Consider the following 67432-nt stretch of genomic DNA (forward strand, 5'->3'; position numbering starts at 1 on the left):
GACAGTCAAGCATGGTGGTGCAAGCATCATGATATGGGCATGTAAATGGTAAATGGACTGCATTTATATAGCACTTTTCCATCTGCATCAGATGCTCAAAGCGCTTTACAATTATGCCTAACATTCACCCCGATGTCAGGGTGCTGCCATACAAGGCGCTCACTACACACCGGGAGCAATAGGGGATTAAAGGCCTTGCCCAAGGGCCCTTAGTGATTTTACAGTCAGGCGGGGATTTGAACCCATGATCTTCTGGTCTCAAGCCTAACACCTTAACCACTAGACCATCACCTCCCCTATGTTTCTAGGCATGTTTCTCCTACTATGGTGTGGGGCCTATATATCGCATACCAGGTATCATGGATCAGTTTGGATATGTCAAAATACTTGAAGAGGTCATGTTGCCTTATGCTGAAGAGGACATGCCCTTGAAATGGATGTTTCAACAACACAATGACCCCAAGCACACAAGTAAATGAGCAAAATCTTGGTTCCAAACCAACAAAATTAATGCCTCGCAGGTGTGAAGAAATCATGAAAAACTGTGGTTATACAACTAAATACTAGTTTAGTGATTCACAGGATTGCTAAAAAAGCAGTTTGAACATAATAGTTTTGAGTTTGTAGCATCAACAGCAGATGCTAATATTACTGTGAACACCCCTTTTTCTACCTTTTTTTTTTTTTTACTAATAGCCCAATTTCACAGCCTTAAGAGTGTGTATATCATGAATGCTTGGTCTTGCTGGATTTGTGAGAATCTACTGAATCTACTGGTACCTTGTTTCCCATGTAACAATAAGAAATATACTCAAAACCTGGATTAATCTTTTTAGTCACATAGCACTACTATTATTCTGAACACTACTGTATCTCTTGATCATCAACGATTAGAACTTTGGTGAATGTCAACTCTAACGTTTCTGTTCACGTTACGAAGTTCATGTTGAAGAGAGAATTTATACAGCTAGTTTCAGACATTTTGAAATATTTTATCTTGATATTTGCATTTCTTTATTTATTTAATCAAAGTGATCAGTCTAGGCTGCAGATAGTGAGGATGGAGTATAAAAGTATGGTCCAATCAACTTCATCCCTCCTGCTGCTTAGTAAGAGATTATAGCAATTTTGCTGAGTCTGACATTGTCAATGTGTCATGTTTGCAGAGATGAATCCTTAGGGATCACTCAGCACCTGCAGAATTTAGTTGAGCCTCACGGCCACCTGGGAAGGGAAAATGCCATGTAAGCTCTCTTACTATCAGTTGAATTCATCTCTACTTTAGCAGCAAAAACATGTTGTCGCCAAAATGGAACATCTTGAAAAATTGTCCTTGCAGGAAACGGTATACATACAACTTAAAAACAGTTTTGTTTGTGTGTTTCAAACTGGCAGTTTTACAGTTGCATATTTTACTTTCTTTAGGTATGGTTGGGTTGCACTGGTGTGCCGCATTTCCGCAACACCAATCTGGGTCCTGATTAACATCCGCCAAGGCAGACCAATGGTTCATCCTGATCTCCCAAAAGTAATCAACTATGTATGGCAGCCAAGTGATACATGAGTACTGATACACCAGAGCACCACATTACACTCAAGAAAACATCCACATGGCTATAGTGCTGAAATTAACATTCCCTCACAATACAAGTACTGCACTACATCTGAGTATTTCTAAACAACCATTCGTTTTGCATAAAGTCATTTCCAGAGGTGCATAAGGATTATCCAGGGAGATCTAGTACCAAAGACACCCAGTCATTTCTTTAGGTTGATGGTTAAGAGTCCGGCTCTTACAGTGCATCTGGAAAGTATTCATAGCACTTCACTTTTTCCACATTTTGTTATGTAACAACCTTATTCCAAAATAGATGAAATTATATGTTTTTCCCTTCACAATCCTACACACAATACCCCATAATGACAATGTGATTTTTTTTTAGATTTTTGCAAAAAAACAAACAAGCAAACAAAATGAAGAATTCACATGTACATAAGTAGTCACAACCTTTGCCATGCAGCTCAAAATTGAGCTCAGGTGCATCCTGTTTCCACTGATCATCCTTGAGATGTTTCTACATCTTAATTGGAGTTCACCTGGGGTAAATTCAGTTGATTGGACATGATTTGGAAAGACACACACCTGTCTACATATAAGGGCCTTAGTCAGGAAGGTGACCAAGAACCCAATGGTCACTCTGTCAGAGCTCCAGCATTCCTCTGTGTAGAGGGGAGAACCTTCCAAAAGGACAACCATCTCTGCAGCAATCCACCAATCAGGCCTGTATGGTAGAGTGGCCACACGGAAGCTACTCCTTACTAAAAGGCACGTGTCAGCCCACCTGGAGTTTGCCAAAAGACACCTAAAGGACTCTCAGACCATGAGAAAGAAAATTCTTTGGTCTGATGAGATAAAGATTGAACTTTTTGCCATGATTCCAGGTATCATGTTTGGAGGAAAGCAGAACCATCCCTAAAGTGAAGCATGGTGGTGGCAGCATCATGCTGTGAGGATGTTTTTCAGGGCAGGAAGTGGGAGACTAATCAGGATTGAGGGAAAGATGAATGCAGCAAGGTACAGAGACATCCTGGATGAAAACCTGCTCCAGAGCGCTCTTGACCTCAGACTGGGGGACAGTTCATCTTTCAGCAGGACAATGTCTCTAAGCACATAGCCAAGATATCAAAGGAGTGGCTTCAGGACAATTCTGTGAATGTCCTTGAGTTGCCCAGCCAGAGCCCAGACCTGAATCCGATTGAACATCTCTGGAGAGATCTGAAAATTATTTTTAATACATTTCTAACCTTTATTTAACCAGGAAAAGGGTCTCATTGAGATTAAAAATCTCTTTTACAAGAGCGTCCTGGCCAAGACAGGCAGCAAGGTTACGAGTCAATTTCAGCATTCCACCACACATACAGAATAAACAAATTACCAGCCAATGGAAAAGTTTCAGTATAAAAGTTAAAAAACAACACATTTTTACAATATAATAATAATAAAAAAAAAAAAATTAAATAAATAAATAAAATAAAATAAAAATCAGTTAAAACAACTACATGTCATTGTGCCAGCATCTCTGTCATTTAAAAGTCCTTTAAAAGATTCTAAGGAGACCAGCTCCCTCAGTTTTAAGTCATTCTGTAAGAGGTTCCATGCAGAGGGTGCAGCAAACTGAAAGCCCTTCTTTCCCAGTTCTGACCGGACCTTTGGGACTGACAATAAAAAACGGTCGGCAGAATGAAGTTGATAGGAACCAATATATTTCTGAGAAATATACATCCGTAAGTAACCAAGAAGCTGACCAAGTAAACATTTATAGATGAGTAAATACAGATGCCTGAGCCTGCGAAACGCCAAGGAGGACCAACCAACACGAGCATAAAGAATACAGTGATGTGTAAGAGCTCTGAGGCCAATGATGAACCTCAGAGCTCCATAATAGACAGCATCAAGAGCTCTCAGACTCTGAGCTGATGAGTGCATGTACAATGCATCACCATAGTCCAACATTGGCATAAAAGTGGTGGCAACAAGCCTCGTCCGGGCCTCAAAGGACAGACAAGTCCAAATTCGAAAAAAGAAACCCAACCTGATTCTGAGTCGATTTACAAGCAGATTAATATGATGTGCAAATGAAAGTGTATTGTCAATCCAAATTCCAAGATATTTGTATTGTTTAACAAATTCTATTTGAATTCCCTGCAAGGTGGTGATTTGTGGCAGGATTTGAAGGTTGGATTTGGTGTTTGAAAACAACATGACTTTTGTTTTGTCTGAGTTTAAGATAAGTTTTAGATTAAGAAGATTATTTTGAATAATGTCAAAAGCTGATTGTAAATGAGTGATGGCTTGAGCGGGTGAGTGTGCAGAGCTGTAGCTGATTGTGTCATCAGCGTAAAAATGTGAATGTGCATTTAGGATATTCTGATTTATGTTATTAATGTAGAGAATAAATAGTAGAGGTCCTAATACTGATCCCTGTGGTACTCCCTTGGTGATGGTGAGTGTTTGTGATGTGAATCCATCTATCTTCACACCGTCCGTAGTTGTGAAACCATTTTACTGTCTGATTTGAAAATCCGCATGCAGTGAGCCTATGTTCCAGTAACGTATGATCAACTGTATCAAAAGCTTTTGTGAGATCTATGAACAGGGCTGCACAATGATGTTTATTGTCCAGGGTGGTAATGATGTCATTGATTACTTTTAATGCAGCAGTGGTTGTGCTATGTTGCTTCCTGAAACCAGACTGAAAATCAGATAAGATATTATTGTCAGAAAGAAATTTTTTAACTTGAATACTGATGAGTGACTCCAGTAGTTTGACCAAGGCGGATAATTTAGATATTGGTCTGTAATTATTCAAAAGTGTTGGATCACCACCTTTTAACAGAGGGAGAACAAAAGCCGATTTCCAAATTGATGGAATTTCATTTGTGGCCAGAATGAGGTTGAAGAGGTGAGTCAAAGGTGAAGCTATAAAGTCAGCTGCTATTTTTAGGAAATAGGGCTCAAGGTTGTCAGGTCCTGGAGATGTTGAGATGTTTAAGAGTTTGAGGGCTTTATGCACCTCACTGACTGTGAAAGGGGCGAAACTAAAAGGTTGAGTTATCGCAACACGAGAATCAACACTTAAGTCTACTAAGTTTCTGTAAGTACTATAAAGTGAATCGAACAAGGAACCTGACACCACAAAGTGTTTGTTAAAACAGTCCAATATCTCTGCTTTATCGTAAATCTCTTGAGTATCTGTTACAATACAAGATGGGAGCTCAGCGCATTTATTAGTTTGATTAATAGATTTAATTGTCTTCCAAAACTTCATTGGGTTATGAAGGTTTTTGTGTGGTTTGAGTGAGGAAGTGATCTGCTTTAGCATTTCTAATTGCAACTGTACATGAATTCCGTAATTGTCTGAACTTGAGCCAGTCCTTCTCAGTGTTTGTTTTCCTGGCTTCAGCCCAAGCCAGATTACGATCGTGTAACAGACTGGATAAAGGTGTGAACCAAGGATTGTTTCGTCCTTTCACTCTAAACTTTTTAAAAGGTGCAAGCTTATTAACAATGCTGTTAAAACCATCATAAAAATACTTCCAGGCATTTTCAACATCAGCAATCAAATGAATCCTATCCCAATCAAAACTCGTACAAATTGTGGTAGAAACTCTGCTCTGAAAAATGTTTCATATCGCGCTTTATGATAATGCAAGGCTTTGTTTTAGGTATTTTTATATCTCTTGCAATTGCAATGACACAATGATCACTCAAGTCATTTAAAAATATTGAAGCAGGAGTATATTTATGTGGAACGTTAGTCAAAACTAAGTCAGTTAAGGTAGATTTTTCTGGATTTTTGGAGTTTGGTCTTGTGGGACTGCCAACAATTTGAGAAAGATTCAGTGCATCACAGCAGGCTTTAAACTCATTGGATACTGGTTGCAACCAGTTCAGATTAAAATCCCCAGCAACAACAATTTCATTGAATTTCAGCTCTGACAAAAGCTGTATTAAATAAATGAGAGCAGTACTGTGAGCTGATGGCACACTGTAACAGCCAACAACAGTTAAGTGCAAGTTTTTAGATACCTCAATGTCCAGTGCTAAAAATTCATACTGCTTTACTACAGACTTTGAGACCAATACATTCACATGGAACCTATTTTTGCTAAAAATTGCAACACCTCCACCCCGCCTGGGTTGATCTGCCCTAAAAACTTTGTAACCATCGATATGAATGTCCTTATCTGTAACAGATTTATTAAGCCAAGTTTCAGATAGAATCATAATATCCACATCTGTAGAATTTGCCCAGATTCGAATTAAGTCGAATTAAGTAATTTGCAAAAAAAAAAAAAAAAAAAAAAAAATAAAATAATAATAATAATAATAAAAATCATATTGTCATTATGGGGCGTTGTGAGTAGAATTTTGAGGGGAAAAAATGAATTTACTCCATTTTGGAATAAGACTGCAACATAACAAATTGTGGAGAACATTAAGTGCTGTGAATACTTTCCGGACACCCTGTACAACCATAAGGCTAAGGTGTCTGTAAAGTATCTTTCTGGCATCAGGATGGACTATGTTTGGAATGTCAAAAGCCAGAGACAATGCAACATATTCTCATGTATTGTCATAAATATTCCAGAGAAAGGCAAGAGCTTCTCTCAGAATTTAGAAGAACAGCCCTGAAAAAATTCTGTAGGAAGTGTTTTAGACATAGGGTCAAGTGGGATGGGAAAGTGTTGGTTTTTTTTTTTTAAGTACTTGAAAGATACTGCGTGGAGAGGATTTAGTACTGCTGTAATGGACTGATGCAGAAGATGGCAGCAATGCAACAATGAGGATGCCGTCTGCCGTTAAACAGTGACGCCATAGTAGAAGAAGAAGATAAAGAACGTATCTTGCAGGAATGAGGCGATGCTGATTGCCTTTGACACAATAGGAATAGTGGTTAGGAAAGGACATAGGAGGTACTGTCAGGTTAAAATCGGAATGCAGCCTTCTTCTCTTCAAATGACGTCACCACGCGTGCCCGGAATGACGCATATGTTTTCATGGTGGAACTTGAGTGAAAGTTCCTTTCAAGTTGTGGCGTTTTATTGCATAATTAGAGAGTCTTTTTTGTGCAGAAACTTAAAGGTGAGTGTTTCTAACACGCGTTCGTTTGAGGGGAGGAAAATCCTTGTCATTCTTTCGTTGTAATTGAGACCGTCGCGTTTGTTATCAGTTGCTAATAGCTGCTAACCTCGTGTTTTGCTTCCTCACTGTTTATTAAGTTACGTTGTTGTTTACGTTTTGTTTTACTTTGATCTTTGATGAAAGCTCTTAGAATGAATTGCATCCCTGGGTGATCTCATAATATAGTGAGCTACATGTTGCACTTCTGATCGTAGAACTTGTACGATCCTAAATCTGAACAAGTTGGGCCGATATGCAGCACATAAAAAACAAACGCATGGGACAGAGGCTATTTCTTCTCTATATAAATATTAAATCATAACTTTTACAGCCTGTTTTTGTGAGGCAAATCAGGAGATGGATAAATGAACATTTCCAAGTCACTGAATATGTCTTGGACTTCATTTAGATTCATAATTAAGAAATGTAAGCAGTATGCATGTTAAATCTGTGTTGTTGTGGGCCTTAAAGGCAGAAGACCTGAAAGATCTTGGGTTCATATGTGCTCCTAAGAAATAGAAATCGATTTATTTTTTAATCTCTCAGCAACTAAGAAGCCTAGCTGGATTATCAAAAGCATATTTTGATCAGTAAAATAGTAAAATAGACTTCATAATCAAGTGTGTAGACCCTGCTGACGTTTTTTCTTTTTTACGCGTTTGTCATGTCAACTTTTTCTGATTTGGGTTGGAAACCAAATACCAAATAATTACGATGCCATATTTGTGATAAGTTTATTCCTCTTTTTTCTTTTTGTTCTTTCTCTCCAGAATTAACCATGTCCACTGCTGAGCCCATCGTCACATCAAGACAAACGGAGAAAGAAGTCAATGGCATTTTAACGCAGGTCGTCTGTACAAAGTTCAGCAATTACATATTTATAGTGCTCACTCAGTACAGCAAAATTGGAACATTGATATCTGTCACGCCTGAGTCCAGATCTAATGATGTCACCACCTCAATGTTCTCCACAAAAGTACTACTGGGAAAAGATGAGGTATGTTGGATAAATATTGTTGGTGTGATGTTAATTGTTCACAATACATCAGATAGGTCTGTGGTAGTAAAACCCATTTCATACTGTGATTAACAGAGCAGGGGTGAAATTTGTTGAGACTGGCTGGCCTTCAGTGATTTGTTAGAATTTCTTCTGAATCATCTATTTCTGCTCTACATAATCATCTAGTTTTCAGTCTGATGTTCATATAAAGTACATGGTTGTGTTGGTGATGTAGTTATTTTGCACAGTATGCAAATTGGAAATACTCTGGAATTGGATCAGTACCATATTGGGATTGTTTAGCTTTGCAATACTTCTGGAAGTGTACAAAGTCCTTCCAGAAGTCTGGCAGCAGAAGCATTGTTCACATTTCCAAAGTTTTTATGGATCAGAAAAATTAAACTTTATCTTATTCATAATTTCTCCACTGTGAGATCAATAAAGTATATCTAATCATAACAGTATATCATGCATGTTGAAGGGATCATGGAATATGAGGAAAGGGTTGCTACGCAGCTGAGACATCAGGTTTAGAGCATCATTACAACACTGGAAGAGTGCAATGCCCTTCAGACGTGTTCATTTTCAGGAGTGCAAAAAATCCTAAATTGGTCTCAGGATCACATGCTGTTTTGAGGCATCATCACACAGAATGACGCCATGATTGGTCATGTGTTGTAATGTAATTTGGTGTTATGTCAGCCTGGTCACAGTTTCTGTGATTGTCTAGTTTACTGGGTTGTGCTGCAGGTAGATAACCTTCTACAATCACACATCAGGGTATTCATTAAAAGAACATCAAGCCATATTATTAGAGTACAACCGATGCAGATTTTTTTTTTTTTGGGGGGGGGGGGGGGGGGGGGGCAGATACTGATATTTGGGAGTAAAATATTTATTATGCAACACAACAATATATCTGCTGATATGCATTCATTTCTTTCTAATTTTAACAAATATAAGAGAAAAAAAATAACAGATTTATAAATATGGCTGCCTGGGAGCATATTTTGCCATCTTGGATTGTTTTGTTTGAGCAACCAACCAATGCATGTCATGCTACCCTCACGTGGTTTTCACTTAAATGGGCAGTCTCGATGTTTTGCTCACAATGTGGTATTGCTCAGCAATTGCATAAAGACTTCTTGTCTATTTCGCGGACCGCCCTTTGCTGGATCAACTATCTAATGGTACCATTTCCAACAGCTGAAGAAGTGTTTCTCTGCAACATTTATTTTGGAAAATAAAAGTTTGACATCAGTAAAAAAATAACACTGTACCCATATGTTCGTGAAGGGTTCATGTCGGCCAATATTATCAGCTAACTGATGAGAGTCGGGCTGTACGTATTATCAAATCTCCCAAAGCTGCTTATATTGCAAAACCTTTACAAAAAATATATTACATTTTTCACTTGATTGTTGTAAAATGTGTTGCAACACTGCAGTGTAGTAAAGACAAATTATTTCTACCAAATATGTCATTGCACCAAAAAACAAACAAGCAGATGTTTTTTTTTTTTTTTTTTTTTTTTTTTTTTTAAGACAACTTGCAACATTTTATTTTGAATTGGAAATACAGTATTGTTTATAAAAACCTGCATTCATTCTGTTAGGTTAGTGAGGCTGGGTTAAAAAAAAAGACACCATTTACAATTTCCCACTCTTCCAGGTTACATCTCAAACACTTTTGTATGATTAATAGTTTAAACTTTAAGATACGATAATCCTTTTAATAGTCTCAGGATGGGGAAATTTGATGTTACAGCAGCACAGGGACGCATTCACAGAACAACAGTGCAAAAATAAGGTAATAGTGGTGGTAATAGTGCAGGTTTGTCTTTAAGAGCATTATTAATGAAATACTGTGCCTCCGCTGGTCATTAATTTGCACACCACATTGACAGTATTCTAATGTGTTGTTCATGCTCCTGTTTTCAGGCTCTGATGCACGTTTGTGCTAAAAACCTGGTCACGTTTGTCTCACACGAAGCTGGAAACAGACCTGTCTTACTGGGACTGTCACTGAAGGATTCCTCCATAGATGCAATAAAACAGATGAAAGAGATCATCAAAAGTTGCCAAGTCTGGTAGAATATCAAGATTGAGTGTTGAAGTTAAGAAACAGTATACATGACATTTCCTCTTTACCCCTAACACCACATTTTTGTAATTTTTTTTTTTTTTTTTTTTGTTATTGTTATTGGCTGAAAGTTTGACTCAATAATAATGACTTTTTTTTTTTTTTTTTTTTTTTTTTTTTTTGGAAAGTCCAAGGGCGGTCTCAAAACCAAAAGTGTTTAGACTAAATTTCATCTTCTGTAGATTTGTCGAGACAGTGAAATATTCTGGAAGACCATGTTTAAAATGTATCTTCTGTACTTACATTATTTTACTGCAAAGTGTGAACTTTCTAAGACTGAGGAATGTTTGACTAACATGTTGTATGCAAAACAGATGGCCTTGAGTGGTATTACCTGAGTTATATAATTTTCTTTTTCTTTTCAAACATTGCCTTTGTGTGCTTTAATTTGTAATACACTGTATTGTTTTTGTATTACGGAGATGTGTTTAAGGAGGTCTTAAAAATAAATGTTATAAGGGTCCTTGGTCTGGTCCCTTCAGGCAAGACTTTCACCTTTTTACTTTTTTAAAATTGGAATTAATGAGACAGAATTGTTATTTTGGGAGATGAAAATGAGTTGTCACTTACATTATCATGGAGCACCAATTTCAAAATTTTCCCGACCCGATTGGCCGGAGAAGGCCAAGTGGGCACACATATGTTTCACCTGCTAATGGCGGTGAAATGGTTTGTTTTGAAAGATATTGATGTACTGTTTGTCTGGGTGGTTGCCATCCAGGACCCAAGGCAGTTGGCTGATATAGTGTGACAGCACCACATGCTGGTTGACTTAAGGAATTGTAGCGCCTTCATGAGAGAAAACGTGCTTCATGTAGTGTTAATGTACAAAAATTTGCTGATAACATTCATAATTTGCTCAGTTAAAAACGCAAACATTATTATTATTATCGTCATCCATTCCTTGTAGTTTGGCAGTGATCAGACCCATTTCAGTGGAACATTTAGTAGAATAACAGCGTTCTGAAAAATCCGTACAAACAAGACAAATTATTAAAACATTCGATTTGTGCAGTTTTTGAAAATTTTAAAGCTTTTGTACTAGACTGTAGTGCATGAGATTAATAAAAGCACCATATGTATACGCATACATTTGAGCCAAATCAAACACGGCAAGTTTAAACCTATAAAATATCTTAACTGAAACAGTTTTATCGTAAAAAATAATTGCTATAATATGTTACTTTCAACTGACACTATTAAATGAGGAAGATTGGGAAAGTGCGATCATTTTAATCAGTTAAACTTGAAACATTATACCTCCCCCTCCCCCGTCAGGGCTACGTGATAACGTCATGCGTCACAATGGTCACGTGGCCTGTTCACCTGCGTTCAACCTGTTTATCTCCGCGCTGCTGCTCAAGTGTCGCTCGAGGATATATTCCAATTTCTGTCGTTTACATTGAGTTTGACCAGTCACTGGTTTCTTTGAGTCGGTTTTATGTCGAGCCGTAGCTTTTAAGTGTTGACTTAGAGAGGGTTATTTTTTTATTATTGCGGCCGAGCTCTGTGGACTTCGACCTCAACAATTTTCCAGGTCAAACAAGGAAGTACTGCTTATTGAAACTCCGTTAATGTTCCATTTGTGATTAAATGCAGGTTTTATTAACTGTTAATTCATTCCTGGACACCTGATAAAGCTGGTTTCGTTCTCCTTTGGACGAGGTGAGCTGTTTATTTTGTTTAAACAACATGTAGAAAAACCCAGGACAACGCGTGAAAGCAAAAAAAAAAAAAAAACTGGTGATACATAATAACCTAAAATGGCATATACAATAAATAAATATATACCAAAGGTAAAACATATACAGAAGTCCCAGCTACTATCTAAAACTTAAAAAAAAAAAAAAAAAAAAGGTCGGGATTAAAAAAATAATTTTTCATTTCTAAGTTCATTAACAAAGTGACGCTTAAGTGCAGAATGACTGTGATAATAGGATTCATGAATAGTTATAAGGACCACACTCATTCATTCCAACAGGAACAGGTGTTAAAATGGTTTTAAATTTAGACCTGTAAGTCCATAGGGTCATGTACAGCTTTTCAGCAAGTTTGTGTAGGTTATCACTTTTAAAACAGTAAAGTTTTTGATCAAATGAACACTGCATCCAGAACGTATTCACAACACTTCACTTTTCCCACATTTTATGTTTCAGCCTTATTCCAAAATGGATGCAATTCTTTTTTCTTTTTTTTTCTCTTTCAAACTTACAATACCCCATAATGACAGTGTGAAAAGTTTTTTTGTTGTTTTTGAGAGTTTTATAAATTTATTAAAAATACATTGAACAAAAATATAAATGCAACACTTATGTTTTTGCTCCCATTTTTTTGTGAGCTGAAGTCAAAGATCTAAGACACTTTACAACCGCTGGCAAAAATTATGGAATTACTGGCCTCGGAGGATGTTCATTCAGTTGTTTAATTTTGTAGAAAAAAAGCAGATCACAGACATGACACAAAACTAAAGTCATTTCAAATGGCAACTTTCTGGCTTTAAGAAACACTATAAAAAATCAAGAAAAAAAATTGTGGCAGTCAGTAACGGTTACTTTTTAGACGAAGCAGAGGGAAAAAATATGGAATCACTCAATTCTGAGGAAAAAATTATGGAATCACCCTGTAAATTTTCATCCCCAAAACTAACACCTGCATCAAATCAGATCTGCTTGTTAGTCTGCATCTAAAAAGGAGTGAACACACCTTGGAGAGCTGTTGCACCAAGTGGACTGACATGAATCATGGCTCCAACACGAGAGATGTCAGTTGAAACAAAGGAGAGGATTATCAAACTCTTAAAAGAGGGTAAATCATCACGCAATGTTGCAAAAGATGTTGGTTGTTCACAGTCAGCTGTGTCTAAACTCTGGACCAAATACAAACAACATGGGAAGGTTGTTAAAAGCAAACATACTGGTAGACCAAGGAAGACATCAAAGCGTCAAGACAGAAAACTTAAAGCAATATGTCTCAAAAATCGAAAATGCACAACAAAACAAAGGAGGAACGAATGGGAGGAAACTGGAGTCAACGTCTGTGACCGAACTGTAAGAAACCGCCTAAAGGAAATGGGATTTACATACAGAAAAGCTAAACGAAAGCCATCATTAACACCTAAACAGAAAAAAAGGTTACAATGGGCTAAGGAAAAGCAATCATGGACTGTGGATGACTGGATGAAAGTCATATTCAGTGATGAATCTCAAATCTGCATTGGGCAAGGTGATGATGCTGGAACTTTTGTTTAGTGCTCTTCCAATGAGATTTATAAAGATGACTGCCTGAAGAGAACATAAATTTACACAGTCATTGATGATATGGGGCTGCATGTCAGGTAAAGGCACTGGGGAGATGGCTGTCATTACATCATCAATAAATTCACAAGTTTACGTTGATATTTTGGACACTTTTCTTATCCCATCAATTGAAAGGACGTTTGGGGATGATGAAATCATTTTTAAAGATGATAATGCATCTTGCCATAAAGCAAAAACTGAAAACATTCCTTGCAAAAAGACACATAGGGTCAATGTCATGGCCTGCAAATAGTCCGGATCTTAATCCAATTGAAAATCTTTGGTGGAAGTTGAAGAAAATGGTCCATGACAAGGCTCCAACCTGCAAAGCTGATCTGGCAACAGCAATCAGAGAAAGTTGAAGCCAGATTGATGAAGAGTACTATTTGTCACTCATTAAGTCCATGCCTCAGAGACTGCAAGCTGTTATAAAAGCCAGAGGTGGTGCAACAAAATACTAGTGATGTGTTGGAGCATTCTTTTGTTTTTCATGATTCCATAATTTTTTCCTCAGAATTGAGTGATTCCATATTTTTTTCCCTCTGCTTGGTCTAAAAAAGTAACTTACTGACTGCCACAATTTGTTTTCCTGATTTCTTATAGTGTTTCTTAAAGCCAGAAAGTTGCCATTTGAAATGACTTTAGTTTTGTGTCATGTCTGTGATCTGCTTTTTTTTTCTACAAAATTAAACAACTGAATGAACATCCTCCGAGGCCGGTGATTCCATAATTTTTGCCAGGGGTTGTATACACAAAGGACTGATTTCTCCTACATGGTAGAGAAATGAACTGCATGCTCCCTCAAAACTTGCAACATCTGGTATTGTGCTGTGATAAAACTGAACATTTCAGAGTGGCCTTTTATTGTGGCCAGCCTAAGGCACACCTGCGTAATAATCATGCTGTCTAATCAGCATCTTGATATGCCACACCTGTGAGGTGGGATGGATTCTCTCAGAAAAGAAGTGCTCACTAACAGATTTAGACAGAACAATAGTTGATAGAATTGGGTCTTTTGAGTACATAGAAAATGTTTTAGATCTTTGTGTTCAACTCATAAAAAATGGGAGCAAAAACAAAGATGTTGCATTAATATTTTTGTTCAGTGTAAAAAACAAACAAAAAAAAAAACCCCTAAGAAGTCGCATGTTCATAAGTATTCACAGCCTTTGCCATAAAGCTTCAAATTTAGCTCGGGTGCATCACTGATCCTCCTTGAGATGTTTCTGCAGCTTAATTGGTGTCCAGCTGGGGTAAATTCAGTTGATTGGACATGATTTGAAAAGGCATACACCTGTCTACATATAAGGTCCCACACTTGACAGTGCATGTCAGAGGACAAACCAAGCATGAAGTCAAAGGAATTTTCTGTAGGCCTCTGAGAAGGGATTATCTCAAGACAAATCTGGAGAAGGGTATGTAAATATTTCTGCTGCTTGGTCCCAATGAGCACACTGGCCTCCATCAACTGTAAATGGAAGAAGTTTGACTCCACCAGGATGCTTCCTAGAGCTGGCCACTTGTCTAAAATGAGCGACCGGAGGAGAAAGCCCGTAGTCACTGAGGTGACCAAGAACTGATAGTCCCTCTGTCAGAGCTCCAGCATACAGTGGTGGTAGTTTACGTACCCTGGCAGATTTTTTTTTTTTGGCCCACTTTTCAGAGAACATGAATGATAACGCATAAAGTTTTTTTCATTCATGGCTAGTGTTTGTGTGAAGCCATTTATTGTCAAATAAGTGTGTTTATTCTTTTTAAATCATAATGATGGCAGAAACTAACTAAATTACCCTGATCAAAAGTTTACATACCCTGGTGATTTTTCCTGATAACATGCACACAAGTTGACACAAACAGGTTTGAATGGCTACTAAAGGCAACCATCCTCACCTGTGATTTGTTTGCTTGTAATCAGTGTGTGTGTATAAAAGGTCCATGAGTTTCTGTGCTCCTGACAGACCTTTGCATCTTTCATCCAGTGCTGCACTGATTTTTAAAGTTTGAGTCATGGGGAAGGTAAAAGTATTGTCAGGGGATCTGCAGGAAAAGGTAATTGAACTGTATAAAACAGGAAAGGGATATAAAAATATATCCAAGGACTTAACGCTGCTGCCAATCAGCAGCGTTCAAACTGTAATTAAGAAGTGGCAAATGAGGAATTCTGTTGGACCCAAACCACGATCAGGTAGACCAACAGAGATTTCAGCAACAACTGACAGGAAAACTGGGATGCAAAGAAAAGCCCACAAATAAGTTCAGCTGAAATGCAGGACTCTCTGAAATAAAGTAGTGTAACTGTTTGAAGATGCAAAATGAGGCACTTGAAGAAAAATGGACTGCATGGTCGAGTCGCCAGAAGAAAGCCATTACTACAGAAATGCCACAAAGTATCCCCATTAGGCATGTGAATCTAATCACTGACAACTATTCAATATGCACCTCGATATCCTACCAGCAATACGATACATATAGCGATACAATTCACCCCTGTTCCAGATTTGATGTGATTTGATATGTTGATGGCAGTTCAATTCCTCACAATGCAACTTGGTGCGGTACAATGCGATTCAACATGTTGCAAAGAAATTATACCAAAAAGTTAAATAGAAAGTAAGAAGCTGCAATTCAGTATGATACTATAGTATTCTTCTGATTCTACTAGAGGCAGAGGATTTGTTTGACTCCTTATAATTAGCAAATTTACCACATTCAACATTACGAACAGAAATCGGTTCCCTCATGTGGAACCTGCTTCATCACAGTGTCAGAACATAAACAGTAAGACATCATCACTCTCAAGGAGTGACTTAAAGTGAGTCACTCATTGACAGAGTACCGCCTTGCCAAATGTAATTTGAGATGTATTTTCTTTAGTTGGTAAGGTTAGACCTTATTTGTGTGAAGTGCCTTGAGCCAACTTTGTTGAGATTTGGCGCTATATAAATGAAATTGAATTTTCTCACCAGTTTTGCTGGAGCTCGATTTATAATCTGAGGAATCTGAGTGGCGCAACAGCGGCCATATGGTTTAGCAGCACGGCATTAGCCACGACCTGCGTCTTGTAAAGGTTCTCATCTTTTGTAAAACATCCAAAGTATCTCCAAATGCCTAATTTAAATGTTTTCTGTGCGTCCAAAATCTACAACCGTTTGCGGACCTCCATTTTGTTGTGATAGAAATGTGCTTTCTGGCTTCTGCCCATGTTCAGAACAAAATGCGAAGCAGGAATGGTGCATTCAGTGTGCCTCAGAAAAAAACAAATTGATGCAAGCATGCAGCGAGTGATGCATCACGATTTCACCCATCATTTGAAACAATGCACACTGAATGAACAACTCACATCACACACGTTTGTATCTAGATACCGATTTGTGGTGTTTAATCTCCACATGCCTAATCCCCATTACAATATGCCAAATAACACAGAGAACAACGTAATTTGGAGTGATGATACCAAAATTGAACTTTTTGGCCACAAACATAAACATTACATTTGGAGAGTAGTCAACAAGGCCTATGATGAAAGCTACACCATACCTACTGTGAAACACGAAGGTAGATTGCTGATGTTTTGGGGATGTGTGAGCTACAAAGGCACAGGTAACTTTGTCAAGATTGATGGCAAAATGAATGCAGCATGTTATCAGAAAATACTGGAGGAAAATTAGCACTCATCAGCCCAGAAGCCATGCATGAGGTGCACTTGGATGTTCCAACATGACAATGATAGAAAACACAAGGCTAAGTTGACCTGTCATTGGCTATAGCAGAATAAGGTGAGATCTCAGACATGCAGTTCATGAAAGACAGCCCAGGAATTTACAGGAACTGGAGGCTTTTAGCCAAGAAGGATGAGCAGCTTTACCGTCACAGAAAATAAAGACCCTCCACAACTTCCACAAAAGACTCCAAGCTGTCATTGATGTTGAAGGGGGCAATACACAGTATTAAGAACTGGGGCATGTAAACTTTTGATCCGGGGTATGTAAACTTTTGATCCATGTTATTTGGTTAGTTTCTGTTGTCAGAGTGATTTTTTAAAACAAGTAAACACAGTTGTTTGACAATAAATGGCTTCACCCAACCACTAACCATGAGTGATTAATTATCCATTCAAATTCAATCAATCAATCAATCAATTTTTTTTTATATAGCGCCAAATCACAACAAACAGTTGCCCCAAGGCGCTTTATATTGTAAGGCAAGGCCATACAATAATTATGTAAAACCCCAACGGTCAAAACGACCCCCTGTGAGCAAGCACTTGGCTACAGTGGGAAGGAAAAACTCCCTTTTAACAGGAAGAAACCTCCAGCAGAACCAGGCTCAGGGAGGGGCAGTCTTCTGCTGGGACTGGTTGGGGCTGAGGGAGAGAACCAGGAAAAAGACATGCTGTGGAGGGGAGCAGAGATCAATCACTAATGATTAAATGCAGAGTGGTGCAAAAAGAGAAAGAAACAGTGCATCATGGGAACCCCCCAGCAGTCTAAGTCTATAGCAGCATAACTAAGGGATGGTTCAGGGTCACCTGATCCAGCCCTAACTATAAGCTTTGGCAAAAAGGAAAGTTTTAAGCCTAATCTTAAAAGTAGAGAGGGTGTCTGTCTCCCTGATCTGAATTGGGAGCTGGTTCCACAGGAGAGGAGCCTGAAAGCTGAAGGCTCTGCCTCCCATTCTACTCTTACAAACCCTAGGAACTACAAGTAAGCCTGCAGTCTGAGAGCGAAGCGCTCTATTGGGGTGATATGGTACTATGAGGTCCCTAAGATAAGATGGGACCTGATTATTCAAAACCTTATAAGTAAGAAGAAGAATTTTAAATTCTATTCTAGAATTAACAGGAAGCCAATGAAGAGAGGCCAATATGGGTGAGATATGCTCTCTCCTTCTAGTCCCTGTTAGTACTCTAGCTGCAGCATTTTGAATTAACTGAAGGCTTTTCAGGGAACTTTTAGGACAACCTGATAATAATGAATTACAATAGTCCAGCCTAGATGAAATAAATGCATGAATTAGTTTTTCAGCATCACTCTGAGACAAGACCTTTCTAATTTTAGAGATATTGCGTAAATGCAAAAAAGCAGTCCTACATATTTGTTTAATATGCGCTTTGAATGACATATCCTGATCAAAAATGACTCCAAGATTTCTCACAGTATTACTAGAGGTCAGGGAAATGCCATCCAGAGTAAGGATCTGGTTAGACACCATGTTTCTAAGATTTGTGGGGCCAAGTACAATAACTTCAGTTTTATCTGAGTTTAAAAGCAGGAAATTAGAGGTCATCCATGTCTTTATGTCTGTAAGACAACAAATTGTAATGATAAATCCTAAATCCTGTCATAAAAACTTGTTTTTCAAAACTTTAAAATTCCCAACATATAAAAGCTGCAACATGCAGAAAAGTAGAAAGGTATTTTTGGAGAAAATATGGAAGAAAATCTTGCATACAACTTTCCCTCTTCCTGGGAACAAAAAGACCTGACATATTTCATTGGGCTGCAACTAACACTTTCAGTTAATCTGTTATTTTCACATTTGTGAATTTACCAGTTAGTCATAACAATAAATTCTACCAATATCTTTCAAGCTTGCATTCAAATGCTTTGTCATAAATGTATTTGTATTACAATTTATTTTATTTATTTATTTTATTTTTTTTTAAAACCTCAAAATATAAAGGATCTAACAAAAATTCCCCCTCTTTGACCACCTTGTGTGCCATCATAACTTGCTAGTGGTACATCAAACCACTTTTTAACCCCGGTACAGATGGTTTCATTTGGCATTCAGTTACCAACACACATTTGCATAAATGTCCCAAAATGAGTACTTGTTTCAAAGGTAATATGCTTTGCGCTCTTATAACAGTGAGATAGTAAGGTATATTTTTTTCACATACAAAATGCAATAAAATAATGACATTGTTAATGTCATCATTTTATTCTGTATTATTATGAACAAACTCCTTATCTTTATACTAGTAGCAATATTTTATTTTGTCTTCACTCAAAAATGGCTTTGTGAAGTCTGTGCCCAAATCGGGGCAGAGGAGTCCTACTGTTTGTCCCTGTCTACTAAACTTAAATTACTAAGTGAGCATCATGATATATTGACATTGTAAGTGCAACACCTTCTAAACCGGGTGGTCGATTTGAAAGAAGCATCTTACAGTGGTAGCACGCCATATCAAGATGTGCATAAAGGCAAATAATTGTGCTCTGATGTCTAGAGATATTTGCACTTTTGTGTTTACACATGTTCATTTTTCAGGAGGCTTTTAAAGAAATTTGTTGTATTGCTGTCCAGTGTGCAAGCCTTATCTTTACAGTGTCTGCAAATAACTATCATTTGCATTGTTTTATTTTGGAAAATGCAACTCATTTCCATGTTAATCATGTTTGATTTATTTTTATTTGTTTGTTTGACCGCCTCCTGTATATTGCTTGAGAAATAGGAAGTATGAGGTATGTTACACCATGTTTGGTTGGAGCACCTGAGGATGGGGAAGAAATCTAAGATTGAGCCTTAAACTGCATTTTGGTAGACTGTGTATTGCGGTATGATAGTAATGATTTTTCTGTGAAGGCAGATTGTGCAGGCATTTTAATAGTTCATGATCTAATATATTACACACCCCTAAGCTCGAGTAGGAATTTGCATATGAACTTGTTACATAGGTTACAGAAATCTGTAAATCTAAATTTAAACTGTCTAATCATTTCAGCTGCGCAGATGTAAATTATTTAAAACAAACCTTTTGTTTTCAGTACAGGAGAATTAGGTTTATTATAAAACAAGCATCTAAAACTGATGAAAACTTGTAAAATTTTGGGAGAAGTCCTCTGAAGTCATGGTATAAGTTTATTAAATATCATATACTCACTGTGTACCACTTATGTGGTGTGCTACCATTGGCACCTATTGTTTCATTGTAGATTGATTTACAAGCTATTTATAATGTAACAAAAGCAAAGTATGGGGAGAAGGCAAATTGTCACCATACGCAAATTGATTGACTGTTTGAGAGTATTTCATGAAACCCTCTTTTTTAAATAGAAGTAATAAAGTCATATGATTGCAAACATTTCAGTGTGATTTATGACAAATGGGGCCACAAGATTTCAGACGTTAAAACCTGGTAAAAACAGCTTTTACAGTTTTTCCTGGTGAAAATACATTGAAAAGCAAAACATATTTGAAATCTCTCTAAAACTAAAATATCACATAAGAATACTTAAATATTGTAACAAAATTTTGTTAACAAGCATGTTAATTTCAAGAACATGGACCCACATGTATGGGATGTAGGAACGCTGTACTTTCCAGTATGTGGCAAAAACATATGGGATGTAGGAACGCTGTACTTTCCAGTATGTGGCAAAAACAATGTGACAAAAGGTAATTGTGGAAAAGTTTATTAAATTGTCCAACTGTCTTTATCAGTTTCTCACACCTACTTCAAAAACTGTGGCAAAAACTCATCTCTGTTTGATTGTGTCCACTTCGAGAGATATGAAAAATGATTTGTTTTTGATTTTGACTCCAACACCTACTAAAGAGGTGTGATCCTTTGATACAATGCAGATTCCAATATAAGAACTATTTTTGAACTTGTTAAATCCTATGTGAATATTTCATTTAGACAGACTTCAAATATGTTTTTACACACACACACACATCGTATATACAACCCCTGGCAAAAAGTATGGAATCACCGGCCTCGGAGGATGTTCATTCAGTTTTTTCATTTTGCAGAAAAAATGCAGATCACAGACATGACACAAAACTAAAGTCATTTCAAATGGCAACTTTCTAGCTTTAAGAAACACTATAAAAAAAATCAGGAAAAAAAAATTATGGCAGTCAGTAACGGTTACTTTTTTAGATCAAGCAGAGGGAAAAAAATATGGAATCACTCAATTCTGAGGAAAAAATTATGGAATCATGAAAAACAAAAGAACGCTCCAACACATCACTAGTATTTTGTTGCACCACCTCTGGCTTTTAGAACAGCTTGCAGTCTCTGAGGCATGGACTTAATGAGTGACAAACAGTACTCTTCATCAATCTGGCTCCAACTTTCTCTGATTGCTGTTGCCAGATCAGCTTTGCAGGTTGGAGCCTTGTCATGGACCATTTTCTTCAACTTCCACCAAAGATTTTCAATTGGATTAAGATCCGGACTTTTTGCAGGCCATGACATTGACCCTATGTGTCTTTTTGCAAGGAATGTTTTCACAGTTTTTGCTCTATGGCAAAATGCATTATCATCTTGAAAAATGATTTCATCATCCCCAAACATCCTTTCAATTGATGGGATAAGAAAAGTGTCCAAAATATCAACATAAACTTGTGCATTTATTGATGATGTAATGATAGCCATCTCCCCAGTGCCTTTACCTGACATGCAGCCCCATATCATCAATGACTGTGGAAATTTACATGTTCTCTTCAGGCAGTCATCTTTATAAATCTCATTGGAACGGCACCAAACAAAAGTTCCAGCATCATCACCTTGCCCAATGCAGATTTGAGATTCATCACTGAATGTGACTTTCATCCAGTCATCCACAGTCCATGGTTGCTTTTCCTTAGCCCATTGTAACCTTGTTTTTTTCTGTTTAGGTGTTAATGATGGCTTTCGTTTAGCTTTTCTGTATGTAAATCCCATTTCCTTTAGGCGGTTTCTTACAGTTCGGTCACAGACGTTGACTCCAGTTTCCTCCCATTCATTACTCATTTGTTTTGTTGTGCATTTTCGATTTTTGAGACATATTGCTTTAAGTTTTCTGTCTTGACGCTTTGATGTCTTCCTTGGTCTACCAGTATGTTTGCCTTTAACAACCTTCCCATGTTGTTTGTATTTGGTCCAGAGTTCAGACACAGCTGACTGAACAACCAACATCTTTTGCAACATTGCGTGATGATTTACCCTCTTTTAAGAGTTTGATAATCCTCTCCTTTGTTTCAATTGACATCTCCCATGTTGGAGCCATGATTCATGTCAGTCCACTTGGTGCAACAGCTCTCCAAGGTGTGATCACTCCTTTTTAGATGCAGACTAACGAGCAGATCTGATTTGATGCAGGTGTTAGTTTTGGGGATGAAAATTTACAGGGTGATTCCATAATTTATTCCTCAGAATTGAGTGATTCCATATTTTTTTTTCCCCTCTGCTTGGTCTAAAAAAGTTACCGTTACTGACTGCCACAATTATTTTTCCTGATTACTTATAGTGTTTCTTAAAGCCAGAAAGTTGCCATTTGAAATGACTTTAGTTTTGTGTCATGTCTGTGATCTGCTTTTTTTTCTACAAAATTAAACAACTGAATGAACATCCTCTGAGGCTGGTGATTCCATAATTATTGCCAGGGGTTGTACATATAAAATATGTCAGGATGGTTTTTGCCCAGTGTTTAAAACATTCCACCCGTGAATAAAGGGCATTAATTCAAAGATCCCCTTTCCCTGATTAAAGTGCTGACCTTTTTTCCATCTCAATAATCTTTTAGTATTTCCTGTTATCAAAATCTTGTTTTGGTTTCATTTGTTGTGCAAATTTATTGTTGAACCTTTTAAGGAAATGTTATAGCAAGGTAATTTTTACATGAGATGACGTTATCTATTTATTTATTTATTTATATAATTATTTCTTTTTCTTCAGACCCTACATTAACATTTTATGTTTTTAAATGAACAGTTCTTTGGAAGACATGGATTCAGCAGCTGAAAATGGTTCATTTGTCCACCTGACTGAACCAATTATGGACATGTCGGACGTCTCCAACGTGACCCTCATTCGGACAAAGAATGGGTCAATCGTCCCAGACCGGATGTTTTTAAACACTGTGGCTGCTCAGGCCCTCTCAGGGATCGCCGTCTGGTCTGCTTTGCTCATCACTTGCCATCAGGTGAGATAAAGTCACAAAAGTCCCAGATACAGTGCATTTGGAAAGTATTCACAGCGCTTCGCTTTTTCCACATTTTATGTTGCAGCCTTATTCTGAAATGGATGAAATTGATTTTTTTTCTTCAAACTTCTACACACAATACCCCATAATGACAATGTAAAAAAGTTTGAGATTTTTGCAGATTTATTGAAAATAAAAAAAATTAAACTCGCATGTACGCAAGTATTCACAGCCTTTGCCATGAAGCTCAAAATTGAGCCCAGGTCCACTCATCACCCTTGAGATATTTCTACAGCTTATTTGGAGTCCACCTGGGGTAAATCCAGTTGATTGGACATGATTTGGAAAGACACACACATGTCTTCATATAAGGTGCCACAGTTGATAGTGCATGTCAAAGCACAAACCAAGCATGTCTGTAGACCTCTGAGACAGGATTGTCTCGAGGCACAAATCTGGGGAAGGGTACAGAAACATTCTGCTGCTTTGAAGGTCCCAATGAGCACAGTGCCTCCATCATCTTTAAATGAAAAAACTTTGGATCCACCAGGACTCATCCTAGAGCTGTCCGCACAGCTAAATTGAGTGATCGGGGGAGGAGGCCCTTAGTCAGGGAGGTGACCAAGAAACCTGATGGTCACTCTGTCAGGACGGGAGGATTCCTCTGTGGAGAGAGGAGAACCTTCCAGAAAGACAACCATCTCTGCAGCAATCCACCAATCAGGCCTGTATGGTAGAGTGGGCAAATAGAAGCCACTCCTTAGTAAATGGCACATGGCAGCCCACCTGGAGTTTGCCAAAAGGCACCTGAAGGATTCTTAGACCATAAGAAACAAAATTCTCTGGTCTGGCGAGACAGCGTTTGAACTCCTTTGGTGTGAATGCCAGATGTCATGTTGGAGGAAACTAGGCACCATCCCTACAGTGAAGCATGCTGGTGGTAGCATCATGCTGTGGGGATGTTTTTAAGCGGCAGGATTGTAAGAAAGATGTCTGTGGCAAGGTACAGAGTCATCCTGGATGAAAACTTGCTCTAGCATGTTCTCAACCTCAGACTGGGGTGAAGGTTCATCTTTCAGCAGGACAATGACCCTAAGCACACAGACAAAATTTCACAGAGGTGGTTTCAGGACAACTCTGTAAATGTCCTTGAGTGGCCCAGACCTGAAGCCCATTGAACATCTCTGGAGAGATCTGAAAATGGCTGTGCACCGACGCTCCCCATCCAACCTGACAGAGCCCGAGAGGTGGTGCAAAGAGGAATGGGCGAAACTGCCCAAAGATAGGTGCACCGAGCTTGTGGCATCATTTAAGAAGACTTGAGGCTGTAATTGCTGCCAAAGGTGCATCAACAGAGTATTGAGCAAAGTGTGTGAATACTTATGTACATGTAATTTCTTAGGGTTTTTTTATTATTATTATTAATAAATGTACAAAAAAAATTTTTTTTTTGTTTAATGTTCTAATTATGGGGGAGTTTTGAGGGGAAAAATGAATTTACTCAATTTTGGAATAAGGCTGTAACATAACAAGAAAGTGAAGTACTGTGAATACTTTCTGGATACGCTGTCAAAACCAAAATCATTGCATCATTTGGGGCCAACACAGGCTTTTTGCATGGCAGTCTGAATAAATAGAAATATTTGGAAATGAAATATTCTGCAATTTTTGACATCTGCAGAGGCGTTGACTAAAGTAAAGCACTCATTGTCTCAGGGCACACTACTTATTAAAGGTGAACTCTGGGTTAAATTACAACTCAGCCTTTATTTTTTTTTAGGTGTTTTAAAGGTTATCTTTTCATTTGGGACAAAAAAGAATTTAATAGCAGCATTATTTTAGAACGGAAACATTGTGACGGCAAGCAGAAGCTAACAGGCTAATTAATGTTGTTGGACCAAGCAATGATAACTCTGAGTAAACCATTTCTTGTCACCACCAGGCAGGTGAAAATGTCATTAGAAATGTTTGGTTGCACGAACCATTTCGATGTGGAGGTAAATGTGTGCTAGTTTTCCTCACTAAATGTAAATAAACTTTTAAATTGACAGTTAGTGTCTTACCTTAGTCTAGCTCTCCTCTGTTTCTGGGCTCCACTGTGAGTGGTTACAAATTGAGTGCCGAAACTGTCCGTGGAGGTGGACACCTCGTGATGTTTTTGGCCTGTTCAATAGCAGCAAGACACAGTTTACTTTGAGTTCTTATTACACAGTCCTGGTAACATTAATTATCCACTTAATGTCTGGTTGCCACTGCTATGCATTCTTAGTAATTAATGCACAGATTAATTTAATTATTGTTGTAAGTGAAAAGATGACCCACAAAGCTTCCTAAAATAGAGCCTATAGGTTGTAAAGAGATGAACATCTCCTTTAATTCCCTTTAATATTTATTTTGATGATGTCTTAACACCTGAATAGATTCTTGTCATTTGATTGGTGGATTGTATGTCATGCAGAGATTATTTATCTTATTGTATTGACAAACTGTACAAGTGACATAATTTCTTGTGCAATTTGGTTCCATTTACCGTTCGTTACAGTTCCATGCATTTCGCGCCATTGTAAAAATGATATAAGGAAGCTTTCTATAGCACGTGGACTTTGCCTTGACTATGATCTATTTAGATGTCATTAAGTTAATATTAACCATTTGTCAGTTTACCCACTAAATGGACAGTTCACACCGTGGGACTGTTGTTAGCACGTCTCAGTGTCTGTCTGTGAGCTAATCAGGCTCCAGCTCACTACTTTTTCGTAAAAATGCATCCATGATATGAGGAACCCACCTATAGCATGTGGACCTCTTCTTGACTATGATCTATTTAGGTGTGTTAAATAATGAATGTTTTCCATTCATGCAATGGAAAGAATATTTTCATTCCTTAAAAAATGGAACATTCTGTCTTTCAGCTCATGCAAATTTGCATACTATTGTACTCAAACATTATTATTTGTATGTTGTTCTTCACATTATGTTGTTTGAATGTTAGAAAGAAGGACTTGTCTGTGACTACAGTAGTGGCCGCTCTGTGTGGGCAGAAGGATGAGTGTTTAGTTCAGCGTATGTCACCTTTACCCACAGACATTCCATCTCTGACGTAAATCAGCATTCTTCTATTGTCAGTGAGTTACCCACTGTGTGCTGATGATGGCTTATCATTACAATTTTATCATTTGCAGAGAATGCAGCAGGGTGCAGTATGATATTATGGAAATCAGTTGATACTGAGATTATCACTGCAGCATTTTGCAGTATTTTTTTATGAAGATTTTAATGTTGTAGTTGGTCATTTTACTCATCCTTTTTCTGAATATCCATCTTGATGTGTCCTCCTCTGATGAGAGTGGCTGATTATATACAGCCAGGTCCATATTCATTTTGATAGTGACACAATTTGTCATTTTTGCTTCAGTACATCAGCACAGTGGAGTTAAAATGAAACTACCAAGATGTGATTGTAGGTTCAGGGGCAGAGGTGGTTCAGTGATGCAGTCAGTCACCGGAAAGTGTTTGTGGCCATCAAAAGTCAGCACTGTCTCACTCTGCATAAAAGAGCATAAAACGCTTTCACTCATTTACAGTACACGTGCACTCTGTGCACAGCGACACATAACGTCGCAAACATAAAACTGAATTAATTCAAAAATTAACCACACCTGGAAGGCACGTCAAATCTGGGAGCATGCGCTGGTGCCATACGTAGCCGCATCCACCTCACCGTGGGACTGCTCCAGGTCCTGGATGGCAACCACCCAGGCAGACAGCTGGTCCATCTGCACTTCTCCAAGTAACTATCTCTAGGTGGGGGGGTCCCCTTTACCTTCTCCAGCTGCTGAAATCCTCAATGTTGAGGCACCCGTGTGCAGGAATCATGCACAGAGAAACTCTCCACATGGCCAAAATGTTCTCCTACTGTACAACTGATACTGCTCATACAAACTATTCTTAAATGACTCTGATTTGTACCGTATTTTAATGCTACTTTTCTCTCTTCATGTTCCTTGGGGATCTGTGAAGCTCAGTTGAAGGTGTGGATTCAGTTCTCACAGGGGGTCAGGACAGGAAACAGTTTAAAATGAAAATGTAGACGCTGATAATAAATCCTTAAGATGTGTAACAAACTGTGCTGTGATACAGAGACATGGTACAGACACTAATCACACACAGAACTGAAAAAGAGAAGTCACATGTCTTTGCCACAGTCCACATCTAATCTTGCTCAACAACAGTACAATTAAGGAGAGACCAAACAGTTAATCCACTTACCTTAATACGCAAGTAGTGCAAGGTGACAGATCGCAGGCAGGTCATAGGCTGAACCAGCTGCACGTTTGTCAGTAAAAACAATCTTCATACAGTGGTTGCCACCAGCGTTAATCATACCTGTCACTGTCATTTCCAGCGTTATGTCTTTTCTGGCTGTTAATTCCACACACGTGTTGCGTGCCGAATCTGGTTCCTCAGCAGTAAACGTCTGAATTACCGTGCACCAGGTTGTGGCACATCTCGTCCATAAAGAGGAAAACGGATCACGATCTGATTAGATGATTTCATCATAAGACTACGAAACACCCCCACTTAATGCGGGACATTAAAAGAGCCCATTTGCACCCTGCAACCCTTGTGGAGCAGATATTTCCTGCTGCTTAATTATGAATGAAAATGAATGAATGAATGAAAACTGTTTATTTCGAACATTTGATACAACAACAATTACAAGATAGATCAGTAAAGACAACAACAAAAGTTCCTACTGTGTACCCAACATGTCCGAAAAGGGGTAGGGTGAAGCATCAGCTTATTTATCCCTACCCCTTCTTCCCCACAACCAGTAATACCCTTTGCCACATATACACATAGATTCCTACACACCTAAACCGATATCAATATATACTCAACAAAAATATAAACGCAACACTTTTGGTTTTGCTCCCATTTTGTATAAGATGAACTCAAAGATCTAAAACTTTTTCCACATACACAATATCACCATTTCCCTCAAATATTGTTCACAAACCAGACTAAATCTGTGATAGTGAGCACTTCTCCTTTGCTGAGATAATCCATCCCACCTCACAGGTGTGCCGTGTCAAGATGCTGATTAGACACCATGATTAGTGCACAGGTGTGCCTTAGACTGCCCACAATAAAAGGCCACTCTGAAAGGTGCAGTATTGTTTTATTGGGAGGGGGATACCAGTCAGTATCTGGTGTGACCACCATTTGCCTCATGCAGTGCAACACATCTCCTTCGCATAGAGTTGATCAGGTTGTCAATTGTGGCCTGTGGAATGTTGGTCCACCCCTCTTCAATGGCTGTGCGAAGTTGCGACGATGAACTGGAGTCAGGTCGAGACCCCGGTGAGGACGACGAGCATGCAGATGAGCTTCCCTGAGACGGTTTCTGACAGTTTGTGCAGAAATTCTTTGGTTATGCAAACCAATTGTTTCAGCAGCTGTCCGAGTGGCTGGTCTCAGACGATCTTGGAGGTGAACATGCTGGATGTGGAGGTCCTGGGCTGGTGTGGTTACACGTGGTCTGCGGTTGTGAGGCTGGTTGGATGTACTGCCAAATTCTCTGAAACGCCTTTGGCGACAGCTTATGGTAGAGAAATGAACATTCAATACACGAGCAACAGCTCTGGTTGACATTCCTGCTGTCAGCATGCCAATTGCACACTCCCTCAAATCTTGCAACATCTGTGGCATTGTGCTGTGTGATAAAACTGCACCTTTCAGAGTGGCCTTTTATTGTGGGCAGTCTAAGGCACACCTGTGCACTAATCATGGTGTCTAATCAGCATCTTGATATGGCACACCTGTGAGGTGGGATGGATTATCTCAGCAAAGGAGAAGTGCTCACTATCACAGATTTAGACTGGTTTGTGAACAATATTTGAGGGAAATGGTGATATTGTGTATGTGGAAAAAGTTTTAGATCTTTGAGTTCATCTCATACAAAATGGGAGCAAAACCAAAAGTGTTGCATTTATATTTTTGTTGAGCATACACATACATATATACATACATACATCAGCATACATATACATACACATATACATATATACACATATATATATACACAAACATAAATATACACCTACACATACCTACTTACATACAAAATACTATATATTTACAAGCCAAAGCAAAAAACAAAAACACCCTAACCCTCATTACCCTTCCTCCTCCCTATACCCAGAAAAAAACATATTTTTGTACCGCTGTTTGAACTGGTTCATGCTTGGACATTGCTTGAGCCCCACTCCCAATCTGTTCCACATCCTCACCCCACAGACAGAAATACAGAAACCTTTTAATGTTGTTTGTGCCCACTGATGCTTTAAATTAAATTTCCCCCTCAGACTGTAATCCCCTGATCTGTTAAAAAACATATTTTTAATATTTGCTGGAAGTAAATTGTTTATTGCTTTATACACAATTTGTACTGTTTGAAAATGAACCAAGTCTGTGAATTTTAAGAATTTGGATTGTAAAAATAGTGGATTTGTATGATCTCTATAGCCAGTATTATGAATAATTCTTATAGCTCTTTTCTGCATTACTGATAGTGATTGTGTTGTACCTTTATAAGTATTACCCCATACCTCTGCACAGTACTGTAAATATGGTAAAACCAGTGAGCAGTAAAGAATGCGGAGTGAGTTGTGGTCCAGAATATGTTTCGCTTTGTTTAGAACTGAAATGCTTCTTGACAGTTTACTTTGTATATGTTTTATGAGTCTTCCAGTTTATCTTATCATCTATTATCACCCCCAGAAACTTATTTTCATGTACCCTTTCAATATCTACCCCCTCGACTTGTAACTGAACCTGTATGTCTGTATTACAATAGCCAAATAACATGTATTTTGTTTTACTTAAGTTTAATGATAATTTGTTTCTGTCAAACCATATTTTCAATTTTCCCATTTCTATACTGATCCTCCTCAGTAACTCCTGCAAATCCCCCCCTGAACAAAAAATGCTTGTGTCATCTGCAAATAATACTAATTTTAATATTTTGGAAACATTGACAATATCATTTATATAAATTAGAAACAGTTTTGGACCCAATACTGACCCCTGTGGGACGCCACAAGCATTGTCCAAGCATCATTATGTATATTCCCCCAACTTCACAAACTGTTTTCTGTTACTTAAGTAGCTTCTCACCCAGTGCAACACCAACCCCCTAATCCCATACTGTTCAAGTTTATTGATTAATATGTCATGATTAATTGTATCAAAAGCCTTTTTAAGGTCTATAAATATTCCAACTGAATGTCATTTGTGGTCTATGCCGTTTGTAATCTCCTCAACTGATTCTATTAATGCAAGTGATGTTGAACTATGTGCTCTGAATCCATATTGACTATCAGTAAGTAATTTATGTTTATTTATGAATTTGTCTAATCTATTATTGAATAACTTTTCTAATAATTTGGAAAATTGTGGAAGCAAAGAAACAGGTCTATAATTTGTGAAGTGGTGTCTATCCCCAGTCTTATACAGCGGCACAACCTTAGCTATTTTCATTTGATTGGGAAATTTTCCGGTTTGAAATGATAAGTTACAGATGTATGTTAATGGTTCTACAATCCATTCAATGACCTGTTTTACCACCACCATATCAATTTCATTTAAATCGGTAGATGTTTTATATTTACAATTATTCACAATGTCTATAATTTCATTTCCATCCACTGCTGTGAGGAACATTGAACAGGGATTTCTTTCTATGAGATTATTATCCCAATCCTCAGGTTGGGAATCGGGAATTTTTTCTGCCAAGCTTGGTCCAATATTTACAAAAAAATTATTAAAACCGTTGACTACCTCATCCTTATTTTCCTTCTTGACATTATTATCAATGAAATACTGAGGGTAACTCTGTTTTTTATTACCATTTTTGATAATGCTATTTAATATATCCCATATTCCTTTAATATTGTTTTTGTTATTATATAATATGTTACTATAATATTCCTTCCTACATACCCGTATAATATTAGTTAATCTATTTTTGTATTTCTTATATCTATTTTCTGCCTCTTTAGTCTTTAGTTTTATGAATTCTCTATACAGTGTATTTTTCTTATTACATGCATTTCGTAACCCTTTCGTCATCCATGGTCGAGCTTGGATTTTTTGTTTTCTGTAGTCTTGTTTAATTGGACAATTTTTATCATATAATGATGTAAATATTTGTAAAAAAGTTTCATATGCACTATCAACATCACTTTCACTGTATACCTTTTCCCAGTTTTGCTCCTGTAAATCCTTCTTTAGTGTGTTCATGTTTTCCTCTGTCCGCACTCGCCTGTATTTTATTTTCTCCTCTGGCTGATTCCGCCGATGGTTTCTATTATAAACGATGAAAACTGGTAGATGATCACTAATGTCATTGATTAATAATCCACTCACAGTGTGTTATTCTCAATATCATTGCTGAATATATTATCAATTAAGGTGGCACTATGGGATGTAATTCTGCTTGGCCTGGTGATTTTTGGATATAAACTCATACTGTACATTATACTGATAAATTCATCTGTTATTTTATGCTTATTTGGATTGAGCAGATCAATATTTAAGTCACCACAAATGAACACAGTTTTTTGATTAGTTTTTGAGAACATTTTTCCCATACAGTCAGTGAATGTTTCAATACTAGATCCTGGTGCTCTATATATACAGCTGACTAATACATTTTTGCTTTTTTCTTCACATATTTCAATAGTTATACATTCTAATAAGTTATCAATCACAGTTGTCATATTGTCTACTATTTTATAATCCATGTTCTTATCCACATACACAGCCACTCCTCCTCCACTCTTATTTTTTCTGTTTACACAATTAAATTCATATCCATCCAGTTCAAAATCCATTCCTTTATCTTCATTGATCCATGTTTCTGATATAGCAATTATGTTAAATATTTTTTTAAACTGACTTAAATATTCTTTAATGTTGTTAAAGTTTGCATATAGACTTCTGCTGTTGAAATGGATTATTGATAATTTGTTATCCATTTTAATGATCCGATTAAACTGTTCATCTGTATAATAGCAACAACTGTCATTGATATTTGAGAAGAAATTATTGTCCGGGTCTATATCGTGCTCCAAGTCCAGTACATTGTGGTCTGTGTATTTAAATGTTCTCAGTTCTACTTTTCCATGATCAGCAATCCTTTGAGTTATATCCTTCTTGTCTCCAGATGTAGATGAATAGGTAGTAGATGAATAGGTTCCTCTGGTCTGTGTCATGGTGTTGTGATGTGTTTGTGTCCTCATACCTTATTGGTCATATTTGTCCAGATCCTCGCTTTAAGAAACACTATTGTTCATATTTGTCCAGCTCCTCGATGTTCCTTATTGCCATGACTTTTGCTTGTTCTGGTGATCCGTTCAGTTTGATGAATATTTTACAGTTTGAAGTCCATGTGTGCTGGATTTTTCCCTGTTTCTTCAAGAAGCGTGCTTTCCTGGCGATGTCGGCATTCCGTTTGGTGAGATGTTCATTGATGAATACGTTTGTCCCTTTCAGTTTTCTTCCTTGTTTTAACAGTGCTGTTTTGTGTTTTCTGTTGATGAATCTCATGATGACGGTTCGTTTATCACCGTCATTTCTCCGGGGCAGAGGGTGGCACGCTTCAATGTTATTTAAATCCATTTCTATACCTTTAGATAGGAGGAAATCAGCAACCTGTTTTTCCACAGAGCTGACCTCCTGTTCACTGGGCTCCCCTCCGCTCTCATCTGTTACCGCCCGTGCGTAGGACCGTGGTTTGATATGAAGACCTGTGATGATGACGTCGTTAATTCTGGTGTACTGCTCCAATTCAGCCACTCTATTTTCCAGCTGCACCAGATGCCGGTCTTTCTCGGCATTCTGGAGCCGTAATGCCTTCACCTCCTCCACCAGATCCATGATTGATTTCTGTTGCTGCTTCACAACAGAAATCTCCTCTGATAGAAAGTCCAGAGATTTTTTAATATCGTCACCTTCCTCCGCTGTCAGAACCTTCTTAGGCCCCATGGTCGGCTTATGAGCAGCTTGTCGATCGCCGATGTTAACAGCCTGCGTTGTTTGTCACCGGGATGGCCTCGGTGTTTCCGCGCTGATGGATCCGCGGTGGCTGCACGAGGCCTCGGGGAAGCGGCACTCGTGACGCGCGGCCTCAGTGAATTCACCACGTTGGGCGGGCCTCGGACGTTGTTGCTGTCCAGTCGCGGGGCTAAGTTGCCGGTTGAGGTGGTATTCCCACTGTCCGGGTTGGCAAACACCGGCTTGGCGTTATCAGTTTGCCATGTATATTTGACAGGTATGTTTAATCATTATACCACCTATCGGCTATCAGACGTGAATTTTGAGTTTCTATCACAAACTTAAATGTTTGTTTAACCTGCCTTGAGAGAGGCTTGCACTGACATATGAACTTTAACAAGGGTTTGAACACTATATCAGCGAAACAAGATTAATTCAACCAATGTATATAATATTAAAAATTCAGCCACTGACCAGTTCATAGTACATTTAGATCTATTCATGGGCCTGTGTAGGGATGTAGTCTGATCTATGACTGTAAAATTGTTTTTTGAATTGTCTCACTTAATTCTTACACCCCTAATATTCACAATTTGTGCATGTTGAGTTGCAGTAATTAAAGATATTAATACAAAAACCAGGAAAATATGTGACAAACCTTTGTTAAAGTCTGATAGTTTAAAAAAAAGTTTTTCTCAAAGGGCAGGAATGAGACAGAGCATTTTCCACAGGCTGAAATTATTCAGCTTATTATTTGTGATGGTGAAGTGGTTAAAGTGGAGCGCTTGAGACCAGAGGATCATCTGTTCAAAGCCCTGTTGGGCCCGAAACGCCACTTGGTGTACTAGATCCACAATTTGCTCCCGGTGTGTAGTTGTGCACCTTGCATGGCAGCACCTTGACACCAGTGGGAGAGTGTCTGTGTGAATATGACTGTGAGTATCATTGTAAAGCACTTTTACCATAAACATGCTCCTTAATACAGTCCATTTACCATTCATAGCATTTTGTGTATGTGCTCTGCAAAACACTCTTAAACTGACCATCCCATTTAGGGTGACTACACTATGCGAGGGACAATTAAGAAGATTTGAGCCTGACTCAGAAAAAGTAGGATGCAGTTCTCCATCTTTTGCATTATGAGTAACCAACATTTCTCAGTATTGTAGCCAGTGAGACAAAATTTCACAGATTTGTGAGAAATGTTGGGTTCACAGAATGCAAAAGATGGAGAACCAAGACCTAATTTTGTTATGGGTCGGGCTCAAAACTTCTCAATCACCCCTCATATTTCACACCACTGCAGTTGGAGACGAAGCTTGCAGAAGTCTGTGATTTATAATAGGAAGTTGACAAAACACTCCATTAGCAGTTTAAATGCACACTTGTGTGTGTGTGTGTGTGTGAGTGGGAGGGGGGATCCCCTATGAAATGGTTATAACTGCAGCAATGCAGCCTTTAACTGTCTTTTTCTGGTAGTCTTCATTTTTTTAAAAAGGGAAAAAATTAACTCCCTTGTTCAAATTGGTATCATCTTTTAGAAGGACTGTCTGCAGTTATCTGCAAGGATTAGCTGAGAAAATGTAGCACTTTCCACATAAAGTGAACATATACCACCTCCACTGAGGTAGAACTGATGCACTGCTGTGTTTAATTAAAATATGAATGGATGAGCCTGTAGATCTAACCTGGCCTCACTGAGGGCAGTCAATAAAAGTGCATATGTCTGACAAAAGCCATAACACCTTATCTAGCAGTGTTTAATGAGGAAATAAATTTCCTGGCTGTGTTGCTCCACTTGACGTAACATTTAGACCAAACCAATTAATAAGCAACACAGACTGTTGATGGTACTGAAAATATAAGTGGGGTATTTTTTTTTTTTTTCCATTTCTGTCCCATATACGATAATTACCTCTACCAAGGAGTTAATATTTTCAGGACTGTTTGATAGAACGAACATGTAAAGGTTTGGAGCAAATCCAGATTTTTTTTTTTTTTTTTTTTTAAACAAAAAGAAATTTTTATAAATTTCTTAAACAGCTTTACTTGTGTTTATGAATCTTGGTGCAGAGGCCAAAGAAGTAAGTTCTTTTGGCTTCTCCTTTTTTTTGCTCATGGTTGCTACAGCAGATCTGCATGTTGATTTTGGCACAACTTTAACGCTAGATGCCCTTTGTGGCACAACTCTACATTGCACTGAGGGTAGGAACAGGTGGTCCTGAACTGGGAAACTTACATTTTCGAAGCATCTTTTTCACTTAAACATTGTGAGATATGTTGTTTTAAATATTTTCATTACTTTCTTAAAAATGTTTGAACCATGCTTCATGAATCTTGGCAGATGATTACAGTTTTGACACATCTGATAGTGTAATTTAATATGTATGTGTAGACGTATACACGATCTGTTACAGATCCCACATTTGGTGTGAGAGGGAACCATTAGCCTTGGCAGAGTGCTCTTTAGTTGCACTTAGAACTTGCAAACTGCTGTTTTTCACATGTATTTTTTTTTTCCCCCCTGTATCTTTACAGATCTACACACACCTTCGGTCCTACACCGTCCCTAATGAACAGCGGTACATCATCCGCATCTTGTTTATCGTGCCAGTTTATGCTTTTGATTCATGGCTCAGCCTGCTCTTCATCAGCAATGATCAGTACTATGTGTACTTTGATTCTGTTCGAGACTGCTATGAAGGTAAGAATCACAAGCCCTTTACTCTAAATTGGGATATGGCTGTTTCCAGTTTTGTGAACCACTCAGATTTTATGTGGTTGCCAAGAAAGGAATGAGAAGAAACCAGTTTCCCACAGGAGCCTGTGACACTATAGCAAGCGGACCTCAAACCCTCCAGGGAGGTTCGAGGGCACGGCCTCCCGGAAGAAAGTCTTGCACTTTTTAATGTTTAAATACATCAATCTGGTGCACGTTGAAGAGAAAAATTAAGAAGATGGAACCCTGAAGATCTTTGTGCTGTTGTAAACTGTTTTATGCTCCAGTAGAAATGTAATCTTTACTATACTGTTTGCATGGAAATGAAAGATAACGTGGCAAAAATAAGTCGCAGCCTCAAAAAAGCCAACAACAAAAAAAGCCCACAGTCATAAATAGTCATGAGAAAATCAAGCATACATTTTACCCATTAAAAGCTTTATTCAGACAGGATTTTTTTTTTTTTTTTTTTTTTTTTTATTATACCGTGCCAAATCAAAACATAAGGTGCATCACAAGAGAAATGTCCATCCTTACCCCCACCGAGCAAACACATTGGCAAGTGTGAGGAGAGTGGCTACTCGAGAAATGGGTCTGATGCTAGTGCATCAAGCGTGTTTCCATTTCATTCCCTTCATCATGACATGAACTTGAAATCCAGTCAAGTCTGGGAACATGCGCTGGTGCAGCATCCACAACACCACGGACCACATTCTCAGACAGCTGGTCCATCCACACCCCTCAAAAGTAACCATCTTTCTGCCACAAGGAAATCATTCCAGGTCCTACTTCCATGTCATATTCTGTTGTTTCAACATTATCATTGACAGTTTAAATGAAATGTTGAATTTAGGATCATTTAAATATGCACTTCTTTTGAGATTTTTTTTTTCTTCCAGGAGATGCTGAAAATGTATCCTTAGATACAAAATTAATTTGGTTTCTGAGGCCCCGCGGACCCTAAACCCCAGCTCCAGGGGGGCACAGCTCCCCAGACCCTCTGCATAATTTCCTCGGATTTCAAAACTTTCATTTCAGTCCTGCTGCCAAGATAAATGAATGTCTCATCAAGCTCAACACTTTCATGAGGTACAGGTACACTTCTGATGGCTGAGTCCAGGAAGTAATTTAAAGCCTGGTTTACTCTTGATCCAAGACGATACCAAACCCAGACATTCCGATTTCTCACTCAGCTTCTCAAGTGCTACTATCAAGGTGTCCATTTGTTCTAGAAAGATTACAGCATAGTTCAAAGAGTCAAGGTCCCTAAACCTCTACTTGCCAACAAAAGCAGCTAAATCACTGGTGTCCACAGCTCTACCCAACACCCAGTCCATACAAGCATTGGACAGTGTAGGAGCCAGAACACATTCTTGATGGACACTACAACCTCAATTCCAATGAAGTTGGGACGTTGTCTGAAATGTAAATCAAAACAGAATACAATGATTTGCAAATCCTCTTCAACATATGTTCAATTGAATACACCACAAAGACAAGATATTTAATGTTCAAACTGACAAACTTTTTTGTTTTTGTGCAAATATTTTCTCATTTTGAAATGGATGCCTGCAACACATTTCAAAAAGCTGGGACAGGGCCAACAAAAGACTGAGAAAGTTGATGAATGCTCAGAGAACACCTGTTTGGAACATTCCACAGGTGAACAGGTTAATTGGAAACAGGTGAGTGTCATGATTGGGTATAAATGGAGCATCCCCGAAAAGCTCAGCCATTCACAAGCAAAGATGGGTCGAGGATTACCACTTTGTGAACAACTGTGTGAAAAATAGCCCAACAGTTTAAGAACAATGTTTCTCAACGTTCAATTGCAAGGAATTTAGGGATTCCATCATCTACAGTCCATAATATAATCAGAAGATTCAGAGAATCTGGAGAACTTTCTACGCGTAAGCGGCAAGGCCGAAAACCAACATTGAATGCCCGTGATCTTCGACCCCTCAGGCAGCACTGCATTAAAACCGACATCATTGTATAAAGGATCTTACTATGTGGGCTCAGGAACACTTCAGAAAATCATTGTCGGTTAACACAGTTTGTCGCTACATCTACAAGTGCAAGTTAAAACTCCGCCATGCAAAACGAAAGCCGTACATCAACAACATCCAGAAGTGCTGCCTTCTCTGGGCTGGAGCTCATTTGAAATGGACAGACGCAAAGTGGGAAAGTGTGCTGTGGTCTGATGAGTCCACATTTTCAAATTGCAAAAGAAGAAAAAGACCATCCAGAGTGTTACCAGCGCAAAGTTCAAAAGCCAGCATCTGTGATGGTATGGGGGTTTCAGGGATGTCCCTGCTTATTTCAGCAAGACAATGCCAAGCCGCATTCTACACGTGTTGAAGAGGATTTGCAAATCATTGTACGAGTTCTGTTTTTATTTACATTATACTCAACATCCCAACTTTATTGGAATTGGGGTTGTAGTTTTCCCTCTGGAAAAACTCAGTCTCTGCCTCCACTCAGAACAGCACTCAAGAGTACCTGTGTACTGGTTGATTATGATAAAAATGTGTTTGTAGATCTTTGTGTCTGTAGCTACTTCAGATACTGTCACTTTTGTTAATGTTACTTACCTCAGACAGTGTTGTGTTCCCAGAATGCTTTGCTGTATTAAATGTAGTGTGTGTGTGTGCGTGTGAGAAATCATAGTGAGTGGGGTGGATCTGGAGGTTGGGCTGTGTGAAAGTAAGAGCCTTTTTTGTTGTTTTTTTTTTTTTTTTTGCAGCACGTTTGAAGTCTTTTATGTTCTTATGAGAAGTGTAAAAACATTTTTGGTTCGTTATGAAACTGTTGGAGGCTAAATTACACCATGGTGGCCCACCACAGAGTTTAAAAGTAATGGGGAAACATGAGAAACTGCCAGAACTAGTTTTTCTCACATGTCATTGTTCTCATGTTGGTAGAAATTGTTTTTTGAGGTGTTACATTTCCTGGAGTCACTTTGAAAATGGGGATTCTAATTACTAGTTTAATGTTGCCCATGAAAAGAAAATGCATCATTCTTTGAATGAGATTCAAAATGTTATTCCAACAGATGGGTTCCATTTAATTATTTCTACATCTGTGCTATCTCCTTGTGCATTTTATTTACTGTCAAATGATTCTAATTCTAATGTGTTGAAGCTTTAAAAAATATTGTGAATCATATGCAATATAGATTACATGCAAGTAGAGAAAGGGAAAAGAAGAAACTGCATTATTCAGGAGATTATTTTCTAGTTTGCAGGCCAATTTTGTGGCTGATTGGTAGAGTACTGCCTCAGAAAACAGGAATACAAGAATACCACCAGCGGCTCCGGTTAAAACATAATGAACCTTCTCTTGACTGGACACCATCTGCATTAGCTTCATTTAATCCCCCTTTAAATAGCAACAAAGTATTAGAAAGGGATTTCTGAGACAGAGCCCTTAGAAGCTTCTTAATGTAAGGGCTGAAACTCCCAAGTTTTATTTGAAAGTAATGAAACACCATTTTAAAATTAAACTAATGCCCTCACATGTATGGAATAAGGTGTAAATTTAGATGAACTCTTTTGTTGTTCTTGCAGCATTTGTCATTTACAATTTCTTGAGCCTGTCCTTCGAATATCTGGGAGGAGAGAGTGCAATCATGTCCGAGATTCGAGGGAAGCCAATACAGTGAGTGCATTTGTTCTTGTTCTCCATCTGACATGCATGTTCCTGTAAGATCTGAATGATTGCAGTATTTTATTTTTTACTAAAATTGTAACTGGTTATAAGCAGGAATGTTGCAAATGACTGTCCCACCATATATATATATATTTTTTTTTTTTCCGTAACTGTGATATGATTTGATTTTTGGCTAGTGAAGCAGATAACAGAATATTTGCAGAGGAATTTTTCAAATGGTGAAACAAGCACAAAATTTGGCAGAAATTCTCCTTTTACATTATTCCTTTGTAAAAGCACGTTAGAAACTTAAATTTTCAATAGGCAGCCAGGTAGGGGTCAATTGAAGAACTACCCAGGGGTCTAAATTTAAAAAATGCTCCAATCGTATTGAAAACTACACCACATTATTTGTCTGATGACAAAGATTCCAAAAGGGTATAGTTTATCTGTGACTGAATTGTGGGGTTAAAAACAGCAAGAATGGTAAAGAGTGGTGCAAATATTGGTTGTGCTAATAGGATTAATAAATGGAATAACTTTGACTGTACTTTGGAGACCAAGCATTCAACAAAGGTCAAACAAGCTCAACATCCATTGGATTCTATGACATGTGACATATGTTACCCTGTAACATGATAACTAAGCATGGCACATGATGCAAACTATTCTTTTTAAAAACCCTATTAACTCAACCAATAATTTGCATCACGTTTTACCAAAATTGGAGCAACTTTAACGTTTTCACCCCTGTACAAACTGAAATTGACCTTTGTCACTATTTAGCTGTTTTAACCTCATAACTCCATAATATTCAGTTACAGATAGTCCATACTATCCCTATTTGGAATCTTTGTGATCAGACAAATGTGGTATAGTTTTCAGTATTACTGAAGCAGTTTTAAATTTTGACCCCTGTGTTGTTCTTCAATTGACCCTGACCTGGCTGCCTATTGAAAATTTAGGTGGCTGACATGCTTTTACAAAAGAATAATATCTAAGGAGTATTTGTGCCAAATTTGGTGCTTGTTTCCAGAAATGAACAATTGTTACAGTTATCCGCTCCACTAATTGTGAAAGTGTTAGCCATAAACAACAGTGTTGTAGAGCCTGAAATGTGGAGGTTTTCAGCTTGAAACAGGCTGACGACGGCGCCTGGGAGTGCTGCACGACGTCTCGCTCCGTGGGAAGTCCTTAAAGCGACAGTATCACCTCAAAATCTCTCATCAGCCGTTAAAATTTTCACCGAAAACCAGCTTAATTTTTCGAACCATGTCCACTTCGATGTCTCACAGGTTTAGAAAAAATTTTGATGAAACAAAGCGCCAGTCTCTCAGCAACTTCTCAGACAATGGAATTCCGATGAGGGGCTGGACGACTCCTCCCACGAGGAGTGCTCACAGGCGAATGACGTCACCGACAGGCGTGGAAAAACTCACGCATGCGCACGAGGGTTCAAGCATGTCTGACGTAAAAACATATGAATGAAATCCATATAGTTTTTGAAAAAAATAAAAAGGACCTATACTTTATTGACAGCCCTCGTATATTCTCCTTTATACACACTCCACAACTCTGCTGTGCAGTTGCATTTCCAGTATTCTTCATTGTTTAAAAATTTCACATTTCCTTGTGCTAATTCATATTGTCTGTAACATCTAGTAAGGTCACACAACTGTATCAAAGTAAAAAACAAAAAGGTCACTATGAAATTAGAGTTTCACATCAGTGGAGGAGATTAAGTTTTCTCCTTTAACATCAATACAATCACAGTCTCTAATATGCCAGAACAGTGATCATTAGAATTTTATAGCATGCTGAATCTGTTTATAATCTAAGTTATAATGTCCACTTGTGTTGAATTCCTTTGAAATGCAGCAACTATACACGCTGTCAGATTTTCACCTTAGAGTGTAAACTAGGTCTTTATACAGTGCTCCCCAAAAGTATTCAGCCTCTTGGTATTTCACACATTTAAATTTGTTTGACATTTCAAATATAAAAAGTAAATTAGGCTTCTCAATATAAAATTTCTAAAATTATCTTAGTCGAAACAAATTTCTACAACTTGATATAAATGAATTAAAATATGAAAGCCAAGATGATGGGTTGCATTGTCTAGCAGGACTTGAAGACTAACATGGGAATGAGGGAAAAAATTGGCTTTCATGTCTAGAAATGGAGATGAAATTGAGAATGCATATCATGAATGCTTGGTCTTGTTGGATTTGTGAGAATCTACTGAATCTACTGGTACCTTGTTTCCCATGTAACAATAAGAAATATACTCAAAACCTGGATTAATCTTTTTAGTCACATAGCACTACTATTATTCTGAACACTACTGTAGGTATAGTCTGTACTGCAGAGACCAAGAGACTGAGTTAATGATGTTCAGGTTTTACTGCATGACTAAATTGTTTGGAAAATGGATCCAAATTGGATTTGACATGGAATCGGATGGTTTATATGAGTGTCTTTCAAACAGGTGCACATTTATTATTTATGTATCCGCATCAAATGATGCATGAAAAAGCCTGCGAGTCAGACCACAAACTATTGATTTGTAGGCCTCTGTCTACATGAAACATTTGTATGATTTTGTGCTCTTCCCTGTGTGCAGTACACAACATATAGTCCTAGCTTTCCTAGTGTAGGTTCATAAGCTTGCACTTTATTTAAATACTTGTGTTGAAGACTTGCATGAAATCACGTGGATAAATGCCACATGTGAATGGATGAAATTTCACTTAAAACTACAGTATGTTGGATTTACTGACCTCTAGTGGTGAGGTTTCAGAATGCATTAACATCACAGCTTAGTTTCCTTTCTTTGGTGATGGGGATTCATGCTCCCTTGACTTGTCCTGTGATAGACAATATTTGTGATCCCCCATTTCACAAAAATGAGGGTTCTCAAACTTGTTAGCCTGTGCTAGCAACCAGTAGTGTACTGTACAGGGAAGCAACCATGTGGAAGGCAGATTAAGTTTGTCCATAGGAGAGGTGATTGTCTAGTGGTTAAGCGTCGGGCTTGAGACCAGAGGATCCTCGGTTCAAACTCCAGCCTGACCGGAAAATCATTAATGGCCCTTGGGCAAGGTCCTTAATCCCCGAGTTGCTCCTGGTGTGTAGCGAGCACCTTGCTTGGCAGCACCCTGACATCGGTGTGCCTGTGTGAATGTGAGGTAAAATTGTAAAGTGCTTTGAGCGTCTGATGCACATGCAGTCCATTTTCCCTTCTGGGCTGTTGTATCAACATGGTGGCCCAAATGAGGGGGGCCTGCTCCCATGGGTATGAGGAGGGACATAAGGCTTAACAAGTTCAGCAAGATAACTAATCTGTTCTTGGAGAGTACCTACATGTTGTCCTGTCTACCCACTCCATTCACACCTGCTTATTTAATTCTGGTGTAGCCCAGCTCCTCATTGGCTGAGCAAACCTGTCGGGTCTAACGAGATGTGGGGGGAATAAAAACATGTAGTTTCTCTCCAGGAGCAGATTAGGGCAGGCCTGCCTTAGAATCAAATGAACACTGAACCTGTTAAAGTGCCAATTTGTCACCAAGAAGTATTTATCTGCAGGTTTGGTGCTGCTGAATCACTCTTGACTTTGAATGACACCTGATTTTTATTGTTTTTGATTGGTTTCTTCTGCCTTTGCAGGTCAAGTTGTTTGTATGGGACCTGCTGCCTCGTTGGAATGAGCTACTCCATTGGCTTTTTAAGATTCTGCAAACAGGTGAGCTCAGTCGCTGTTATCACATCTGATGTTCTCTTCAGCTGCTGGAACAGTTTTTCAGGCACTGAAAATATAATATAAATGCATCAGATTGTCATTCGTAGAGGGGTGGAAATGACTACTGCATTCCAAATGACCAGTCTGCACAAAGATAACGGCTATTATAATTGAACATGTGCTTTATAGAGGGCATCGTATTTGTTAAAAATGAGCACAAAAGGCAGTCGAATCCAGCTTTGTGATAAACACCGAGTGTTACAGGAGCTGTCAGCTCAGAGCCCTCTCACAGCGTCTTGGGATGCTGCACAGACTGATGGACATTGGAAGGGAGGGTTATGTATTTAAAACAAAAGTACACGGTAAAATGAGAATTTTTTTTTTTTTTTTTTTCATCTAAGCAGCAAATGATAAACACTCCCGTGTGTCTTCACAGGATTCCTACGTGAAGTGCCTTTAAAAAGAAAAACCTTACAAGTCCTCTCTGGTGTTGTTGCTGAAAGGGATCATGGGTAGAGGATACTTGTTTGAGAGGACAAGAGAGAATATTAATGTGCCTGCTTTCATAAAGCAGGTATTACATCGGGACCTGCCTGTTCCGTTCACAGCATTGTGTTGCATTCTCTACAGAAATGCACATTGGGTGGAGTTTCTGCAAAGAAAGTGAAGACACCAGAGTATACCATGTGCCCGCGGCTATGTTAGCCTTCTATGTTTTAGAATAGACTGTTCACACCCGCATTTATTCAGTATCATATGAAGAATTCAGGAATCTAAAAATGTAGGTTTGCATATTAATTTACATGCTGTATGATTTCGGTGACTAATTAGTGTTAAAATGACAACTGCTGATATGCGTTTTGATTTCCCCTAATTGGATCACTGAAGCACATCATTATATTGATCACCTGATGTGGTAGATCAAGCTTGAGAATTGGGAGCGGATTCTGTTAGAGAATGTTTCATTTTCAGGATTCATCTGAAAATGGAGTGAAATATCCTTCATGTATACACAAAGAAGCCTGCGTGTCAGTGATTAGACAAAAGGTACACAAATGAAGCACTGATGCAGAAAAGCAGCCTGGAGTTATGGTGTTGCTTGGAGATAAGGTCTGAGGATAAGCTGCATCTACATGCTCAATTGAGTTTTGACCATTTTTTTTTATATACTTCCTTTATCATACTGTAGGACACTTTTTTAATACATCCTCCAGCATTATCATTTAGACATAACAGAAGTGTTTTTCTTTTTTAATCTCTTGCAAGGAGAAATAGCAGTAAGCCTGCACAAGCAGGAAATGAACAAATCTATTTAAAATCTTTAGTATTACTGAGTAGTGGTGTGTGTGTGTGTGTGTGTGTGTGTGTGTGTGTGTGTGTGTGTGTGTGTGTGTGTGTGTGTGTGTGTGTGTGCGTGCGTGAAGAAATTAAAGGGGCATAAAGGAGCAGCCACACAAGTGTAACAGTAGGACAATACCAGCAACCCCGTGGTCCAGTACAAGGATCATAATATAAAAAATATAATGCAATGCTAAAATACCCTCAGCCGTATGAGCATTGTGTTCTTTATAATTTGCAGTTGTTTAATTGGTATCCTAGGTCAAAATGTGTGTATGTGTATACACAGTGAGGAAAATAAGTATTTGAACACCCTGCGATTTTGTAAGTTCTCCCACTTAGAAATCATGGAGGGGTCTGAAATTTTCATCTTAGCTGCATGTCCACTGTGAAAGACATAATCTAAAAAAAAATAAAAATCCGGAAATCACAATGTATGATTTTTTTTTTTTATAATTTATTTGTATGTTACTGTTGCATATAAGTATTTCAACACCTGTGAAAATCAATGTTAATATTTGGTGCAGTAGCCTTTGTTTGCAATTACAGAGGTCAAACGTTTCCTGTAGTTCTTGACCAAGTTGTCATACACTGCAGCAGGGATTTTGGTCCACTCCTTCATACAGATCTTCTCTAGATCTTTCAGGTTTGGCGTTTCAGCTCCCTCCAAAGATTTTCTATTGTTGTTCAGGTCTGGACACTGGCCACGCCACTCCAGGACCTTGAAATGCTTCTTATGGAGCCCCTCCTTAGTTGCCCTGGCTGTGTGTTTGGGGTCATTGTCATGCTGGAAGACCCAGCCATGACCCATCTTCAATGCTCTTACTGAGGGAAGGAGGTTGTTTGCCAAAATCTCACAATACATGACCCCATCCATCCTCCCTTCAATACGGTGCAGTCGTCCTGTCCCCTTTGCAGAAGAGCACCCCCAGAGTATGATGTTTCTACCCCCATACGTCATGGTTGGGATGGTTTTCTTGGGGTTGTTCTCATCCTCTAAACATGGTGAGTGACGTTGATTCCAAGAACCTCTATTCTGGTCTCATCTGATCACATGACCTTCTCCCATGCCTCCTCTGGATCATCCAGATGGTCACTGGTGAACTTCAAACGGGCCTGGACATGTGCTGGCTTGAGCAGGGGGACTTTGCTGCCCTGCAGGATTTTAAACCATTACAGCATCATGTGTTACTAATGTAATTTTAAACTATGACAGCATCATGTGTTACAGCATCATGTGTTACTAATGTAATCTTTGGTCCCAGCTCTCTTCAGGTCATTGACCAGGTCCTCCTGTGTAGTTCTGAGCTTTCTCAGAATCATCCTTACCCCACAAAGTGAGATCTTGCATGGAATCCCAGACCGAGGGAGATTGACAGTCATCTTGTGTTTCTTCCACTTTCTAATAAATAATCATAACAGTTGTTGTCTTCTACCAAGCTGCTTGCCTGTTGTCCTGTAGTCTATCCCAGCCTTGTGCAGGTCTACAGTTTTGTCCCTGGTGTCCTTAGACAGCTCTTTGGTCTTGGCTATGGTAGACAGGTTGGAGTGTAATTGATTGTGTGAACAGGTGTCTTTTATACAGGTAACAAGTTCAAACAGGTGCAGTTAATACAGGTAAAGAGTGCAGAATAAGAGGGCTTCTTAAAGGAAAAATTAACAGGTCTGTGAGAGACAGAATTGTTGCTGGTTGGTAGGTGTTCAAATACTTATTTGCAGCAGTAACATACAAATAAATTATTAAAAAATCATACATTGTGATTTCTGGATTTTTTTTTTTTTTTTTTTAGATTATGTCTCTCACAGTGGACATGCACCTAAGATGAAAATTTCAGACCCCTCCATGATTTCTAAGTGGGAGAACTTGCAAAATTGCAGGGTGTTCAAATACTTATTTTCCTCACTGTATATAATATATGAAGAGTTCAGATACAAAACCCAGTAAGTTTTTTTTTTTTTTCTTTTTTTTTTTAATGGAGAAAAATGCAGTTGAAAATTGAGATTTAAAGGAAACCATACTCGGAAATGCACAGACGTTCATCAATAAAATGAAAACAGTTTGTTCAAAGTACTTCAGATTTTGCACACTGATGGTCCCCTTGACAGCCAAGTACATGGTAAATGGACTGCATTTATATAGCGCTTTTCCATCTGCATCAGACGCTCAAAGCGCTTTACAATCATGCCTCACATTCACCCCGATGTCAGGGTGCTGCCATACAAGGCGCTCACTACACACCGGGAGCAATAGGGGATTAAAGGCCTTGCCCAAGGGCCCTTAGTGATTTTCCAGTCAGGCGGGGATTTGAGCCCATGATCTTCTGGACTCAAGCCCAACACCTTAACCACTAGACCATCACCTCCCTTTTAGTTGGCCTCAACTAAAAATTTTATGGTTTTAGAGATACTGGGTTTTGCATCTGAACTCTTCATATGTATGTATAAATTAATCATACATTGTTCACATGAATAATTATTATAGTAAAGTGTTAGCATTAAACTTTTAACTACACATCAAATAAACTAATTAATATTAGAATAGACATTTATCACTAGTGAGCAGTATGTTGGCTTCTTGGTTAGCGCTGTTGCCTCACAGCAAGAGGGTCATGGGCCCTTTCTGGGTGTTCAGCATCCTCCTACTTTCAAAGACATGCAGGTTAGGTGAATTGGTGACTCCAAATTGACAGTGTGAATGTGTTTGTTTGTCTGTCTATATGTGGCCCTGCGACAGACTGGCGTCCTGTCCAGGGTGTACCCCGCCTCATGCCCTATGACTGCTGGGGTAGGCTCCAACCCTTCTGTGACCCTTTTTGAAATAAGATGGTATAGAAAATTAATGAATGAATATTGGTCACTGTAGAACCGTATAATGTAATAACAGTCTCCCCTGGTGCTCCAGTTTCCTCCCACAATCAAAAAACAGGCTTATTTAGAGTCTGTTTCTTTCTCTGGCTCTGATCAAGACAGCTTCTCTACATCTGGAGTTGGTCCCTGGGCACCGGTCTGTGGCTGCCCACTGCTCCCAGTGGTTGGATTGTGTCTAACTAACTAACTAGAATGGGTTAAATGCACGGTATACATTTTGATGTATGTTGACAATAAATCATCTTCTTTCCCAAGAATGTAATAAAGCATTACATAAACAGGAGGTAATTACATTATTAGGTTAACCCTATTTTTGTGGAACCCAGTAATGTAATAATTTCCCAATATTGTAATAACTTTGGCCAATGCTGTAATAGCAGGATACCAGTTATAAGGACCATGGAGTGATGAAGTGTGGACGACCACCCACTATTGTTCTGTCTATTTTTTGTTGTTCTCGTCTTTAATCATTTTGATTTCTTCTGTCAATGCAGTCTACGGCCTCCATTAGATCTGAATTCTAAAAGTGTTAGGAGACATTTTATTACATTATTGGGAAATGCACTTTATTACATTATCGGGAAGTTATTACATAATCAGGTACTACAGTTTGTAATGGAAAACTATTTAATTTTCACAAATAAAGGCTTTGTTGTACCTGTTCGCAATGTAATTCAAGTAAGTGACGAGCCACGCTCGTATTTTTAGAGTCTGTGGAATTAGCATAACTAAGCTTACATTTATATTGTGTAACGTACAGTAACACTCATTACACGGTCTGTTTCATCTCCGCACACACGGATGCAGCTACTGACTCTAAATTAATTTGAGGCATGAGCCCTGATTGCCTTTTAATCCTTTGGCATAATGAATGTGCACTGTGTTCTGAATGTCAAATGAAGTCTGAGGTAGTCAAAAAAAAATTATTTGCTTTGAGAATAATAATGGTGACAAGTTGGAGTTAGAGCAGAGATGGAGCAAAGAGGGAAAGAGTTCTACAGTAAATCATGAATATTTGTGATGCAACTATCATTCCAAAATGTTTTCTTTGACAAATTAAATTTATTGTTACATGTTCTGTTGCTTTCAAGTTCTACACAAGCAGTAGGAACTTAGTGTCTCTTTGTTGCATTGCTTGGTTTTGGCCTCTTTCCACAAGAAGAGCACACCTGTCTCCCACTCTGTGCATCACCTGAGATCAGCTCAAAGTCCAAGTGATAGTTTGTGTTAAGGCATCAGACAATTCAACTGAATGAAACTGAAACTTTAATGTTTTAAAACTGGAGGCATGGATACCTGCATGATTCTGACATCCTCCTCCTTTTTAAAGCAACTTTTTTTTTTTTTTTTGTAAGTCTCGCTCTCATTTGTAATGTTTTCTCCAGGCTACACTCCAGTTCTGTGTTGTCAAACCCATCATGGCAGTCATCACCATCATCCTGCAGGCCTACGGCAAATATCACGACGGAGACTTCAAGTGAGCAGCACCTCTTCCCACTTAATTTAATCCCTCATGTTCATCACCCATAAATATTACTCCCAGAAGGGTCATTTGCCGTTAACGTGCACACGTAAACAGTTTGCAGACGGAGATAATTGTCACATCTTTGCAGCAGGCGTACGAACATGAAGAATTCAGTAGTCTAATTTCAAGTTGACAATGCTCAAACATCACAGGTGGCGCGTGTCTTCAATCACTGCTGAACGACATCTTGGGTAATGTTTGGATCACAAAGAGTAATTTAATTTTTGAAATATGTAAGTGATTGTGCAGGTTTTCCCCAGCTGTGCTAAACCTTCTGAAATGAACCCTTTATTTCTTGTATGTTGCATTGAGTGGTGCACAGCAGTGTACAGGGGAGATGACGTGTTTGAGGTCCACTGTTATTAGTGTCAGTGTCAGCTGAAACTGGCTGAGGTGAAATTACAAAATGGAAAAAAAAATGTAATTTCACCAGCATAAGATGAACAAATAAGGGCCTTGTCTTTAGGTGGAGAGGATAATGTATTCAATAAAAATTGTCTCTATTGTATAACCAAAAGATATGAAGTCTGTGAGTCATAAACTTTGACTTTCAGCTGCTCATCTCGCTGTCTCTCATTGCAGTGTTTTGTTATGAAGATTCAGCTTCGACACCACTTGTTTTGAAGCCGCATTGCAGAAATACAGAGTTCAACAAGGGCTTTAGACCGACGTTTCCAATCATCTTCGAATCAACAGCCTCTTAACGTGGTGCTGGAAAACCGACGCACTTCTTCTCCTTGCTTATTTCACCATGGACCTAAATACAATTTTAAGTGATTTATTCTCTTCCTCATCTGTTCAGCTCTGTTGCAGGAGTTTGATGATTCACTTATAGGCTTTAGATTAACCCACTTCTCGATACTTGATGAGAATAATTGGAGTCACAGCAGAAGACTCTGGAGTGTGCAGAAAACGGAAAGACTAAAAGACTTCTGAAATGAAAACAAATCTTCAACTTAATCAGTGCATCCTAAAACTAAAATTCGACTCAATGGGGCACATAGAATGTGGAGGAACCATTCCGACACGGCAAATATTGCCATAATCAACGCAGTTGGGAGGAAAAGAGGCACGGTCAGCCGTGGTCCAAACACATCCGGACTGCCTCATGCACACCTGCAGGATTTAGCCCAAACATATTTCAGACAACAGTCAGATGACACAGGCTGCTGTCAGACGGCACCGACATTGGAGCTGTCACTCGCTCACACAGTCAAGCAATCAAATCTCCACTCGCCCACACATTCCCAGTGCTAAACTGACCTCTCATCAGTGTGTGTCTCACATGGCGAGTGCGCGTGTATATGCGTAGAACAGGTGATCCGAGTGATGAGTGTGTGTCTACTCAGCTGCACGCATGTGTTCACAATGCCTGAACAAGCCACGTGTGCCTGCGTCTGTAGAACAGCTGATCAAAGCAGTGTGCGAGTGTATAGCCGAAATGTTCACACAACTGCGTGTATATGTGTTCATAAATGCTGTACCAGCCGCTCCACATGCGCTCCAGGATCTGTCCATCCAGAGAGCTCACAAACAGGCTGACAGCTGTCAGTGATCGCCTGCTGTTAGTCTGATGAAAAATCCCGCTAGGTGTTTGATCAGTATATACTTGCATTGCTAGATTTTATTTGTCTGGCTGGACTCCGTAACTGCTGTTGAACTGTGCTGGCAGTGCGCCAACTTCCCAACATGTGCGCAACATTCAAATGTAGCCAGTGGACCGTCTTTTTTTTCTTTTTTTTTTTCTTTTTTTTTTGTCATTTTACTTGATACGCATCTTAGCACAACTGCAATTGGATTATTGTTGTGGGATGGCACTTCACATGGGATTTATTCATACCAAAGATGGATTATATATTTGTCATCTGATCAACGTTGCCAGCACACAGCGCAGCCGGGTATAAGGGACTTGGCCAGCTGTCTGCGCTGCGCCGTGGAGCGTGAGGTACCAGAGGTGAGTTACATGTTTATTTATGTCGTCATGTGATGGACAAACATTTCCACATCATATCTTCTACAGACTTAGGAGGTGTACGTGTAATAATACATGCATTACAGCAGTGACATCCTGTTCAGCTGCGTTGCGGTGCCACATACTTGTTGTTATATAACATTTCCTTCACCCTCCCTGGCCGGGGTCCAGTGGAGGTAGACAAACGTGGCACAGCGTGTTGGCAGGCTTTGCTATGACCGATCAATCTCAGAGCTCAATCAGCTGTGATCAGATTGTTTCAGATGCTGTTTTGATAGCATCAGAATATGTAAATTGCGGTCAGATGGTTGTCAGATTATACATGGATCACCGTGTCCCATCTCAATGCCGCCCGGAGAATTTTGAACATGCGCATCACATTCAGGGCTCCTGGATGTATCGACTCCCACAAATGGCTGTCAGAACATTTTGGAACTGAAATCTGACACTTTTCGGATGTGCGCCGATTCATAAGTCCGACGCCACTCTGCATGATTCCGGCTATGTGTGACAGGGGTATTAGTATTCAGAGAATTTATAGTCTCGCCATTAAACATGTCCTTATACATATGTTGGTGAATATTGCAAACACATTTTTTCTGTTGGTCACTTGACTTTTAGCCTTAGGTGACCTTGAAAGGACAAACTAATTTAATTGTGAACCCAGTTAGCACAATTTTCCACACAACAGTCGTCGGGATGAAAATCCATCTTACATTCCGGAAAAGTTAAGTGCATTCTAAAACCTCTGACTGCAGTCTGAGTGCATTCCAAATAGTCAGACCCATTCCTGGCACGGGCCCAAATGTTCTGCTCATGCTCAAAACATTCGAGCTGCAGGTGAAGTGAATAAATATTGAACGGCATTCAAAGTGTATTCTGACTGCATTCCAAATATTCCTGTGGCATCCCAACACCATTCAGAACATTCTCATTGCGTTTGAGGGAAATATCAAAATGGTCAGCCATGTCAAATCCTGCCAGAATGTCCTGATTGTGCCACAAATGAGCTGGAATGCACCTCGATTGCCTTCTAACCAGACTTTGGGTGGCAATTGGACCGTACTCATACGGCAATCGAAGTGCATTCTTAATATTCTTACTGCATTCTGAATATTCCAACTGTGTTCCAACTACATTTGGACTGCATCCAAAAGCTAATACACACAGCATCCAAACAGCATTCTTACAAAGCTGTAAGGATTTCTGTCAGTTTGGACATACCTCCCAAATGTTACAGGGGTATTATGAAGATACATTTCCAGACATAAAACCTCCCCGGTGTGTCAGGGCAGTTGGTTTGTCTTCTGGACACACCAGCGATATGCCGGTGACACACGAGTTGTGCTGTCTGTGCCTGGAGCACTCGGACACGATTGGGGCTGTGTAAGAAAAATTACAGTGTGTGTGTGTGTGTGTGTGTGTGTGTCTGTCAGTTGGATTTGGACATAGATTATGTCGTGGAAGCACAGTTTCAACACTGTCATGGACACAGTCTCACACACACACACAGACCAATTTTAGCATCACATCATGGTAAGACATTATAGTTTCTTTATCTTGGAAGTGTGGTGATGTTAAAAATGTTCACACGCAGCGATTGTGAGGAGGAAGACCAAAGAAAAACCGGCTCTATGGTGCTGAAAATTGGGGGCCCACAGCACTCGCCCTATTTGAACAAAGCAGACTTTACTAGTGTAACATGCTTGGGCATGGTCCAGACTGCACAGTCAGTCTTATAGTCTGAGCTTAGACCATGATTAATTCTTGATACATTTGATCAGATATTGTAACACAATGTGGCTGTCCTCTGTTCTTGTCACGCAGTGTGAATGGAGGATATCTGTATATCACCATCATCTATAACTTCTCCGTCAGCCTGGCGCTCTACGCACTGTTCCTTTTCTTCTTTGCAACAAGTGATCTGCTCAGGCCTTATGAACCAGTGCTCAAATTCCTCACAATCAAATCCGTCATCTTTTGTCTTTCTGGCAAGGTAAGGTGACCACCACTTCTTAATTTCTAACCATTATTTCCAAATATAAAATTGCTAATTTCGCTGCTGTTTTAATAACAAAGTCCAATGCTAATGTTTTAGGAATGGTGCTGGCTATTCTGGAGCGCTGTGGCGTCATTCCCAATGCACTGTTCATCGACGGACACCAAGTTGGCACGGGCACCGTGGCGGCCGGCTGGCAGAACTTTATAATCTGTATTGAAATGTTCTTTGCTGCCATTGCCCTGCGATACGCCTTCACCTGCACCGTGTACCAGGAGAAGAGAAATGAAGTGCCAGGTGAGCTCTGAAATTTATAGAGGCAGCAAAGGCTGGTGAACTGATGATTATCTCTTTCCCCTCCTGCTTCTGCTGCCTTTAAAATATGTTGACAGTTTCCGAAGCTAATTGCCTTCCTCTCCCGCAGAATAACGACTGGCACAGACTTCTAAGTTTTAGCACTTTGTGTAATTGCCTTGCCCTCTGCTTTTGGCCCACAGACTTACTTTTAAAGTCAAGTCATGCATTCCGTCCTGCTGCTTAAATACAATATGCATGCTGGAATATGCACATATAAAACTATATGCTCTTTTAAATATTGCGCTGGCATATGTCGGTCAGGTTGAAGGGCAGCAGGCTTAGCCATCAGCCTAAAAGCAAATATTGTCACTCATACCTTAAAAGGCTATTAACAGTAAAGCAAACCAGAGCAACATGAAAGTAAATGGCAGCAGATGAAAAGTACCTTTGGAAATCATTTCTACTGTAAGAAACTGTCAGTTTGAAAAGGCTTGACCTGCCGACTCTTCAAACATGAAGGATGAAAGGACATTTGAGGATCGACTTGGTGACCATTTATTTTTATACACCCATCATAAGGTGGGACACGTTACACTTGGGCACCATTTATCTAATTTTAGCATCATGTCTTGTCTGGACCTTTTCTACAGCCTGTTTTTGAATGAAACCCGAGACAAATATTCAGGACTCAGTGTAGTTGTGTAGCTTTCAATGTCAGAACCTCAGGTTACTTGCCAAGGTCACAGTGTGCACTTTGTTCTCTATGCAGTCAAGTCTGGGAACTGCATATCGCCACATCCAGCACACCACAGAACCACCCCAACATTTTGACTTTCTCCAGCTGCCGGAGTCCTCAGTGCTGAGGCACCTACATCCTGGATCATGGCCAGTATGCTCAGAGTCCCTCACTGTGCAAATGATACTCCTTATCTGAGTCTCCCAAAGTAACACTTTGATTGGCACAGTCATTCCAGTGGTGCCCAAGGATCCTCAGAAGTACCAAAGACATTCTGTTATCACATTAGGACACTGCTTGGGGTCTAAATGTCACAACCATGCAGTAAGACAGGAAGCACCATGACTGAAAGACTTGGGCTTTTGTTCTCCTGCCAATATATCTGCATCACCATACATCTCTGTACGGTGACCTCATGACTCCATAAACTCTTCCCAGGTGACTCTTGATCTCAAAAGCCAAGGACCCAGAGACATAAATGTTACTGCCGAGATGAATGAAGGTCTCTGCACCTTGTTGCATACAGATACACGTCTGATAGATGGTGGTCTCTTCCTTTATAGCGATAATAAATATTAGTGTTTAATTGAAACAAGCCACTTTGCAAGGTTAGAGGTCATTTACCTGTTGCCAAAAAAGCGTAGTCACCATCAGCCACTATCCAGTCAAGATCTCGGTTTTCAAGGGAAATGTTGAGCAAAGAGGTTTTGTACTGTTCCAACTCCTGACAAACATTCAGGTCAGCCCCTTGTGTCTGTTGCTGAGCTATTCAAGATCTCCACCTGTTTAGTATAGTTTTGCTGCCTTCTTTGGCTCCACTTTCTCGCTTCTTCCAACACCCAAAAGCTCAGGGCTGCTGAGGCCAGTACCTACTGCTGCTTCCTCAAGACTTTTGGTTTCCATGCCTAAAGGACATATACAGACAAGTGCCACCTGATTGCAAGGAAGGCTTGTGCGTGTGGAGAACATGAACGCTCGATAGCTCTGTGCTGTCATGTCAGCAGTGTGTTCAAATGCATGTTTTTGTTTGGGCAATAGGAGCGGGCGGCAGTCAACTCAAAGTTGGTCAGCATCTCCACTAGTGCACTTTGTGTGTCCAGCAGTACCAAACTGCCCCCCACAACCGCCAGCACTCCACTTGACCCTTTTCTTTGACACCCTCATAACCCTGTGGAGACAGTGCTGCCAGTGATCCTGAAACATGAAGCTGTGCATGTCTGCTGGATCTCTACTTACTTTGAATGCCCTTTTAGTGGTTGGGTAAATTCAGCCCGGCTCACAGTAGGCTGCTAACGGACCATTAGTGGACGTGGTTGTTGGGCCTGAACACTCTGCACTGTATTTATACACTGCAGCCTACAGAAATGGCCTTTAAGCCACATTGAATGAAATCAGTGACACTGTTAGAGATTCATTTTATGTCATGAATTGTTTACTGCTATAAAATAGATTCCATAGTCTTTTATCTGATTATTTCAAGTAGTGGTTACAGGTAGACCTGTCCCAATCAGATATATGAGGTGAATAATGGTAAATGGACTGCTTTTCTGTAGTGCTTTTCCATCTGATGCAGATGTTCAAAGCACTTTACAATGATGCCTCACATTACCCCATTTTCTCACACATGGACAGATGTCAGGGTGCTGCCATGGAGGCACATAACTGCACACCAGGAGCAAACTTCACACAAAGAACATTTCCCAATGTCCTTTGTGTGTTTACAGTCTGACACTGTGTCGAATCAAAGCTTCTCTGCTTACAACAAAACTCTCAAACTACACAAAACGGCACACAACAAAACTAGTTTGTCTGACCCCTGTTGTGTGCTGTCTGCTGTAGCTCTGTGAATTCCACAGATATACCGTGGGTAGCATGTCTGATTCTGCAGACTGTGGAAGAGCTGAGGTCTTTTAATCTTGTGGGAATTGTGTGCAGATTCCTGCAGTAAGAAACTTTGCATTAATGTGCTGTAAAGTCACTTGATGGAGGCAGATGACTGGTACGACGGTTATTCTCAGGGTTTTATTGCAGTATCTCTTAATAGTCACTCACATGATGTGCACGGGTGCCGAGACCCAGACACCATTGATCACTGTGAAAATTGACTCCTGAAGTTAGTGTCCACAACATTATACACACAATGCATCGGGTATAGCTGAAATCCAGATTTGTCTGCGGAGAGTCCTGGTGCCAGTGGTCACATGCTATGTCTGACTTCAGCTCGCCTGAATGTAGACTTTGTTCTGATTGGCTGATTTGCATGTAATAATTGCAATACTTCTCACAACAAATCATCCAAAGTTAAGAATAGCCACATTATTGACTGATTCTGCACCATTTCAGGCAACATTATGAGTCATAACGGGGCAACAATGTTTTGCGCATGCGCAAAGCGATAGTTCGGTTAGCTTGTTCATACTAGATTACTAGTACATGTAGTAATAAATGATAAATATTGCACATCTGTTAACTGTCCAGTTAACTAAGTTATTGCCTAGTTATTGTTAGTGGTGTAATATGATGCAGGATGATAGTTACAATTGTGTGCAATAATTCTGTGGAATTTATATTTTAATTCCAGTAATTCTACTGGAATTGTATAGATTTGAGACATTTTTATGTATAAATGAAATTTAAATGATTTGTTTCTATTAAAAATAACCAAAAAGAAAAAGAGTTCCTTTGTCTCGCTCAAACAGTGAGTCGGTCGTTACGCACGAAGCCTCCGCGCGGCTTTCCATGACAAAATCTCTTGTTAAAAGTGAAATCTGCCGGAAAATGGCTGATGTCCAGCTCTTGTGATAACCAGAGAAAGTGCACACGACGGTCTCGTATCCACAGAGCCATCAGCTTAGAAATGATCTGGCGTTTTCTGCCTCGTCTCTGCGCGCCGAGCGTCCTTAAAGCCGTCCTTAAAGCTGTAGTAACAGTCCTTATTCTCTGTGAAGCCCGTAAAATTTTCACCGAAAGCCAGATAAATTTTTCAAATGGTTTCCAGGTGCCAGTCTCTAACAGCTTCTGAAAAAATTCTGATGGAAAAAAGTCCAAATCATTCCGCCATTTCCAGACAATGAAAATCCGACGAGGGGGCGGGACCACTCCTTCCACAAGGCATGCTCACAGGCCAATGACGTCACCGACAGGCATGGAAAAACTCATGCATGCGCACGAGGGTTCAAGCTTGTCTGACGTAAAAACATATGAATCAAATCCATATAGTTTAAAAAAAAAATAAAAAGGTCCGTTACTTTATTGACAGACCTCGTAGATGTATAATAAAACAAATGGTGACTGTTTTGGAGGGCAGCATAATGGTGTCACCCCGAGGGATCATTGTTGCCCGTGGCTGAAGGCGGATGGACGGACACCATTATGCTGCCCTCCAAACCAGTTATTGTTTGTATATTGTTCCCACAGCTTATGCTCTGCCAAGTCAAAAAAAAAAAAAGTTCCCACAACAAGAAGTGTGTGTAATGGTCATTCTGTGAAATCAAAGTGTTTTATTTGCAATGCCACTGCATGCATATGTGCTTGTAATGGACTTAGTCTGTATGTTAGCAGAGTATCTTTAGAATGTTTTATCTGATTTTAATCAGACTACATTGATAGATTTTGGTTAAATTCGGTCAAGGTTAAATTTCCATTCCCATGCTAATATTTAGGAAATTAGTTCAAATCCTTTGTTGGAATTCACTAACCATTTTTTAAAAAATAATAATCTGCAGTTCACCTCTCTGACTTCAGTTCTGTTCTGATAAAATGTATCACAGCAGGTCAGGACTCGCTGCCATGTATTAGTTCCAGAACTGTCACACTTAGACACTCGATTGTCTAACCTCCAAACAAACCCACTGTTTCTTTTGCAGAGAACATCCCTCCTATGCAGAGCATCTCCAGTGGACTGAAAGAGACCATAAACCCAGGTGACATGGTGCAGGATGCCATCCACAACTTCTCTCCCGCCTACCAGCAGTACACCCAGCAGTCCACACAGGAGGTGGTCCAGCCCACCACAAACGGAAAAGTCAGCACAGGATCCAAGAGTTCCTGCAAGTCTGACAAAATCACACTGATCACCTCTGACGAGTTCTAGCTATCGATTCTGGTAACAACCAGGTGTGTCTCACCACACCCGTCTGCAGCTCCCTGGAAATGAGCTGCAAAAAACCCCCCAGAAACACTCACATGACTTATTTCTTTCTTTGTAAAAATTTTCATGATATCAGTATTTATGATGGACTGGTTACTCGTGTTTTACTGAATAATTTATTTACCAAGAGCAGGACAAAATTCACAATTCTTTTGAGACTGTTCAGTCTCCGTAATCATCCCACACAAAGAATGTTTTTTGTTTTGTTTTTTACCTTCACTGCATCTGACAAGTGTGAATCTCAGCATTTTTTTTTCTTTTAATCAGCGTGCTGTATGTCTGCTGGGTTCTGATTGGCTGTCACGTCAGCGCTCGCTCTCTGATCGTCTGAAGGGTTGTTCTGTCTGACTTGTGTCTGTTTCAAAGAGGAAAAAGGTGAATGCATGACTCCAGACAGGAAGCTGGTGAAGGCTGCGAATGACACTTCATGGACCGTCTCTCACATTTTGTTTGAAGTATTTGCTGAACACTTCCTGTGCAGTTTTCCTGACAAATAGGATTTGTTCAGTGACATGTGTTTTTCGAGCTGGTATTTCAAAACGCAGATCGCAACATTTCAGAATTCTTTTGTCTTCAATATCTCTGCATGCAAAAATGAGATAAATCTGTCTGTTGGGGTGGGGGGTGCTCGCTACTTGTCCCATAAGACAAGACATTAGCTCAGTGGTTGTAAACAGTCTTTTTACATGTTCTGCACTGTTTTGGTAGAAGGTTTTTTTTTGTTGTTTTTTTTTTTTGCATCTTTTCATGTTGTAATCCACCTTCCTGGCATTGGTTGCATGCAGTACTGTGCAAAGTTTTTACATATTATATGTACTTTCATTTTTTTTAATAAAATGCTTGTAAATGGCCAATATTTAGAAATAAATTCCACCTTTTTAGAAATGCACAATTCTTTTCTGTAATAAAGCTACCATGTGCATTTTACAGTGGACATAGAAAGTCTAGGCTCTTATACCTTTTAGGGCCCCGTCACACACAATGCAAATTTGGTCGATTTGCGCATACAGTGCACATGAAGCAGGAATTGTGTCCAAAATGTGTAACATCATAGCTGCCTTGTACACCTGTTGCTACGACTATTTGCACACACCAGCGGCTGAAAGACTGTGTGCGCTGTGCGAGCCCATCAAACCCTCGCGCGGCAGGTGTCAGCCAAATTCCAGGTGACACACACGAACATCTAACACCGCTTGTTTGGCACTTAGAAAATGTGTGGCCATTTGCACTGTTAACACAAAATCTTTGGAGGGAGCTGAAACTCCAAACCTGAAAGATCTGGAGAAGATCTGTATGGAGGAGTGGACCAAAATCCCTGCTGCAGTGTGTGAAAACTTGGTCAAGAACTACAGCAAATGTTTGACCTCTGTAATTGCAAACAAAGGCTACTGTACCAAATATTACCATTGATTTTCACAGGTGTTCAAATACGTAATTGCAGCAGTAACATGCAATAAATTATTAAAAAAATCATACGTTGTGATTTCCTGATTTTTTTTATTTATTTATTTTTTTATTCTCTCACAGTGGACATGCACCTAAGATGAAAATTTCAGACCCCTCCATGATTTCTAAGTGGGGGAACATGCAAAATCGCAGGGTGTTCAAATACTTATTTTCCTCACTGTAAATAGTGGAAATAAATGTGACCTTTTGACTTCTTAAAATAGGTCAAGGTTAACCATCTTTGAACTTGTCCAAGGTCTGCATCCCAAGAATGTTCCCTGTGAATTTGAAGACCCTGGCATAAATGTGACTGCACTTACGCTGAGCACAGACAGACAGATGGACGGGCGCAAAGTCTTCGCAATACTCGACGGCTATATTTTGGCCTTGGGTAATGAAAAAAAATATAACGCTATGCTAAAATACCCTCAGCCGTATGAGCATAACAGTCAGAAACAGGGTGTGACCTTTTGACCTCTTAAAATAGCTCAAGGTTAGCCATCTTTGAACTTGTCCAAGGTCTGTGTCCCAAGAATGCTTCCTGTGAATCTGAAGTTCCTGGCAGTAATAGGACATGCTGAGCATGCACGCATGCAAGGCCTTCACAATACCCGATGGCCATATTTTGGCCTCAGGTAAAAATAGTAGACAAAATAATGGTTTGCATAATTAATGACACCCTTCGGTATAAACAAATGAATCACTTTCACAGCAACCTTTCTTCAGACAAGTCAGGAGTTGGACACATCAACATTTTGCAGTCACTGAATCTGACTTGGACTTAATTGACATCAGTTATTAAGCAATGCAAACAGTATGTCACTGTATGGTAAATATTTATACATGAGGCCATTACCTAAAATTAAGTGACGGAAGCCACCAAGACACCTGTGACAACTCTGATGTAATTAAATCCTTTGTGATTGGAGAAACTTTGAATAGTGCAACATTTCTATTTTGCATCACCAGTCAGTTGCAGAATATCACAGTGAAAATAAAATGATTTGAAGGCTCGCCTAGACTTTGCCAGAAGGCACATGAGTTCAGCCTTGATGTGATCCGTTTCCTTGTGTGAAAGTCATTCTCTAGCTTTTCCATGACGTTGTGACTGGTGAGGCAATAGATGGTATTTACCCTTTGCACAGATTCTCCAGTCACAGCCACAGAAGCTTGTAACTGCAGAGTTGTCATGGGTATCTTGGTGGCTTCCCTCACTAGTTTCCTCTTTGGATAGACACTCAGATTGAGAAGTGCTTACTGTATACAGATTTACCATACAGTATCATAATGTTCAAATTTCTTCATGATTGATGTGAATAAAGTCCAAGACCTCATCTTCAGTGACAAGGAAATGTTCACATATCCAGACCCTGACACGTAAAGAAAACTGGCTGTGAAAGTCACGATTTACCTGTTAACACTACAGCAGTCTTTGTCAGAGTGGTCTGTGGACCACTGATGGTTCTTGAGTGACCCCTAGTGATTTGATAGTATATTAGTAAAATCTCACAAATTAATATAGTTTGAAGTGTTTCTCAACCTGTTTAAATATGACTCCAAACTCTAAATATAACGCAATGCTAAAATACCCTTGTCTGTATGAGCGTCAAAATAGGAAATAGAATGTGACCCTTTAACCTCTTAAAATAGGTCAACGTTGGTCATCTTTGAACTTTTCTTAAGGTCTGTGCCCCAAGAATGCTCCCTGTGAATTTGAAGACCCTGGCAGTAACAGGACTGGACTTATGCTGAGTACAGACTGACTGACTGACGGACGGACGGATGTACGCAAAGTCTTCACAGTGCCTGATGGCCATATTTTGGCCTCTGGTAAAAATCGTCCTTGGTCTGAAAAGTTTTGTGAAACATTATACAAAAGTGCCATTGCTTATACAACCCATTAGTTTGGCTTTGAATTTTTGTATCATGTTGTAGAAATTTGGTTTTAGATTAAAGGGGATCATTTTAGAAATTTTTACGTAGCAAAGCCTATCTATTTTTTGGCATAAAGAAAATATGTAGAAGCCCCAGGGTGGGTATACCGTGTGTATCCACTGTAGTTTGTCTCCCATTATTATTAGGGAAGTTGAATGGAATCAGATTTCCCCCTGATTTTGAGGTTTTCTGATTGATTTCTTTACAAAGATGGTAGCAAATTTGATTTTTGTTAGAATGAGAACATTTTGACATGTCAAAATTTCATTGTTGACTGATAAGGGAAAAACAAATTGTCAAAATTCTCAGGTGCCTCAAACATTTGCACAGTATTGTATAACTGTTTTTATTATTATTAAAAATTAGATTGGAAGGTTGACATAAAATGTCTGGAGTTGTTGGAAAAGCATAAACAAACTGGTCCACATTTAACAAACTATTGTAAAATTGTCCTATTTTGGATGAAATGTGTGTCATCTCAGAAAAATGGAAATGTTTGTCCAGTTTATAAATTTGAGTTGTGTCGTTAATCTTGTGCCATTAAGTCACACTTCTGTACAAAGTAGCAATTCAGGATACCTTTAAAAGATGTACAGATCCATTGTGTCTTATTCTGTTTAACACTTCTTAACCTTTTTAACTGGTGTAAATTGCATCATTTGAGTTGTGTTGAGTGTAAGATTTCAGTGAGGAAAAAAAGCTTTATTTTGAAGTATAACGAATGTTCATGGCACACCTGTGAAAGAATTCTTCAGTCAAAGCAGAAATCAATACAGGTTTTATTTGTACATGAAGGTAGTTCATTGGAAAATAACAGTAAATATATGCATGTAACATAAAAATAATTTAGGTTAAAATTACACAAATCAATGAAATAAATAAAATATACATGAGCGGTGTAATGACGAGCTATGAAGAAATCATATTCAGTTTATGCTGCCTTATTATTGTCCTTTATGTTGCAATGAGTGAGAAAAGTTACACTTTAAAATCCAAGAATTCAATAAAAACACTGAACTATTCTTTAACTCAATCATATCTTCCATATTGTCCATTTGACACACAGTTGGGTCATAATCACATGTTCCAAGTTTTATAATGCATTTCATTTTAATTTTCTACATCTAAAATTAAATACTGTAGTTTGTAGGACTGGCAAAGCTTGTGTATAACCTTAGTTTAAAAAATATATATATTTTTAGCAATGACTACAGACTCAATAAAACAGTTACGGTAGAATTGCATTGTTGGTTCAAAAATGTAAAATAACCAATTAAACAGTTTGAGAATGGCTTTAACATAAGTGTGAATCACCATTCAACACAAAAAGTAAATATTTTTCCCAGGTTATATTTATTGGAAGTTATTTGAGCTTTGTTAGACTGGACCTTTTATTCTACTTCCAATGTTAAAAAAAACCAAAACTGATCTGTCACCTGGAGACCTGTTGGTCTTTTAGACATGTTGCAAAAATATCTACTTTTGTATTTATGTATGGTTCAGAATATTTTACAAGCTTGGGTGTTGATAGAATCCAAATATAGTACCAAGTACTTCTAACTCATTGCAGAAATTTTGTTTTGAAACTATACCACAAAAGGTCTCTATAAGAATTAGAAAAGTTTAAATTTAAGCATTTAGATTTTAATGTACTGACAAAAGCATGTAAACATGATTTAGGTTTTCATGTGCCTGAAGCTTAAAACAGAAAAGACAATCATGAGCAGTTTTGAAAGGACTTTCAGGTAAAGTCTTCTAGTTATAAAAGCATTACCATCATCATTTGAAACAACAAACACCAGCTGACATTTTTTATAGACTTCATCAAGTCTTTGTAATGGACTACAGGTTTACATGCAGGCTACTGTGTGTGTGCCCATGAGCCAAAAGTACAACTGAATCGTTTCATCCAACTGATCCAATTAAGCAATCAAGTCTGATTTTAGGCATCAGAGCAAAAGTTTAACATGGGGCAGTTTAAAATCTGATCCCACTGTCTTGAAATTTGATTAAAACTTTTTTTTTTTTTTTAAAGTGCAAGAATTGGAGTCAAAGCTGGCAGTAGAAGTTGTATAAAAATTCTGCAGCTTGTTTAACTTTTTTTCACCTCAACACATTTTAATTTGTATTTCTGGTCGCATGACATCACATGAAACAGGTTCCATTCAAAATGTTATTTAAAAGTGATTAATTCCAGTCCAATCAATGTGCAATGGTATGACTTCAAAATCATATATATATATATGCGTACTACGGGTGCATCTCCAAAAAAATTGAATATTGTGGAAAAAATTCAATGTTTTTGGTCAGTCACTTAAAAAAGTGAAAATTGTATTCTAGACCCATTAACTATTGTATAAACTAGAATGCTTCAAGCATTTCTTAATTTTAATTTAATAATTACATCATGCAGCTCTAAAAAAAACCCATCTCAAAATATTGTAAAATTTTGTAGTCTGAGTAACCTGGTATTTATGCTGTATAAATACCATGAATCTCTGTCTGATTCAGTACACATAACCTCAATCACGAGGATGATTTCCGATTTAACATTTTTCATTTCATTTTTGGGTGTATTTGGGTTATAAACAGCTGTAGCCTGGATGCACATCTAGTCCCTTTATCCTATTTCTGAATTACATTAATTTACCAACTAGACACGAAAAATATGTGCTGAGAAGAACTACTCATAGGATATCCAAAAACTTAAATTACAACAATAGTTTTCTCATTGTAACTGTGAATATGACTTCTTTCCAGGAAAAAGGTCAGCATGGTCATATTTAGACTTCAAAGAATGATTATATAATTAAACCACTCCCAGGATAATAAAAGACATATAGAAAAATATGTAAATTTATATATAGTATATGTATATAAAACTAGATATCAGAAGAAAATAGGATGCATTGACATTAGAAACTGAGTGAACATACAAAAAAAGAACACAGCAATGCCTCTGCTTTATCGTCACAGCAGGTCGTACAGCAGCAAAGTTCCCCATGCTGTTCTTTACAGCTATGGAACAGGGGAAGAACAGTCACGTCTTCTTAGCCAAGAGAAAATCCTGACATGAACAATCTCTATTCATTCCAACTTAGGAATGGATCCTTGGTAAGAACATCTTAATTTCATAATTTTCATATCTCAAAATGTACATCAGGAGCAAGGTGTTTCCTGCATGATCATTGTCATGATGCCACTTTCGTAAGGTGGCTTTTTCAGGAGTTCTCTTGCAGAAGATTGGAGTCAAAAGCAAGGTACTGTATCTGTACGCAACTACGGTTTCAGAGTTACCAACACCGGCAGCAGCATTTGTCATGGCCCAGCATTCGGAATGATTTTTTTTTTTTAAACTCGAAGGAGTTCTCCACGTAAAGTCACAAAGGAGGCAGTGAGGAGCTTAATCATTTCTTCTCTCATGCTTAAAGAGCCTGACGTCAATGTTAGTAATATACAGGAAATGCAACGGATTGTGTGTACGGTAACATGAGAGGACTGTTCTCATCGACACTACATCCAATATGGATTACCAGCCATGGAGCAGCAGCCATCACCCACTAAGTGCTGTTCTACAGAATATCACAAAATATTTATTTTCTTTAGCATGTTAAAAGCTTGCAATTGAGCCACACTAACTTCAGAAATCCAACAACTGGAGCCTGCTTCAAATTTGTATTTGTTTCCCATCTTGGGAACCAAGTGCCTATAAACGGTTTGCATTCTGTGTGTGGTATATATATATACACACATATATATATATACACACATATATATATATATACACACATATATATATATACACACATATATATATATATATATATATATACATGACCCCAATTCCAATGAAGTTGGGACATTGTGTAAAATGTAAATAAAAACAGAATACAATGACTTGTAAATCCTATTCAACCTATATTCAATTGAATACACCACAAAGACAAGATATTTAATGTTCAAACTGATAAACGTTGTTTTTGTGAAAATATTTGCTCATTTTAAAATGGATGCCTGCAACACATTTCAAAAAAGTTGGGACGGGGCAACAAACGACTGGGAAAGTTGATGAATGCTCAAAGAACACCTAATTGGAAACAGTGTGGTATGGGGGTATCTGTGATGGTATGGGGGTGTGTTAGTGCCCATGACATGGGCAACTTACACATCTGTGATGGCACCATCAATGCTGAAAGGTACATCCAGGTTTTAGAGCAACACATGCTGCCCTCCAAGCAACGTCTTTTTCAGGGATGTCCCTGTTTATTTCAGAAACAACAATAACATATGCCACATTCTGCACGTGTTACAACAGAGTGGCTTTGTAGTAAAAGAGTGCAGGTACTAGACTGGCCTGCCTGCAGTCCAGACCTGTCACCCATTGAAAATGTGTGGCACATTATGAAGCATAAAATACGACAACGGAGACCCCCAGACTGTTGAACAACTGAAGTCATACATCAAGTAAGAATGGGAAAGAATTCCACCTACAAAGCTTCAACAATTAGTGTCCTCAGTTCCCAAACGCTTATTGAGTGTTGTTTGAAGGAAAGGTGATGTAACACAGTGGTAAACATACCACTGTCCCAGCTTTTTTGGAACATGTTGCAGGCATCTATTTCAAAACGAGCAAATATTTGCACAAAAACAAAGTTTATCAGTTTGAACATTAAATATCTTGTCTTTGTCGTGTATTCAATTTAATATAGGTTGAAGAGGATTTGCAAATCATTGTATTCGGTTTTTATTGACATTTTTCACAACGTCCCAACTTCATTGGAATTGGGGTTGTGTGTGTGTGTGTGTGTATACACACACACACACACACTTTTTTACAGCACTTTTCTAAGTGCCTACAAGGATTCGAGACTAAACAAACTTACAACTTCTAAAGCCAAACAAAATGTGCCCCAAAATCAGTGGCAAGCACAGTTTAGCTAATCAGGTAACAGCAAATTAGTGAAACTAACTTTTGTTGCTGTTAACGGATTAGCTTTTCAGCTAACTTTGAAAATCATGCTGTTTAACAGTTAAAAAAAAAAAAGCATGTAAATGCTAAAATCATGTTTGCTGAAGCATGTAGACTAATCCAACAAGCATCAACTCATGGTTTCATTTCACTTGTTCATTTAATTATTTATTTGCATCCTTGCATGCATTTTTGGGGGGGAACTTCAACATATTAAAATGTCAGCTCTTCAGGTCTGTTTTTTTGAGTTTTAAAGCTGAAAAAAAAAAACTCATGCCCAAGCTAAATTTATAAAAAATAAATACCCCCTTCACTTCAACTAAATGTTTTCACAGATTATCAGATTGGCATTGTCACTGTTAATTCAGTTAGTGAATCAGAAGTTATCAAAACTAACTTTTAGGTTACTTGCATCCACTGCTACCCAAAATCATCAGTCCATCCACCCATTCATTTTCTAAACCCGCTTATTTCAGATAAGGTCAGATAAGCTGGAGCCTATCACACTGGTCATTGGGCTAAAGAAGGTTATTCTATTTTTTAACTACATATTTGATCACACTGTTTGCAGCCTGTTGAATAGTGTAATTCAGACTTCATATATAATATATATGGGTTTTCTTGGTCCATGTCCCACATTTCCACTAAATACAATTTTTATAAGTTTTTGAGCTCCATGACAGAGTTTATACAACCCCTGGCAAAAATTATGGAATCACCGGCCTCGGAGGATGTTCATTCAGTTGTTTAATTTTGTAGAAAAAAACCACATCACAGACATGACACAAAACTAAAGTCATTTCAAATGGCAATTTTCTGGCTTTAAGAAACACTATAAGAAATCAAGAAAAAAATTGTGGCAGTCAGTAACAGTTACTTTTTTAGACCAAGCAGAGGAAAAAATATGGAATCACTTAATTCTGAGGAAAAAATTATGGAATCATGAAAAACAAAAGAACACTCCAACACATCACTAGTATTTTGTTGCACCA

General features: G+C 38.7%; 2 protein-coding genes across 2 annotated transcripts; both read left to right on the forward strand.

Annotated features, from left to right (window-relative positions):
* Window positions 1–6501: 6501 nt before the first annotated feature.
* On the forward strand, window positions 6502–10308 carry psmg3 (proteasome (prosome, macropain) assembly chaperone 3). The gene is made up of 3 exons (XM_034190138.1): window positions 6502–6646; window positions 7456–7682; window positions 9626–10308. The coding sequence occupies exons 2-3, from the start codon at window positions 7464–7466 to the stop codon at window positions 9776–9778; spliced, it is 372 nt and encodes a 123-aa protein (XP_034046029.1). The 5' UTR covers window positions 6502–6646; window positions 7456–7463; the 3' UTR covers window positions 9779–10308.
* An 838-nt stretch (window positions 10309–11146) lies between these two features.
* Window positions 11147–58979, forward strand: tmem184a (transmembrane protein 184a). Its single transcript, XM_034190787.1, is given in 10 exon segments — window positions 11147–11492; window positions 22819–23037; window positions 35635–35800; window positions 39385–39475; window positions 43133–43208; window positions 48797–48888; window positions 52736–52887; window positions 52890–52904; window positions 53007–53204; window positions 57807–58979. Coding segments are annotated over 9 exon segments (1236 nt in total). The 5' UTR covers window positions 11147–11492; the 3' UTR covers window positions 58034–58979.
* The last annotated feature ends 8453 nt before the right edge of the window (window positions 58980–67432 follow it).

Source organism: Thalassophryne amazonica, chromosome 16 (assembly GCF_902500255.1).
Source record: "Thalassophryne amazonica chromosome 16, fThaAma1.1, whole genome shotgun sequence".
Taxonomy (NCBI): domain Eukaryota; kingdom Metazoa; phylum Chordata; class Actinopteri; order Batrachoidiformes; family Batrachoididae; genus Thalassophryne; species Thalassophryne amazonica.

What these genes read in the sequence shown, in the direction of transcription:
- psmg3 (XM_034190138.1), top strand. Translation starts at nt 7,464, where the DNA reads ATGTCCACTGCTGAGCCCATCGTCACATCAAGACAAACGGAGAAAGAA. An exon ending in TACTACTGGGAAAAGATGAG is followed by an intron (nt 7,683 to 9,625) that starts GTATGTTGGATA and finishes TCCTGTTTTCAG; the next exon opens with GCTCTGATGCACGTTTGTGC.